Source organism: Ranitomeya variabilis, chromosome 5 (assembly GCF_051348905.1).
Source record: "Ranitomeya variabilis isolate aRanVar5 chromosome 5, aRanVar5.hap1, whole genome shotgun sequence".
NCBI classification, from domain to species: Eukaryota; Metazoa; Chordata; class Amphibia; order Anura; family Dendrobatidae; genus Ranitomeya; species Ranitomeya variabilis.
Window position 1 is genome coordinate 623,102,578 of NC_135236.1, and position 72,089 is coordinate 623,174,666.

Below are 72,089 nucleotides of genomic sequence, written 5' to 3' on the forward strand. Positions count from 1 at the left end.
CCCTGGGGCGCCACACTTAGACTTACTATTGAGCCCATTGTCAGTGGTATTTTCACAGATTGGTTTGGGTCTCTGGACCCAAACCTTCACTGTTCAGCAGCAATAACTGTTATGAAAGTTAAACTTTAATTTATCTCTCCATCCCCAGGCCAGTACATGTGTCTTATGTGCATCTAGATTTGCTCTTCTGAGCAGTGCTGCTACCAAAAGTCACAACTGTAAACCTGCTCTTTACAGCAGTTATTTAGACCTGGTGCTAATGCACCGAGCTGACAGACAGCCTTTAGCCATATATCATAGCCCACAAGACACGTGGTTCCCAAGCCAAAGGTTGGGGACCCCTGCTCGCGAGAATATTGGGCTGTATAACATGACACCTGCAGTCTGTTTCCTCTGAGCAGGGACAGACTGAGACTGAAATTCAGCCCTTGAATTTGAAAGCACAGAGGCCTATGTTGTCCACTCCACTTTCTTAGATGGGGGTCTCTATTACTATATTCTGTCTGCAGGAAATCAATATTTACTGCAATGCCAATACTACTAATACTACACAGACAATTTCCACCATACCATAACCAAATATTACCAGCCTACAGAAGAGTGATATTACCGCGATACTGATCATTAATCATCACAACCAATGTACTAGGACTATCACCACCATACAGTGAACATATACTGGTAATGTTGGTTCTGCACCAGTGATCTGCGGACAAAGTATATGTATACTGTACAGGTTCTCACCAGTGACATTCTCGATGATCATTATCATTCATTTTCAATTTTCTTTTCCATTTGGACCAGACCGTAATTACTTTTTCTTTCATTCTTGACTCATCTTTGCAAAAAGTAACATATGGATATCTTTGGCTTATTGATTTTCCTTCCCCCTCCTCACATTCCCCCACCTCTACAGAAACCATAAAGGGCTGTATCCCTAGACACTAATAATGCCCCTACCTACCCTTTGCAATAATGTCCTCCTGTGCTGCCTGATACTAATAATTTTTCTATGCCTCCTTTAATAATATTTAAATTTGCCTCCTTTAATAAATGGTCAAAAACTGCGCCCACACAGTATGATAGCCCCACAAACCCCACAAAAAGTATAACGTTTTGTAGTATGATGGTCACCCACTACCCAAGTTTGGTACCTCACAGCATGATGTCCCCTACAGCCTTGCACACAGAATGCTTGGTCCTCTATAGCACCTATATAGTTTGGTTGGTTCCTCATAGTCCACCACACAACATGATGTCCACCATAGCCACCCCAAACATTGATTGGTCCTTCACAGCACTCCACACAGTATATATGGTCCCCCACAGCCATCGATAAAGTTTTATGGTTCCCCACAGACCCCCATACAGTATGATGTCCCACACTGTCCTCAGGTAGCAGGATTGGTCTCCCACAGCATAATCTCCACAGCCTGCCATATACAGTAGCATTATTGGTCCCCTAAAGCCCACCATATAGTAAGATCAGATCCCTACAACCCAACCCTTAGCAAAATGTCCATCACAGCCATCGCACACAATATCATTTGGTCCCCCACATCCTCCCACACAGTATAGTGGTCTCAGTCCCTCATAAAGCTTGTTGGTCCTCCACAGTCCCTCATTTAGTATGATTGGTCCCCCACAGCTTGCTTTCCCTGACAGCAGTAATAAAGGGAAAAATGGGTGCTCAACCATATGGCACTTGGTGCTCTGAAGTAAATAAATATAACATGTAGAGCTTAAACTTCGGCACTCAAAAGAGCATGCTGAAAAACAGCTTATTGACCAAAAAAACGCAAAAGACCCAGTGAATTTCAGATAATAAAATTAAGGTATCAGTCTTTAATACTGCCTTTCTCAAGATATATCTGTATTCGGAGATAAACAGAAACAGAATAACAAGTAAGTCATCACTTTTACGAAACATAATATAAGTGCAATAGAAGATATTTATACATATGTGGATATAAAGGATATAGAGGGAAGTTCCTTGGATAGGATGCCATCTTTGCGAGCAAAATCTATAAATTTGACCATAACATATGGTTGCATTGTGCCTAGGGGAGAGGAAGAGAAGAGATGGTGATTAACATGGTCACTGACATACTGATAAAAAAACGTTATGAGTACAAGTAAAAGGATGCTTTTGAATGGTGATATCATTATGGGTATGCATGCAGACAGATCAAATTGAAAGAAAACTAGAACAAAAGAAGTGAGGAAAGATAAAAAACAAATCAGAAAAAAGTAAAAGAATATAATAAAAGAACAAAAACTGAAATAAATGTAAAAAAAGGTGTAAAATGAAATAAATGTAAAAGATGAAAAAAAGAATGAAAAAAATAAAAAAGAATGAAAAATTAGAAATAATGTAAAAGAATTCTTAACAATGAAAAAATGGGAAAAATAGAAAAAGGGGAGGAAAGAGGGGAAAAGGGGGTGTAAGGAAAAACGGTATAAAATAACATTGATAATGAAAGAAAGAAAGACTATGAGTATTGTATTACAAGTGAAGGTTAGGGTCACAAGAAGAAAATATGTAACACTTAATGCGCCAAAAGGTGGTCCATGATAGGGAGGGTTGAACCAGGTACTGGACAAAAAAAAAATATGCAGCATAAGGTTAAGAGCCCATATGTAAGACACCTAATAGGGGCAAAGAAAAAGGAGCAAATGGTTACCCGGTAGAGTGGATCATATCTGTGTCCAGAGGCGTGGATGGTACCGGCGCTACCCCACAGCCCATCACACAGGATTACTGGTCCCCAAACTGCCCTCATCATCAGTAGAAATGAGTTTGATGGTTATCACAGCCCACAAAAAAATTAAAAAAACTTATATTCACCAAATTAAGGCTCCCCTTCCATACAACCTCCACCTCCTCTTCTATCCTGTCTTGCAGTGGACACGGACTATGTGATGCAGTGATATAATTTCAATGCATGACATCCCCAGTCTTCAGACAAGAAGTATAGTGTGGCCTGCTGGAGTAAGTGACAGAGCATGGACACAGCTATTAACAGTACCGAAGTGCCGAGAATGCTGATATTGGTAAAAGTGTCACCATCAATTAGTTTGGTCCCTGACTGTAATAATTCACCTGTGTGTCAGCAGTTCTCAAAGTAGACATGGAGCAGACAAAGACCTGGACCTGACTGTGTTTTGCAGCAGCCTATAGTAAAGCTAAGTTGACAAGGTGTACAGCCCAATAGGGAGTGCCCCCTCCCCCAAACTTACCAAGTACAAGGAACTAAAGGAAAACAAAAATTCTAGGTAGGTGTAGGTGCCCATTCACACTATGGCATCTAGAATAAAACAGTAAATAGATAAAATGCAGTAGGCAAATAAACAATAGTTAGGATGGTATATCAAGAGAGTTAGAGACCATGCTGATTGATATATACATTGTCATTGTGAGATGGCTTAAATAGTTTTCACTAAGTACGGTACTCTGTTTTTTACATGTACTAGTACATATTTAACTCCCGCAGGGGATGTATTCATTATTTTTATTCTAGGCTTAGTTTGTAAATGGCTGCAGTGTATATGTAGACCTACACCCTGCACTTAAATTAACAGGTATTTTACCCAAGGTTTTGGTTTTACCTTTCTGACTAAGCCAATTTTTTTTCAATCTAACATGTGTCACTTTATGTGATAATAATTCTGGAATGCTTGTGCATATCCCAGTGATTTTGAGTGTTTTTTCATGACACATTTGGGTTTATTTATGTCTGCTGTGTTCTACATCAGCATCTTTCTTCAAATGTCATTTTTTTGGATCTGCATTTAGGATGTTAGAAGGCTTAAAAGTTTACGAGTTTTTTTTTTTTTTTTTAATTTACAAAACCTGTTTACTTAGGGACCTCATTTTTTAAATTTCAGCCCTGAAGGTTACAACACTCCACTCAGGAACTTTAATCTTTCATGAGCTTCACTGGAAAATGGAATGAAAAAATATTCATTTTCACAAGGATACAATGAGAAAATGAAAGACAGAATTTGTTGTGCAATTACTACTGAGTATGCCGATACACCTTATGGGGTCAAAAATTACTGTTTAGTCGCACTCCAGTGCTATTTGACTTTTGGAGTCCAAATTTATCTGGAATAGCTTGCGGACATCATGTTGCATTTGAAGAGCCCCATAAATGCGAAATCATAAGAGACCCCCACACATCACCATCTACTGTCAAAAAAGTGTAAACTCCTCCTGCACACAAATAAGTCTGTATCTGTTGCATATCTGCCAACAAAAATATTACAAATCAATAATGATATGACACCACAGAGTTTTGTGATGGATATCCTTTACATTTTTTAAGCATTTGTAGATATTGATAGCAGTTGTGCTGCTTTCAGCATTTGCTTTCTTTTCCGTTGCAGCCATGCCGGCCTTCGAAAAATAGATTCGATTTTACTGCACCGGTCATTTTCTAAGTGTAATAATGTACAAAGAATCATATTAAAAACATATTGGCATTATTCTCTTTACCATTCAAGCACAAAGCTATAGCAAACACACTAGTACAAGTCTGTAGCATCTAGTGCGTATCTAATGGAAATTAAATCAAGTCCTGACTCAATTTAATGCAGCTTCAGTGAATAAAAATGAATTATGTCCAGGAGATATATTCAAGATAGAGAGTCTAGCATCTACAGAGAATCATCTGCAATTTCCTGCATGATTAAAGAGCTGGAGATGGCACTTTATATCATTTAATAAATAAAGATTTATAGCTGGTATCATAGTCAAGCAAGAAAGATTTTGCTTGAGTGTACTGTACTCCCCGGTCTACTCGAGAGACTAGTGCAATGTATTACCCTTGCCAGTGTAGAATGGATTGTAGAGAAGTAAAGAGGAGGTTAAGAAAAAGAGAAATATATAGCACAAATTATTACTGTAATAGTATAAATACATATTGAAATATTTTTACTGGCAAAATAAGTCAGTGCACATATCCACTAGCAATTCTCGCCAGCATTAAAAGTGGGATGAAAATACATTTATTTAAAGTGGAATCACATATTTTCATGTATTTTATTAGGAAGTTAAATTATCAAATATTCTCTTACGTACAGCAAATACCAAAATCACTCCCTTTATAAACTGAATTAATTAAGAAAAGAGAAAAAAGGAGCAACGAGGAAACAAAATTCCTTGAGACTTCCCTCAATTACTTTTCTGATTTTATTAAAGTGCAGGCAACAAGATCAATTTTGTTTTGTCCAAGGGTCGAAAAATGCTATAGTATACTCTTTTTTTTAGCTGGCCCTCTATGCACAATTTATCTGAATATGTAGGAAACATATCTGGGATATGCAGAACTATGTAACAAGCTTCTGGATGTCTAATTATTGTCATGGTCACAGTGTATTATATCTATATTTGTGTCTAGGTTTGGTACAAAACTCTAAAGTTAGTCATTCATTGTGACGATTGGCTGCTGTCATGATTCCCCTGCATTTCTGATGCGAGCATGTGGTCATGTGACTGCCAATATGAAATTTGCATACATGCAGTCACATGCAAACTAGACATACTTGGATTCTTTCCATTGAAGTGATCTTAGAAAAGGTAGTTAGCAAACAAACGCAAGTATGGAAATCACATAAGTGACTTAAGTGGTCGCAGTCACTTGACCACCCACTTGTACCGGCAATATCTGTCACAACAACCTGGGAGATCTGGGTGTAGAAGATCACTGCATATTGTGAATTGCAGATCTTCCATTTAGCCTGTGGGTTTGAATCCCATTTTAAAAGTATTTTGTCTCGTTTGGTGTTGAAGAGGTTAACGACCCTGACTAGGCTGGTCAGAAACAAGCAGCTCCATGTCAGCTGCTTCTGATCTGGTTGTTAACTCTTCCTATAAGACCTGGCCAGACCCTCTCTGTCCTGCCAGTGAAAGCTCTGCTTCCCTGCTTTTAGGAGACGCTGTGCTGAAATGGAGTTCATTGCTGCTATTTGAGATTCGGTGTGGTTAAGCTAAGTATTTTGGAGATAAGTTGTAGAGGTGTTCTGTTGTTCATGTGTGCTTATCTCCTGGTCCCTGTTTCCTGTTTAGTTCATTTCTCTGTCCCTATCCTCCTTACTATTGGTAATTGGTGCTTTTGTATGATAGAGGTATTCTGTTATCCATGTTTTGCCTTGTGTGTCTTTTTCAGGTTACTTTTCTCTCCCAGGATCCATTGGGTAGGGCCAGGACAGGGATAGTTGGGGTCTCAGTTCCAGGGACAGTTTCAGATCCCAATCCCCTATCTGACCGTCACAGCATGACAATATCGAGAAATGTGATGCACATACTATCATGATTCATACCTGGACAACCACTTTAAAGAAAATATTTTTGTCATGATGTTTGTAGCTTCCAAGTATAGAGGGAACATTACTTCTGCAATTTTGAAGTATGAATATGATCTAAACCAGTGGTCATCAACCTTTCTTAACTTGTGAGCCACATTCAGCTTTGAGAGAGTGTCACGAGCCACACTCAGAGACCCCCGAGTAGTGACATCCAGATCCCCCTCTCCTCAGAAAAAAACAACAGTAATGATATCCAGAGTTCCCATTACTGCTATCCCCATAGAAATCATACTGAGGCAGTATAATTACGTTTCTACCTTATCTCCATTTGGTAATCTTGCATCAGTCACTCCCATCTCACAATGGCATTCAACCATAAGCAACCTATTAACTGACAACATCATCATACCATCTCTCCCACCCTTAAGCCTTTATATGTGCTTTTGCTCTTCTGTACAGTGCTACTCTCAAAAGTCACCATCTGGAGACCTTGTCCTCATAGCTGTTTGCTAGACCTGGTGCTAAGACACCAAGCAGGCAGACACCTGTGAGTCACACATCATGAGCACAAATGTAACACCAAAGAAACAGATAGTGGACTCCTGATCTAAACAAAACAAATATGGTACATTCTCTATGCCTGGTAGAGTTTTGTTAACTTGGTTAACTATATTTACCTATTAATGCAATTCACCTACCCTTAAAAGGGTTGTCCAGGTCTTTAACATTAATGGCCTATGCTTACGATAGGTCATCAATGTCTAATCGGTGGGGGTGAAACATCCAGTACCTCCTCCAATCAGCTCTTCCTGGTCTCGTTGGCAGTGGCAGGAACTGCTCAGTTACAGAGCTGCACAGCACAGTTACGCCGACTGTGTAGTGGTCATAGCCAAGTACTGCACTTCTGCCCCCTATTCAAATTAATAGTGGGCAGATGTGCACTATACAATCAATGGAGGTGTGCTGGGCTGTTCTGTAACTGAGCAGTTCCAGCAAACCCCAGGAACAGCTGATCTGTGAGTGTCGGGAGTTGCACTCCCACCGATCATTCATTGGTGACCTCTCCCAAGGATAGGCCATCAATGTTAAAGTCCCTGGCAACCCATTTAAATTTCAAATTTCAAATCATAGTGCAGGTAAACAAAGTCTAAAAAAGTTTTTGGGGGAAATTAAAAATAAGAATAAACAAGCAATTTAATACATCACGGAATTGCAGTAGTTTTCCATCTCCCCATAAAAAATATATAAAAGCTTTTCAATGCATTACTAGTGATAAGAGAACATGCTTGGTACTGCTTGATATTCTTTTGAGCATTACACTGCTCAAGATACTCGTTACTCGTACGAGTATCTGGTACTCGCCTGCCATGCTTGATTTCAGCTAATAAACATGGGTGGATTGCCTGACAATCATGGTAATACCATAGTCATCTTTACTACTGACATTACTGTGATTTGCCGGCCACAGCTCATCATCAAGTCTATAAAAGACCTGGAGATGCAGTCTTGAGCGCATTGTACCTGGACATATTGTAAGCAGAGTTGCTGCTGCAGAAGTGTTTGTTTACCTGCTGGTGAAAAATTAAACAAATAATCTTTTTCAGGGCTAACTGACAATACCGCTATGAGCTGTAAGTTGTGCAGGCTTAGCGGGTAGCTTATTACAGGCATTTAGGCAGGGTTCATTGCGTAACAGTACCTGCCAGTGCAACCTTAAAGCAACAGTCTTTCAGGACTATTTCAAATAGCTTTGATACTGGAAAGTTTATGAAGAAGAGAGAGTGTTTTAATGGTATCTATCCAGGGATTATTACATTCCTTCATGCTGCAATCTAAAGCTAACAGTCCTTATCAGGTTTACATATATTGTATTCTATTTTCAATTAATATTAATGTTAGCTGCATTTAGTGTAGGTGCCTGAGGAGGGATAGTTTTGGATTATAGGAGGAGGAGATGAAAAATAACACTGGTCAACACAAAAAAATCATCAGCAAAGGTAATATGTCTGTTTTATGGAGTTTGATGTGCTGATTCAAAAAATATGCTTAGGTTTGCTCTATCACATAACATTTTTGAGATAGAAGTATTTTTGTTATTTCATTATATCTGCATATCAATGTTTGTAGTTTTTCCTATGTTATTCCCATTTCTTTGCTTGTCTTACTTAATTGTGAATTCTCTTACAGGGACTGCATCAGTAAAGGTTTTAGTGAGTTTTATGGAAAGGAGTATTGACAGTGCAGACAACCAATGACTGCTTCTTGGAAAGTCACATGTTATGGGGAGGAGCTAACTGTTATGAGGCGGTAAGATTTTAGTCAGTCAGAAAAGGATGGTGACGGCAGCAAGGACTGGTATGTGAGACTCTGACAGGAAACAGGCCTCTGCAGGGATCTGAGCCCTGCCACAGGAAGATACAAGGTAAGGCAGCGGATAGCCGCTATTTGTGAGAGGATTTTCACTGCATTTATGGGAGGGCAAGTTGCCACAGAGGGAAGAAAACAACTCAGCCACTGAGGTGTAACTGAGTGAGGGTCTCCACATAGAGAGAACCTGAAAGCAGCTAATATCACATTGATTGCCTGTCTGCATATGTTCATCTGTAAGGAATAGGTTGACCCATTTACCCATTTACCTCACAACTGTATATAGTTATCTACCAGATTACCTCCAGTAAAATCCGTTTTAAATACAAGCTGCTTCTGTTATCTCTGGGGAAATATCTACATATAGTTGATCGGCTCATCGTATTTTTTTATTTAGTTTGTCACCACCATTGGTCTGAACTTACTCTATTGTTTGATCTGATTTAAAGGAGAAAATTGTCCCGACAGTGTATCAATCATCCTAACAGATTATGGTATGTGTGTGTTTTTTTACGCCAAAGGCCAAGTGCGTTTAATCACTCATGATATTAAAAAGATGTACCAGATGTACTTTAAGTGTCCAATTGGTGATTAAGACAATATCTGGGCCCCTCATGTGATATGTTCAAATTGTTCAAGTGGTCTTTGTGACTGTTTGAATATGAGGAAAGTGGCTATGCCATTTGCTGTTCCCATGATTTGGAGAGAACCCAAAAATCATAGTGATGACTGCTGCTTTTGTTTTGTCAAACTGAAAGGCTTTTCTACAAAGAACAAACATAAGATTAATTACCCTGAACTTGAATATTCGATTAGGTCAGTTCCACATGATGGTACCTGTTATGATCCGGTGACCTTGGAGCCGCATGAAACTTTCTCTGGAGTAGGTGGAAACTATACTGACCGCAGATCCTGAACTAACACCGCAACTAGAAGTAGCCGTGGGGTGTGCCTAACAAACCCTAGACACCTCGACACAGCCGGAGGACTAAATACCCCTATAGATGGAAATAGGAATACTACCTTGCCTCAGAGCAGAACCCCAAAGGATAGGCAGACCCACGAATATTGACTGTGAGTAGGAGATGAAAAGACACACGCAGGCAGAAAACAAGATTTAGCAACAGAGGCCACTCTAGCTAAATAGGAAAGGATAGGACAGAATACTAGGCGGTCAGTATTAAAACCCTTCAAAAAATATCCACAGCAGATAATACAAAAAATTCCACAATCTAACTAAAGACATGGAATGTATATCTGCCACTCCAGAGAATCCAACAAGACTGAGAAAATACTGACACATTCTAAGCTGGACAAGAAAACACAAAAGAATAGCACTGAATCATGAAGCACACAGCATGTGTGCAACAGAAAAAAACCAGACACTTATCTTTGCTGATTTGGCAGAAAGGCAGGAGGAACCAGGCAGAGGACAAACACCTCCCAACAACAATTGACAACTGGCAAGGACTAATGAATCCTGCACACCTAAATACCCCAGTCAGAACTGCAATCAGCAGAAACACCTGACCAGGACTGCAACTCAGGGACAACTGCATTACCACCTACCACCACCGGAGGGAACTCAAAAGCAGAATTCACAACAGTACCCACCCCTTGAGGAGGGGTCACCGAACCCTCACCAGCGCCCCCAGGCCGATCAGGACGAGCCAGATGAAAGGCATGGACAAAATCAGCAGCACGGACATCAGAAGCAAAAACCCAAGAATTATCCTCCTGGCCATAACCCTTCCATTTGACAAGGTACTGAAGCCTCCGCCTCGAAAAACGAGAATCCAAAATCTTCTCAACCACATACTCCAACTCCCCACCAACCAACACAGGGGCTGGAGAATCAACAGAGGGAACAACGGGCACCACATACTTCCACAATAAAGATCTGTGGAAGACATTATGAATAGCAAAAGAGGCCGGAAGCGCCAATCGAAAAGACACTGGATTAATAATCCCAGAAATCCTATAAGGACCAATAAACCGAGGCTTAAACTTAGGAGAAGAAACCTTCATAGGAACATGACGGGAAGACAACCAAACCAGATCCCCAACCCGAAGCCGGGAACCAACACACCGACGGCGGTTAGCAAAACGTTGAGCCTCCTCCTGAGACAACACCAAATTGTCCACCACATGAGCCCAAATCTGTCAACCACAGAATCCACACCAGGACAGTCAGAAGGCTCAACCTGCCCAGAAGAAAAACGAGGATGAAAACCAAAATTACAAAAGAAAGGCGAAACCAAAGTAGCTGAACTAGCCCGATTATTAAGGGCAAACTCGGCCAATGGCAAAAAGGCCACCCAATCATCCTGATCGGCAGACACAAAGCATCTCAAATAGGTCTCCAAGGTCTGATTAGTTCGCTCGGTCTGGCCATTTATCTGAGGATGAAATGCAGAAGAAAAAGACAAATCAATGCCCAGCCTAGCACAAAAGGCCCGCCAAAACCTAGAAACAAACTGGGAACCTCTGTCGGACACAATATTCTCCGGAATACCATGCAAACGAACCACATGCTGAAAAAACAACGGAACCAAATCTGAAGAGGAAGGCAATTTAGGCAACAGGCACCAAATGAACCATCTTAGAAAACCGGTCACAAACAACCCAGATAACCGACATCCTCTGGGAAACCGGAAGATCAGAAATAAAATCCATAGAAATATGCGTCCAGGGCCTCTCACGGACCGGCAATGGCAAAAGTAACCCACTAGTACGGGAACAACAAGGCTTGGCCCGCACACAAGTCCCACAGGACTGCACAAAAGAACACACATCACACGACAAGGAAGGCCACCAAAAGGACCTACCAACCAAATCTCTGGTACCAAAAATACCAGGATGACCAGCCAACACAGAACAGTGAACCTCAGAAATCACTCTACTAGTCCATCTGTCAGGAACAAACAATTTCCCCACAAGACAGCGGTCAGGTCTGTCAGCCTGAAATTCCTGAAGAACCCGCCGTAAATCAGGGGAAATGGCAGAAAGGACCACCCCTTCTTTCAGAATGCCGACCGGTTCAAGGACCTCAGGAGAATCAGGCAAAAAACTCCTAGAAAGGGCATCAGCCTTAACATTCTTAGAACCCAGAAGATACGAAACCATTAAATCAAAACGGGAAAAAACAAGGACCATGACCTGTCTAGGACTCAGCCGTTTGGCAGACTCGAGGTAAATCAGATTCTTATGATCAGTCAAGACCACAATACGGTGCTTAGCTCCCTCAAGCCAATGTCGCCACTCCTCAAATGCCCACTTCATAGCCAACAACTCCCAATTGCCGACATCATAATTTCGTTCAGCAGGCGAAAACTTGCGGGAGAAGAAGGCACACGGTTTCATCAAGGAACCCACAGAATCCCTCTGAGACAAAACGGCCCCTGCCCCAATCTCAGAGGCTTCAATCTCAACCTGAAAAGGAAGGGAAACATCCGGTTGGCGCAACACCGGAGCAGAAGTAAATCGGCGTTTAAGCTCCTGAAAGGCAGAGACAGCCGCAGAGGACCAATTCGCCACATCAGCGCCTTTCTTCGTCAAATCGGTCAAGGGTTTAACCACGCTGGAGAAATTAGCAATGAAACGGCGATAAAAATTTGCAAAACCCCAAAATTTCTGAAGGCTCTTCACGGATGTGGGTTGAATCCAATCATAAATGGCCTGAACCTTAACCGGATCCATCTCCATAGATGAGGGAGAAAAAATGAAGCCCAAAAAAGAAACCTTCTGCACCCCAAAGAGGCACTTAGACCCCTTCACAAACAAAGCATTGTCATGAAGGATCTGAAATACCATCCTGACCTGTTCCACATGAGATTCCCAATCATCGGAAAAAATCAAAATATCGTCCAAATATACAATCAAGAATTTATCAATATAAGTCCGGAAGATATCATGCATGAAGGATTGAAACACCGAGCATTAGTGAGCCCAAATGGCATCACAAGGTATTCAAAATGGCCTTCGGGCATATTAAACGCAGTTTTCCATTCATCACCCTGTTTAATACGAACAAGATTATATGCCCCCCGAAGGTCAATCTTAGCAAACCAACTAGCCCCCTTAATCCTAGCAAACAAATCAGAAAGCAAAGGTAAAGGGTACTGAAACTTAACCGTGATCTTATACAAGAGGCGATAATCAATACAAGGTCTCAAAGAGCCATCCTTCTTAGCAACAAAAGAAAAATCCCGCTCCCAACGGTGAAGAAGATGGCCGAATATGCCCTTTCTCCAAACACTCCTTAACATAACTCCACATGGCGGTATGTTCAGGCACAGACAGGTTGAAAAGTCGGCCCTTAGGAAACTTACTGCCTGGAATCAAGTCAATCACACAATCACAGTCCCTGTGTGGTGGAAGGGAACTGGACTTGGGCTCATCGAATACATCCTGAAAATCAGACAAAAACTCTGGAATTTCAGAAGAGGAAGAAGAGGAGATTGACATCAAAGGAACATCATTATGAACCCCCTGACAACCCCAACTAGTCACAGACATAGACTTCCAATCCAACACAGGATTATGTACCTGCAACCACGGAAAACCCAGCACGATAACATCATGCAAATTATGCAACACCAGAAATCGACAATCTTCCTGATGGGCTGGCACCATGTGCATGGTCACCTGTGTCCAAAACTGAGGCTTATTTTTAGCCAAAGGTGTAGCATCAATCCCCCTTAAAGGAATAGGGTTCTGCAAAGGCTGCAAGGGAAAACCACAACGCCTGGCAAACTCAAAATCCATTAAGTTCAAGGCGGTGCCTGAATCCACAAACACCAGGACAGAAAATGATGACAATGAGCAGATCAAGGACACCGATAACAGAAATTTAGGTTGTACAGTACTGATGGAAAATGAACTAGCGATCCTTTTAGTCCACTTAGGGCAGACTGAAATGACATGAGAAGCGTCGCCACAATAATAACACAACCTATTCTGACGTCTGAGTCCTTGTCGTTCTGTCCTAGACAGAAACCTATCACACTGCATTGGCTCAGGACTTTGCTCTAACGACGACGCCACAGCGTGCACAGTTCTACGCTCCCGCAAGCGCAGATCAATCTGAATGGCCAGAGACATAGAATCACTGAGACCGGAAGGCGTGGGAAACCCCACCATAACATCTTTAATGGATTCAGAAAGACCCTTTTTGAAAATTGCCGCCAAAGCATCATCATTCCATTTAGTCAACACAGACCATTTTCTAAATTTCTGACAATACAATTCTGCCACCTCTTGACCCTGAGAAAGGGCCAACAAGGTCTTCTCCGCTTGATCCACAGAATTCGGTTCATCATATAATAATCCTAAAGCCTGAAAAAAGGAGTCTACATTAAGCAAAGCAGGATTCCCAGATTCCAGGGAAAATGCCCAATCCTGTGGATCACCACGCAGCATGGAGACGACGATTTTAACCTGCTGAATGGAATCACCGGAGGATCGAGGTCTCAAGCAAAAAACAGTTTACAATTGTTTTTAAAACTCAAAAATTTGGACCTGTCACCAAAAAACAAATCAGGAGTAGGAATCTTCGGTTCTAAAACAGGAGTCTGAACAACATAATCAGAAATACCCTGTACCCTGGCAGCAAGCTGGTCTACACGAGAAGCTAATTCCTGAAAATCCATGCTAGCACAAGACTCCTCAGCCACCCATAGATAAAGAGGGAAAAAAAGACAAAAGAGACTGCAGAAAAAAAAATGGCTCAACACCTTTCTTCCCTTCTTCTGAGATGCATTTAACTCATTATTGGCCAGTTGTACTGTTATGATCCGGTGACCTTGGAGCCGCATGAAATTTTCTCTGGAGTAGGTGAAAACTATACTGACCGCAGATCCTGAACTAACACCACAACTAGAAGTAGCCGTGGGGTGTGCCTAACAAACCCTAGACACCTCGACACAGCCGGAGGACTAAATACCCCTATAGATGGAAATAGGAACACTACCTTGCCTCAGAGCAGAACCCCAAAGGATAGGCAGCCCCCACGAATATTGACTGTGAGTAGGAGAAGAAAAGACACACGCAGGCAGAAAACAAGATTTAGCAAAAGAGGCCACTCTAGCTAAATAGGAAAGGATAGGACAGAATACTAGGCGGTCAGTATTAAAACCCTTCAAAAAATATCCACAGCAGATAATACAAAAAATTCCACAATCTAACTAAAGACATGGAATATATATCTGCCACTCCAGAGAATCCAACAAGACTGAGAAAATATTGACGCAAACTAAGCTGGACAAGAAAACACAAAAGAATAGCACTGAATCATGAAGCACACAGCATGTGTGCAACAGAAAAAAAACCAGACACTTATCTTTGCTGATTTGGCAGAAAGGCAGGAGGAACCAGGCAGAGGACAAACACCTCCCAACAACAATTGACAACTGGCAAGGACTAATGAATCCTGCACACCTAAATACCCCAGTCAGAACTGCAATCAGCAGAAACACCTGACCAGGACTGCAACTCAGGGACAACTGCATTACCACCTACCACCACCAGAGGGAACCCAAAAGCAGAATTCACAACAGGTACCTTGCCAGTTCCTGTACCACCGTTGTCTGGATTGGATGAAAATTAAGTAGAATATGAAGACTATGGAGTTGAAGCTACTGGCGAAGACATGGAGACCTCAAGTCAAGATGAGTATGTACCTGATTGAGAATCCGAGCTCGAATTAAATTATCTCATCAGAAACCTTTCATTGTCAAAAGATAAAGCAGAACTTCTTGTATCTATACTGAAGCAGAAGAATCTTCTTCATCGTTATGTCAAAGTGTGTTATTTCCAAAACAGAAGTAACACTATAACACAATTTTTCACAGTTGATGAACTAATGGTGTACTGTTACAATATGAATGGTCTCTTTGATGAACTGATTCAAGAGTATTTTGTTGCAGATTGGCGATTGTTTATTGGCTAGTGATGAGCAAGCACTAAAATGCTCTGGTGCTCGGGTCGAGCAATTTGGAATACTCGGGTACTCGACCCGAGCAACGAGCCCAAGGTTCTTAAGCAGTCTTAACCTCCAAATAGAAATGCTGGGAACCTAAAGAAAGTGGGGGCCCTGAGAAATTGTCCAATTTGCTCTTCTTTCCTCCTATCTTTGTCCCTGCATACCAGTCTGTTTCCTGTTCAGTTCCTCTACACTCCTGTAGTTAAAAGACCGTTGATGCCCAGTTTGACTCACTCTAACGCCGTTCATAACAGTAGCTAGGGATTATTTTTTGGAGTAGGGCTTATATTTCAAGCAAGCTCCAAAAATCCTGGAAAATCATGCTATGGTTTATTTTTGGGGTAGGTCTTATTTTCCAGGAAACACGATAGGCTGTTATTTTAAGTGGTATATGCAGAAGAACAATTCTAAAACATATTGATTTCATGTTGTGTCACCGTGAGACTTTACGCATAGTGAGGTAGTGACAGGTGTTATATGTGAGGGTCGCTATGTGTCCCCCAGGATGTGCATAGAAGCGTATATAGGCCGCTGTAGTGCATTGCAGTCACAGGCATAGCTGTGATTGCAATGCAAAATGAAAGTACATTTGATCTTGGGCAAGCTATTTGCCCAAGGCAGATTTAAGAAATCCCAGCATGGGCTTTTATTTTTGGAGCTAATTACAGGATGGTGGTGGGGCAGCTGACTACCTCCAGGCTGGATCTTAAAAGAGGCCCATGGCCACGGATCTCAGTTAAAAACCCTGGAATAAAGAGTTTGGATGAGTCAGTCTTGGTCTGCAAACTTGCAGAGCAGGTGGCTCTGCAAAACTTAGCCCGTGTAAGGTAACACAGAGCCAAGCAGTGCCAAAATGTCTGGCACCCCTCAGCATGACATGGCGATGCAGTTCTCCATGGCAATCAGTCTCAGATTAGGAATGTTTTCGCGCCCGGCTGTGATCTGGAGTATTCCGTTTGCTGTTTATTTTGGGAGTTTTTAGGACATTAAAATACTTTTGATGTGAACTTTCCTGTGGCCAATGCCTATCTGTCACACAGCACCAACCTCACTGCAAAAAGATGGATATAAGCATTATTATTGTATATTTTCAAAACAATCCTGGCCTCAATAACCCTCTTCTCCAGCAAGGGTCTGTAACACTATCCCTAAAAATGTGAAATATTTAATTCACTCTCATTTAATCTTTAAATACTTTAGACACAGTTTCAGCATTGTTATACTGTATATCTTTTTAACATGTAAATTCATTCATCATTACTAGTCAGAAATTGTTGTTTACCCCCCAAAATGTCTGACAAATAACAATAATAAATCTCAGAGCTTTGAGAGTTATAAAAAAAAAAATAAATTAAAATGCTGTTAATTGCTTTTGTTATACACAGCCTTTAACTGAGCTCATTTATTTAGGGATTAGTACATGCTTCCTGATTTTACTGTTTCATTGTTTGTTCAGTTAATTACATGTTTGAACGTAAGTAATTGTTGTTTCATGAAAACATTGGAGAAAGAAAAAAGAAAGTTGTTGCAGTAACAGAATGTTAACATACTAACAGTTCCTAACGATTTAATGCTGTTTTATTTGTATGCCATAATAATAACGTTGTTGTTATTGTTATTATTATTATTATTATTATTATTACAATTTGTCCTAGTTTTTTTTCGTCTCACAAAATAGTTCTTACGTTTTATCAAAATGCAGCTAAACACACAGCAGCAAATAAGATTGTAATAATATACCAAAAGTGTATTGGGAGGTTTTGCCATGCTACAAAGTACTGTAGAATATTGTAAATTCTAAGACCCTGATTTATCACTGTCTTTGTGCCTTTTTTCTAGAGAATCATAGTGACTTGATGTTTCCACATTATTATTTAATTTGCGCTATTTTTAGTTAAGTTAGTTAAGTCTATTTTTTTGTTCGACAAGGTGTTTGATTTTCCTAAGCCAGTTTTTCTTGTAATTCATCATTTTCAACCTTTCAAAAAAGGTAAAATAAAATAAAAGTGCATCTAAAATTCATCAAACCTCCTGCGCCATTTTGAATAATCTGGTGCAAAGAAGACCACAAGACAAAAAAGAAATCACTAAAAAATGTATATGATAAATTAGGGCCTAAGCACCAGAATTTAAAAAATAAAACCACTGGCCTTAATTTATAACTTGTTCATTTTATTTTGAGCCAGTCATGTGCCAAATTGTTCAAAATGAGCTCACAATTTTAACCATGTTTTTTGTCTCACAATCCTGTCTGCAATCTTTTAAAAGTCATACGTTAGTCTTCAACTGTGCAAACAAAAAAAGATTTTGAACATCAGCGTACTGGTGTTTGGATGAATATCTAAAACAAAGCCACACTCCTAATAAAGGATGAAAAATTAACTAAGTAAACTTAAGGAGGTTGTCCATGTAAGATGCCAGAGGGTGGTAGCTATGGTAGAGATGCTGCTCCCTGATGCCCTGCCACTTTACAGGAAAATTATGTCACAGTGTGCTGTATGGTGTAGGGAGCGTTACACTCACTTTCAGGTTGCAGGCCTCCGCTGCCTTCTGGTCTCCAACCTCAGGAACAGCCGCACACACATCAGGGGACACACAGTTCCTTTTACCACTCACAAGAATACTGGGCAGTTCAAGTACATCCGATTGCTTGATGCAGTATTGGGCACAGCACAATCCTGTTCTTGTTTCTGAGCATCGGGTTGTCCATTTCCTGACTCCCCCTTTTGTGAACAACAGTCCCTTCAACTGCACAATGCTGCCCCCATGTTAAGCTCGCAGTCCTTTGGGGAAAAGTTCATGGATAGCATGGGACAGAGTCCATGGGTGAAATGGGACAGAGTCAATGTGCATGGTTCATAGAGGCCAAAAGGGCTTGGGACATTTCAACAGTTCATAGTCCCCTTACCCAGCAAGGGGATGCACAAGCATATGCAAAACAAACTGGAAGGGGGGAATGCACAAAACCTGGAGCTGTCCTTGGCCAACACCAGGATTCCAAGCTAACACAGGGCCTTTTGCCGACAGGAACACAGAACACTTACTTTTTTTCTGTTGAAGTGCAATGAGCACTGTAGCAGGTCAGGTCTGACTTGTCCTCTTCATCGTCGCCATTTAGCCTCGTGGCAGTCTTTAAACCCAGGTTTCCCTTGCTTTAGATATTCCCAAGTATATAGTTGACTGGGGACCTTGACACATATATACTGTCGTGCCTACGGCGTCTGATTTCCCGGAAACCTTGATGCTGCCTATAGAGTGTGTTCCACTAGACACATACTCCCCACCGTTATTGAGGGTCCGCCCTACTGGTCCCAGAAGTAGAGGGCTCTGGTGGCAGACACCGTTGGCAGTAGTTGAGCAGTCACTTGGGGGCACACTTCCTCCCGCATTACTGCCTAGGGATTCTCTTCCTCCTGAGGGATCAGGTCACCACCACCACATACCACAATCTGGGCCCATCATCCTAGATGAACCATAAGCTGTCTCACACTTGTTAGTGACACGTTACTTCACCTCTCATTATTCTCACTGCCCTCCAGTATATATAACCTTTGTTACTCTTACTTCTCCAGTTTTCTTGCTATCCACACTGGAGAGCTCGCTGACCAGTTAAGCCGATGTAAATTCAAAATTAATATTCACTGCTCCCCATGCCCATATTCCTGCTCACATCTCAGCTCCTGTGAAAATTTTTAATATTGCTGATGCCAGCGTCCACTCCGCCCTCCTGCTAGAGTCTGTGGAAAAAATTATCGAGTTTCCTATTTTACTTTCATTATACTCGGTACTTGAGTCGATCTTGTCCAAGCATCTGATCTGCTTGATTTGAGTACCGAGCATTTGAGCATTTTTAGTGCTCGAACATCAATACTATTGGCTCATTGTAGAAAGGTGTTTTCTGTCTTATTTAGCACTTCTTTTAAGGCTGTGGTGAGGCCTTTTGGGATAATAATAATAATAATAACAAAAATCGATCATACTTTTAGATGCCCCTAGAGGTTTGCAAGGTCTTTTCAATAGACATACATTAGTGTTAAGTGAGAAAATATTACCAGCTCACCGTTTGATATATTCTTAGCTTGCTCAGAGCCCAGAAACGCAGTGTCAAAGAGTGAAAACAATAACTGGAGAAAGGCGAAGATCCAGCTCAATGAACAGTGAACATTCTTTATTCATATAGGTGCGTGATGGAGGATTAAAATAACGTTTGCCTAATGATTGTTAAATAACAGGAGGCATCCCTATTTCAAACCATCTAAGTTTCACCCAAACTAATTTCTATAGTATATATGACAATAGTCAATTTTTGAAACCAACCAACGAAATCAGTACACTAGGGATGAGCAAGCGCGTTGAGGCCTGTAGTGATGATATTGGTGCTGAACCTGAGCCAGCATACGAACATCTCTTCTAAGGGCTAAACATTTGCAGCACATGCCATCTGCATTTAGCATAGGGAGGGAGAGCAAGTTGCAGGATAAGGAAGAGTGACAAAATCCAGTCTTTAGACAGGAATTAGGACTGTGCAGTTCATTGGCAAATAAAAAATAATCCAAAAGTTAATCTATTTCAGTTCTTCTATGCAAAAAATGAAACATACACTACGGTTCCAAAGTTTAGGGTCACCCAGACAATTTTGTGCTTTCCATGAAAACTCATACTTTTATTAATCAAATGAGTTGCCAAATACATTGAAAATCTAGTCCAGACATTGACAACGTTTGAAAAAAAGATTTTTATTTGAAATAATAATGTTCTCCTTCAAACTTTGTTTTCGACAAAAAATGCTCCCTTTGCAGCAATTACTACATTGCAGACCTTTGGCATTCCAGCAGTAAATTTGTTGAGGTAATCTGGAGAAATTTCACCCCATGCTTCCAGAAGCCCCTCCCACAAGTTTGTTTGGCTTGATGGGCACTTTTTGCATACAATACGGTCAAGCTGCTCCCTCAAAAGCTCGATGGGGTTGAGATCTGGTGACTGCGCTACCACTCCATTACAGATAGAATAAGAGCTGCCTGCTTCTTCCTTAAATAGTTCTTGCATAATTTGATGGTGTGCTTTGTGTGATTGTCCTGCTGTAGAATGAAATTGGCTCCAATCAAGCAATGTCCACAGGGTATGACATGGCATGGCAAAATAGAGTGATACCCTTCCTTATTCAAAATCCTTTTTACCTTGTACAAATCTTCCACTTTACCAGCACCAAAGCAACCCCAGACCATCACATTACCTCCACCATGCTTGACAGATGGTGTCAGGCACTCTTCCAGCATCTTTTCAGTTGTTCTGCATTTCACAAAGGTTCTTCTGTGTGATCCAAACACCTCAAACTTGGATTCATCTGTCCATAACAGTTTTTTCCAATCTTCCTCTGTCCAATGGCTGTGTTCTTTTACCCATATTAATCTTTTTGTTTTATTAGCCAGTCTCAGATATGGCTTTTTCTTTGACACTCTGCCCTAAAGGCCAGCATCCCGGAGTCGCCTCTTTACTGTAGACATTGACACTGGCGTTTTGCATGTACTATTTAATGAAGCTGCCAGTTGAGGACCTGTGAGGCGTCGATTTCTCAAACTACAGCCTTTAATGTACTTGTCTTGTTGCTCAGTTGTGCAGCTGGCCCTCCCACTTCTTTTTCTTCTCTGGTTAGAGCCTGTTTGTGCTCTCCTCTAAAGGGATTAGTACTCATTGTTGTAGTAAATCTTCAGTTTCTTAGTAATTTCTCACATGGTATAGCCTTCATTTCTAAGAATAAGAATAGACTGACGAGTTTCACATGAAAGTTCTTTTTTTTCTGGCCATTTTGAGAGTTTAATGGGACCAACAAATATAATGCTCCAGATTCTCAAGTAGCTCAAAGAAAGGTCAGGTTTATAGGTTCTCTAATCAGCCAAACTGTTTTCAGCTGTGCAAACATACTTGCAGAAGGGTTTTCAAGGTTATTATAACCATCCATTAGCCTTCTTACACAGTTAGCAAACACAAAGTACTATAACAACACTGGAATGATGGTTGTTGGAAATGGGCCTCTATACACCTATGAAGAAAATGCATTATGAACCAGACGTTTGCAGCTATAATAGTCATTTACCACATTAACAATGTATAGAGTGTATTTCTGAATCATTTAATGTTAGCGTCATTGGAAAAAACTTGTTTTTCTTTAAAAAATAAGGAAATTTGTAAGTGACTCTAAACTTTGGAAAGGTAGTGTATATATGTAAATATATAAATATATATATATATATATATATGTATATATATATATGTATAATGCTAGGGTAAAATTGCTTACTTTGTTGTGTATCATGCTTCATGCGTGACATGCTCTGACGGTCTTTCCAGTTTGTATTAAGGTGTGCATGCTCTATCACTTTTTATACATATATTTCTAAATCCCCTCCTGTTGTTATTTGTGTATAACCTCCCTCATCATCATCTTGGAAACCCTATTTGACAGCAAAGAGGATTGTTAAGAGCTAGTACTGTTGAACTGGCCCTCTCTTTTCTACTTTATGTCTATTATAGGGTTTGCTGCAGGAGCATAGGGTGTGCCGTCGCATGAGCGCGGGCACCATTTGATTAATAAAAGAATGAGCTTTCATGGAAAACACAAAATTGTCTGGGTGACCCTAAACTATTGAACGGTAGTGTATGTATGTATATATATATATATATATATATATATATATATATATATATATATATATATATATATATATACTGTATATACAGTATATATTTAGGACAAAAGAATGTCTGCTCATACATGAATAAAGCCTGTGCACTTGAAATAAAGTCAGTAAAAGGCGGATTCTTTAGGAGCCCTGGATAGGTAGCCCTAGTGAGGGGAGGGCGCGCAGTCCCCCCGCAGCTCCAGCCGAACACCTCCAAAGGAGGACAGAATCAGGAAAAGGGTGAAACTCGGTCAAAGGAGTGCCGAAAGGAAATGTCCACCTGATGAAGACGGTACTTCCGTTGAAACGCGTTGTGGCTTAATCCACATTCTGGTGTCAGAGTTTCCTTTCGGCGCTCCTTTGACCGAGTTTCACCTTTTTCCTGAGCACTTGAAATATCACAGAGTGCATGTACTGTAGATCACATGGCCTTCCCAAGTGTAACTCCAGGTTTGGAGTATGAGCGTGGCGGGGTGGCTCAAAGAACTGATCAATTGTTAGCTAAATGTCTCATTTTGAAATACAGTTAGAAATCAATATGTGTATGTTCACTTTATGTATTGCGCTCTGACCATAAGCAGCGCTGGCTTCTCCCCTTTTTTATGTTGCCAAATAATTAACCCCAGACCGAAAATTTCCTCCACCACTTGGGCTTAGTTCAGACACAGCGTTTTTGAAGCGTTTTTTTAACTTTACCATAGCTTTCAACCACTACAAATGCATTCAGTGGGAAATGTCATTGTACATTTAACAAACCTAGCTGGCCATGTGGTGTGCGACACATAAGGAGACACATCTTGTTTTATATATGAAGGAGAGACTCATAAAGTCACAGAGCCTATTTGTACTAGTGGATCAGGTGGCATTAATCTTCGTAAAGGGCCATTATGAAACTGTGGGTCTCCTAAACTGTTGTAGCCTATACTGTGAGTGGATGGGCTGCCAAGAATTACGACTCACCACAATAACCCGTCATAAGATGTCCAGGAGAGCCTCCTGAAAACATGTTGCATTGAATGCAAGGCCTGCCCTGCTACCAATTCGCATGCACCCCATTACGCCTTGGAACCCATATACTGGACGGGCCCATGAAAATCCACTTTACAATATTCATTTTGTACTCCCGTACTCCTTTGTTTTACACAGTGACAGCAATGTCTGCCCTGCTGCATAGTCATATGCACCCCATTACGCCTTGGAACCCACATACTGGACGGGCCCATCAAAATCCACTTCACAATATTAATTTTGTACTCCGTACTCCTTTGTTTTACGTATTGGCAGTAAGGCCAGCCCTGCTACATAGTCAGTCACATGCACCCCATTACGCCTTGGAACCCACATACTGGATGGGCAAATGAAAATCCACTTCACAATATTCATTTTGGACTCCCGTACTCCTTTGTTTTACACAGTGACAGCAATGTCTGCCCTGCTGCATAGTCATATGCACCCCATTACGCCTTGGAACCCACATACTGGATGGGCCCATGAAAATCCACTTCACAATCGGCATTTTGTACTCCCGTACTCCTTTGTTTTACACATTGGCAGCAAGGCCAGCCCTACTGCATAGTCAGTCATATGCACCCTATTACACCTTGGAACCCACATACTGGATGGGCAAATGAAAATCCACTTCACAATATTTATTTTGTACTCCCGTACTCCTTTGTTTTACAGATTGGCAGCAAGGCCAGCCCTGCTCCATAGTTATATGCACTCCAGTACACCTTGGAACCCACATACTGGATGGGCCCATGAAAATACACTTCACAGTATGCATTTTGTACATCCGTAAGTCGCCAATGATAGACATAAAAGATCTAACTTAATCTACCCAAGTGATTATTAATGGCTGTCCTCCTCCTCCTCCTCCTCCCTGTCCTCCGGCCATCCCCACTGAACAGACGATATGACAGCTGTGCTTGTAGTACCATCTATAGCGCATGAAAGTAGCTCCTGTTCTTTCTCCTCCTCCTCCTCATCGCCTACCAACCCACATTGGGAAGACATAAGGCTGGGCTGAGTGTAATCCCCCTGTATGGTTCCTTGATCCATGTCTTTGTGCTCTGCTTGCAATGCATCCTCTTTAATTGTGAGCAGAGAGGTTTTCAGAATGCTGAGAAGCAGGATGGTAGCACTAATTATGGCGTCATCGCCGCTCACCTTCTTGGTGCAGTCCTCAAAGTTTTGTAGGATGGCTCATATGTCTGACATCTATGTCCACTCCTGAGGTCTAATGTGTGGAGACTGAACTGAATACCGACGGCCTTGTTGATGCTGGTAGTCAACAACTGTCCTCTTCTGCTCACAAATCCTTTCCAACATATGCAGCGTAGAGTTCCAGCACGTGGGGACATCACATACCAGCTGTTCAGCCGGAAGCTGCAAATGCTGCTGAAGCACGGCAAGGGCAGCTGAACCTGTAGCTGACTTTCTAAATAGGCAGAAAAATGGCATACTTTCACTAGTAGATCTGGCACCTCTGGGTAGCTTTTCAGAAAACATTGAACCACAAGATTAAGCACATTGGCCAAGCAAGGTAAGTGTGAGCTCACCTTGCCTCAGAGCCACCACCAGGTTCTGGACATTGTCACACATTAGCAAGCCTGGTTCTAGGTTCAGTGGTATCATCCAAATGTCTAACTGCTCTTTTAGCGCTGTCCACAACTCTTCAGCATTGTGCGGTTTGTTACCTATGCAGATCAGCTTCAGCACAGCCTGTTGCCACTTGGCTGAGGCAGTGCTGCAGTGCTTCCAGCTTCTGACTGATGTGTTGATTTCAGAGATGAAGGCTGAAGAGGAGGAGGAGGTTCAAGAGCTGTAGACTGTGTGGGCAACCCTGATTGATGTAGGGCCCGCAATTCTTGGCATGGGGAGTGTTATGATCTGGTAACCTTGGAGCCGCATGAGAGACTTTCTCAGGAGAGGTGGTACCTGTACTGACCGCAAACCCTAAACTAACACCACAACTAGAAGTAGCCGTGGGATGTACCTAACACGTCCTAGACATCTCGACACAGCCGGAGGACTAAATACCCCTATAGATGGAATTGGGAATTCTATCTTGCCTCAGAGCAGAACCCCAAAGGATAGGCAGCCCCCCACAAATATTGACTGTGAGTATAAGAGGAAAGACACACGCAGGCAGAAAAACAGGATTTAGCAAAAGAGGCACTTCTAGCTAAATAGAAAAGGATAGGACAGAATTCTAAGCGGTCAGTATTAACATCCTAAAAATATCCACAGCAGATAATACAAACATTCCACATCTAACTAAAGACATAGAAAGCACATCTGCATCTCCTGAGAATCCAGCATGACTGAAAAATCCAAACAAAGTCTAAGCTGGACAAAAACACAATAAATTGCACTGAATTGCAAAGCACACTGCATGTGTGAACAGAGACAAAAAAACAGACACTTATCTTAGCTGAATTTGGCAGCAAGGCATGAGGAGTCAGAGAGAGATGCAATCCCTCCAAGTACACTGGACAACTGGCACAGACTCATGGATCCTACACACCTAAATACCTAATAGAGCTGCAATCAGCAGAAACACCTGCCCGGATTACAACCCCAAGACAACTGCACTACCACCAACAACCACCGGAGGGAGCCCAAGAGCAGAATTCACAACAGGGGAGGATGTGTTCCATCCCAAGGTCCGACTGGGTCCTGGCTTCCACTATTTTAACCCAGTGTGCCATCAGTGAGATGTACCATCCCTGACCACAAGCACTTATCCATGTGTCCGTGGTTAGGTGGACTTTCCCAGTAACAGCATTGTTGAGGGCATGGGTAATGTAGTGGGACACATGCTGGTGTAATGCCGGTACAGCACACCGAGAGAAATAGTGGGCAACTGGGGACCGAGTACCTTGGGACGGCCGCCGCCATCAGGTTGCAGAAAGCTTCCATCTCAATGAGCCTAAAATGCAACATTTTGAGTGCTATGGACTGTGGGACGTTGGCTGGGTATTTCCGCTTATGTTCCAATGACTGGGGTATATACAACTGAAGGCTGTGCTCCGACAAGGATGTGGACAGGCTTGATAATGGTGCTGCTTGACTGTGGGCAACAACAGGTGCAAGGCTAGAGGCATCTTCACATGCAGGTCGACTGGGGATTGGCTTCTACTCAAAACAGTGGAAGAAGCAGTGGTGTCCCCTTTAGACAGTGTTCCTGGAGCCTGGGGGTCGGCCCACAAAGTCGGGTGCTTTGCTGCCATGTGCCTGATTGTGCTGGTGGTGGTCAGGCTGGTAGTTTTGCTACCCCTGCTGATGCAGGCATGGCTGGTGCTGCAAATGGCCTGTTTGAGGTTATTGGTAGAGTCTTTAAAAAATAACCAGACTCGGAAAGATCTAACAGTTGGAATGGCAACTTCCCTCATGTTGGTGTTACGGAGAATGGATGCACACCTTCTGTCTGAGGCCACTAGTGTTGAGCGATACCGTCCGATACTTGAAAGTATCGGAAAGTATCGGCCGATACCGGCAAAGTATCAGATCTAATCCGATACCGATACCCGATACCAATACAAGTCAATGGGACACCAAGTATCGGACGGTATCCTGTATGGTTCCCAGGGTCTGAAGGAGAGGAAACTCTCCTTCAGACCCTGGGATCCATATCAATGTGTAAAAGAAAGAAGTAAAATAAAAAATAGGGATATACTCACCCTCTGACGCGCCCTGGACTTTACCGCCGTAACCGGGAGCCGTTGTACCTAAGAATGCGCGCTTGAAGGGCCTTAGATGACGTCACGGCGCTCTGATTGGTCCGTAGCGGTCGCGTGACCGCTACGCGACCAATCACAAAGCCGTGACGTCACCTAAGGTCTTTCAAGGACTTGAAATACCTTAGAAGACGTCCGCAGCTTCTGATTGGTCGCGTAGCGGTCGCGTGACCGCTACGCGACCAATCACAAAGCCGTGACGTCACCTAAGGTCTTTCAAGCGCTTGAAAGACCTTAGGTGACGTCACGACTTTGTGATTGGTCGCGTAGCGGTCACGTGACCGCTACGGACCAATCAGAGCGCCATGACGTCATCTAAGGCCCTTCAAGCGCGCATTCTTAGGTACAACGGCTCCCGGTTATGGCGGTTAAAGTCCAGGGGCCGCCGGAGAGGTGAGTATATCCCTATTTTTTATTTTAATTCTTTCTTTTACACATTGATATTAATCCCGATACCGATTCCCGATACCACAAAAGTATCGGATCTCGGTATCGGAATTCCGATACCGCAAGTATCGGCCGATACCCGATACTTGCGGTATCGGAATGCTCAACACTAGTGGCCACCAAACTGCTTCTTCCTGCCTATTGGGGTGATTTGCCTCCTTCTCCATGTGTGCTGCTGTCCTTGCTCTGCATGTCCTCCTGCCAGGTTGGGTCAGTCACTATGTCATCCACCACCTCGTCTTCCACATCCGCACCCTGCTCCTCTTCCTGACTTTCTGGTTATTGTCTCAACATCGTCCACCTCTTGTGACACTTTCCCACCATCGCCTCCTTGTGACCGTGGCTGGTCAAAGCTTTGGGCATTGCTACATGTGATCTCATCTGTCCCCACTTCAAGTTTACTGGCCTAGAGTACGGAATCTTGAAAGGGAAATCTGAGCAGCTCTTCGGAGTGTCCAAGTGTGGGATCAGTTATCTCAGGGCATGTGGCATGGTGGGAGGAAGGAGGATCAGGGTGAGGAATATCCAGTCCACACTTACGGCTACTCAGACTTGACCGTGTGGAAGACATGGTGGTGTTGGTGGTGGTGACTAAGTGACTGGAAGCATTATCCGCTATCCAACCAAAAACCGTTTCACACTACTCTGGCTTCAATAGTGGTGTGCTGTGATCCCCTAGAAACTGGGACAGGAAGGTCAAGCGAGAAGATCTTTGTTGTGGCACACTTTCAGCTTGGCCACAGCCTCGTCCTCTGCATGCACCATCAGCATCACGTCCACTTCCCCGTCCCTTGCCCCTTGACTTGCCCATTTTAAATGGGGTACTGAACTATTTCAAAAGCTCAACACAAATGTATTTATTTGGAGTTAATTTATGTCTGATCAGTATGCCTTCAAAGCTACGATTTTTCCACCACAGACACAACAGGCCCCAGACACAGATTACAGACTGTATTTTTTTTTCTCTTGTGTGTCAAATTTGGCATAAAATTAAAAATGAGTACAACAAGGTTGGCAAACAGAACTATGAAACTTATGCCTGCAAAGCTACAATTTTTCCACCATAGATACAATAGGCCTCAGCCTGACATAACAGACTGTATTAATGTGTTGTTTGTTTTTTGGTGAATTTAACAAAAAAAAATTGACCAAGGCTAGCACACAGAACTATTCTATGTATGCCTGTGTAAATACTATTTTTCAAAAACAGATACACCAGGACTCAACCTGACTTAACAGACTGTGTAAATGTATTTTTTGCTTTTTGGTGAATTTAACAACAAAAAAAAATGAACAAGGATAGCACACAGAACTATGCTACGTTTGCCTGAGAAAATATGATTTTTCAAAAACAGTAACACCAGCTCTCAGCCTGACATAACAGGCTGTGTTAATTTTGCTTTTGGGTGAATGTATAAAAAAAGACAAGGCTAGCACACGGAACTATGCAATGTATTCCTGCAAAACTATGATTTTTAAACAGATACACCAGGCCTCAGTCTGACATAACAGACTGTATACATTTTTTTGTGTGAATTTTTGAAAAAAAAATAAAATGAAAACTGCAGCTAGGTATATAGTAAATAAGCAGCAGCAGACAGTTATGGAGCTTTGGGAGGGATGCAGAGGGAGCTATGAACGCACATACAGTGCCTGCAGGCCTTGCACTGATGTGGATATGCTGTGCCCTGCCTACCTAGCGCTGCAATCTTGGGACCCACAAATTAGCCCTAAAATGGACAGTTGGTTTCTCAGGAGTTGTGGATTGAGCAGTTGCAGACCTACACTAACTATTAACAGGACGATTCTGACCCTATCTCAGCAGCAGCTCTCCCTACACTCGCTGAATCCAGGGCTGAATGCGGCAAGCAGGGTTGCGCCAGGCAATGTTGTGACCCCGAACAACAGGAAGAGGGGCTTTTTATACATGATACAGACAAAGAAAGCACATTGCAGCAAAAGGTGTATACATGATAACCTGATACTGCAGAGAAACACATATATTCAAGAACAGAGCATACAATGGTTAAATGTAATGACATCTTGCCCCAAACTTCATTAGAACTCGGAAATCTCCATGTTCCTTTTAGCTACTGTCATTAATCACATCACAGCTCTTAATCCTGTCTCGTAGTTCTCACCATATTGACAAATATATATGTCTGTTTTCCAATATTACTACAACAAATACACTTATTTATTACCATATGTTACCATTTTTTATTATCTCATTGCCTTGCAGCTGATCCAATTAACCTGTGTGTATGCAAACTATACCTGCTAATGGCTATGATCTCATCTTGTGTCTCCATTCTGTCTAGGGATTTCAGGAGTACATCTTATTAGCTTTTTAGCTGCAGAATCAGTTGGTTTCTAACTTTGCACAAGATGGCTGCTAGAGCCAGCATGGCTGTTCAGTATGTTATGGCTGACCATTCTCTTACAAGTTTTCCTCTTGTTCTCTATCCCAAGTACGAGTATCATGCAGTGCTGTAATATTCATGAGTGAATTATTGTATATAAGATTATCAAGGTAATTCATCATTTTATGCACATGTGAGTGTGTAAGGGCAAAAATCTCATCTTATGTCTCCAGTTTGTCTAGGGCTTATAGGAGTACATCTTATTAGCTTTTTAGCGGCAGAATCAGTTGGTTTCTAACTTTTCACAAGATGGCTGCTAGATCCAACATGGCTGTTCAGTATGTTATGGCTGACCATTCTCTTACACCAGCAACCTTTCAGAGATTGGTAGTTTTAAGGCCACATAATAGCTACGCAGCAGCTTACTAGATGATGTGGTTATCTTCAGTGCAGACTGCGGAAGCCATTTGTGTAAAGTGAAAACCATGCTAGATTCGATCAGGGGGGCAGTTCTCATAATAAACCTGGAAAAATGTGCTTTAGGGCTAGAGAAGGCCAGAAAGCCTTTTGAGAAATCATCTTGTGGACAGATGAGACTAAGATCGAGTTTTTTGGTAAAGCACATAATTCTACTGTTTACCCAAAAAGGAATGAGGCCTACAATAAAAAAAACACAGTACCTACAGTTAAATATGGTGGAAGTTCAAAGATATTTCGAGGTTGTTTTACTGCCTCTGGCACTGAATGCCTTGACTATGTGCAAGCCATCATGAAATCCGAAGATTACCAAGGATTTTGGATGTAATGTAGTGCCCAGTGTCAAAAAGCTGGTTTAGCGCCTTAGATCATGGTTCTTCTAGCAGGACAATGACCCCAAACATATTTCAAGAAGTACCCATAAATGGATGAAAACAAAGCGGTGAAGATTTCTGAATTGTCCAGCAATGAGTCTGGATCTAAATCCCATTAAACACCTGTGGAGAGATGTTAAAATTGCTGTTGTCAGAGGACCCCTTTCAAACATGAGAGATCTGGAGTAGTTTGCAAAGGAAGAGTGGTTCAAAATTTCAGTTGAGAGGTGTAAGAAGCTTGTTGATGGTTTTAGTAAGCGATTAAATGCAGTTATTTCTTCCAAAGGGTGTGGGGGTTTTGTGCGAAATTATGCCTATTTTGCTTTTTTTCTCATTTTTTTGTGTTGTTCCAATACACAGAAAAGAAATAAATATGTGTATAACAAAAAACTGAAATCACAATCATTTTCTGGAACAATTTAAAGGGTGCTAACAATTTCTGAAATAACTACAGGTGCATGATAAAGTGTTTGCCCCCTTCCTGATTTCCTCTTCATTTGAATGTTTGTCACCAAACAAATTTAAATATGAGACAAAGATAATGTCACACTGTGACTGTACGTAAATAGGGAAAGGGACCCTGTACTGTCCCTAGGGCTGGGTCCTGAACTATCCCTGCTCCAAAAGGTACCTCTGATTGTGAGGAGGTTTGGGCCATATGCCTTAACCCCTTAGTGACCAGGTCAAATATTTTAAAACTGACCATTGTCATTTTATATGGGAATAACTCTGGAATTCATCAACAAATCCCAGTGATTTTGAAACTGTTTTTTTGTGGTACATTACAATTTATGACAATAGTATATTTAGGTCAATATGTTTTGTGTTTATTTAAAAAAAAAAAAAAATTGACAAAAATGTTAAAAAATAGCAATTCTCAAACTTTGAATGATTTAGCCCTTTAATCCAGATAGTTATACCACAGAAAAACATCAATAAAAAACATTTCCCACATGTTTGTTTTACATCAGCACCCTTTGTAAAACGTTATTTTATTTTCTTTGCAATTTAGGAGGTTTAAAAATGTAGCCGTAATTTTTCATTTTTCAAGGAAATGTCCAAAATGTATTTGATTAGCGACCTACTGTATCTAGGTTTGAAGTGATGTTGAGGGTCCTATATATTGGAAGACCCCAAAAGTGATATCATTTTAAAAACAGCATCCCTCGACATATTGAAAACTGCTATCAGGTAGTTTATCAACCCTTTAGATGATTTTCATGAATTAATGTAAAGTGGCATGACAGAAATTAAAATTTTTATTTTTACCATCTAAATGTCGCTAACTTCTGAACAGGCTACTACAGCCGGGAGACTCTAAGGCCCCTATTTTGCCGTGAATTGTCATGGCAAAAATTAGGACAACACAATCATGATCTCTTGGTGCCGATGGGGTTAAATAGGAAGCCACACGCTGTTAACCATTTATATGATGTAATCACTTTTGACAGCAGCATCTAAGGGGTTAAACAGATATGGATAATGTCAACACTGATCGTGGCTAATGTAGCAAGTTGTCAGCTATAGCGTGCAGCCGACAGCTGCTGGATTTTCCCTTGTATAGGGATGCTAGTCTCTTATATCTCAGGTCAGTAAAAATACATTTTGGCAGTCATTAACCCCTCTGTGACCTTTGACGTACTATCCCGTCGAGGTGACCTGGGCCTATCTGACCCTCGACGGGATAGTACGTCATAGCCGATCGGCCGCGCTCACGGGGGGAGCGCGGCCGATCGCGGCCGGGTGTCAGCTGCATATCGCAGCTGACATCCGGCACTATGTGCCAGGAGCGGTCACGGACTGCCCCCGGCACATTAACCCCCGGCACACCGCGATCAAACATGATCGCGGTGTACCGGCGGTATAGGGAAGCATCGCGCAGGGAGGGGGCTCCCTGCGGGCTTCCCTGAGACCCCCGGAGCAACGCGATGTGATCGCGTTGCTCTGAGGGTCTCCTACCTCCCTCCTCGCCGCAGGTCCCGGATCCAAGATGGCCGCGGCATCCGGGTCCTGCAGGGAGGGAGGTGGCTTACCGAGTGTCTGCTCAGAGCAGACACTTGGTAAGCCTGCAGCCCTGCACAGCAGATCGCAGATCTGGCAGAGTGCTGTGCACACTGCCAGATCAATGATCTGTGATGTCCCCCCCTGGGACAAAGTAGAAAAGTTTAAAAAAAATTCCCCACATGTGTGTAAAAAAATAAATAAAAAAATATCCTAAATAAAGAAAAAAAAAAAAAAATATTCCCATAAATACATTTCTTTAGCTAAATAAAATAAAAAAAACAATAAAAGTACACATATTTAGTATCGCCGCGTCCGTAACGACCCAACCTATAAAACTGTCCCACTAGTTAACCCCTTCAGTAAACACCGTAAGAAAAAAAAAAAAAAAACGAGGCAAAAAACAACGCTTTATTACCATACCGCCGAACAAAAAGTGGAATAACACGCGATCAAAAAGACTGATATAAATAATCATGTAACCGCTGAAAACGTCATCTTGTCCCGCAAAAAACGAGCCACCATACAGCATCATCAGCAAAAAAATAAAAAAGTTATAGTCCTGAGAATAAAGCAATACCAAAATAATTATTTTTTCTATAAAAGTTTTTATCGTATAAAAGCGCCAAAACATAAAAAAATAATATAAATGAGGTATCGCTGTAATCATACTGACCCGACGAATAAAACTGCTTTATCAATTTTACCAAACGCGGAACGGTATAAACGCCTCCCCCAAAAGAAATTCATGAATAGCTGGTTTTTAATCACTCTGCCTCACAAAAATCGGAATAAAAAGCGATCAAAAAATGTCACGTGTCCGAAAATGTTACCAATAAAAACGTCAACGCGTCCCGCAAAAAACAAGATCTCACATAACTCTGTGGACTCAAATATGGAAAAATTACAGCTCTCAAAATGTGGTAACGCAAAAAATTTTTTTTGCAATGAAAAGCGTCTTTCAGTGTGTGACAGCTGCCAATCATAAAAATCCGCTAAATAACCCGCTATAAAAGTAAATCAAACCCCCCTTCATCACCCCCTTAGTTAGGGAAAAATAAAAAAATTAAAAAATTTATTTATTTCCATTTTCCCATTAGGGTTAGGGTTAGGGCTAGAGTTAGGACTAGAGTTAGGGCTAGGGTTAGGGTTAGGGCAAGGGTTAGGGCTAGGGTTTGGGTTAGGGCTAGGGTTGGGGCTAGGGTTAGGGCTAGAGTTAGGACTAGAGTTAGGGCTAGGGTTAGGGTTAGGGCAAGGGTTAGGACTAGGGTTAGGGCTAGGGTTGGGGCTAGGGTTAGGGCTAGGGTTAGGGCTAGGGTTGGGGATAGGGTTAGGGCTAGGGTTAGGGCTAGGGTTAGGGCTAGTGTTACGGCTAGTGTTAGGGCTAGTGATAGGGCTAGGGTTATTGCTAGGGTTAGGGTTGGGGCTAGGGTTGGAGCTACAGTTAGGGTTGGGGCTAAAGATAGGGTTAGGGTTTGGATTACATTTACGGTTGGGAATAGGGTTGGGTGTGTCTGGGTTAGAGGAGTGGTTAGGGTTACCGTTGGGATTAGGGTTAGGGATGTGTTTGGATTAGGGTTTCAGTTATAATTGGGGGGTTTCCACTGTTTAGGCACATCAGGGGCTCTCCAAACGGGACATGGCATCCGATCTGAATTCCAGCCAATTCTGCGTTGAAAAAGGAAAACAGTGCTCCTTCCCTTCAGAGCTCTCCCGTGTGCCCAAACAGGGGTTTACCCCAACATATGGGGTATCAGCGTACTCAGGACAAATTGGACATCATCTTTTGGGGTCCAATTTCTCCTGCTACCCTTGGGAAAATACAAAACTGGGGGCCAAAAAATAAGTTTTGTGGGAAAAAAAAGATTTTTTATTTTCACGGCTCTGCGTTGTAAACTGTAGTGAAACACTTGGGGGTTCAAAGTTCTCACAACACATCTAGATAAGTTCCTTGGGGGGTCTAGTTTCCAATATGGGGTCACTTGTGGGGGGTTTATACTGTTTGGGTACATCAGGGGCTCTGCAAATGCAACGTGACGCCTGCAGACCAATCCATTTAAGTCTGCATTCCAAATGACGCTCCTTCCCTTCCGAGCTCTGTCATGCACCCAAACAGTGGTTCCCCCCCACATATGGGGTATCAACGTACTCAGGACAAATTGGACAACAACTTTTGGAGCCCAATTTATCCTGATACCCTTGTGAAAATACAAAACTTGGGGCTAAAAATCATTTTTGTGAAAAAAAAAAAGGAATTTTTATTTTCACGGCTCTGCGTTATAAACTGTAGTGAAACACTTGGGGGTTCAAAGCTATCAAAACACATCTAGATAAGTTCCTTAGGGGGTCTACTTTCCAAAATGGTGTCACTTGTGGGGGTTTTTAATGTTTAGGCACATCAGGGGCTCTCCAAACGCAACATGGCATCCCATCTTAATTCCAGTCAATTTTGCATTGAAAAGTAAAATAGCGCTCCTTCCCTTCCGAGCTCTGCTATGCGCCCAAACAGTGGTTTACCCCCACATATGGGGTATCGTCGTAATCAGGACAAATTGCACAACAACTTTTGTGGTCTAATTTCTTCTTTTACCCTTGCGGAAATAAAAAAATGGGGGCGAAAAGATCATTTTTGTGAAAAAATATGATTTTTATTTTTACGGCTCTGCATTATAAACTTCTGTGAAGCACTTGTTGGGTCAAAGTGCTCAATACACAGCTAGATAAGTTCCTTAAGGGGTCTACTTTCCAAAATGGTGTCACTTGTGGGGGGTTTCAATGTTTAGGCACATCAGGGGCTCTCCAAACGCAACATGGCGTCCCATCTCAATTCCAGTCAATTTTGCATTGAAAAGTCAAATGGCGCTCCTTCCCTTCCGAGCTCTGCCCTGTGCCCAAACAATGGTTTACACCCACATATGGGGTATCAGCGTACTCAGGACAAATTGCACAACAATTTTTGGGGTCCAATTTCTTCTCTTACCCTTGGGAAAATAAAAAATTGGGGGCGAAAAGATCATTTTTGTGAAAAAATATGATTTTTTATTTTTACGGCTCTGCATTATGAACTTCTGTGAAGCACTTGTTGGGTCAAAGTGCTCACCACACATCTAGATAAGTTCCTTAGGGGGTCTACTTTCCAAAATGGTGTCACTTGTGGGGGTTTTTAATGTTTAGGCACATCAGGGGCTCTCCAAACGCAACATGGCATCCCATCTTAATTCCAGTCAATTTTGCATTGAAAAGTAAAATAGCGCTCCTTCCCTTCCGAGCTCTGCTATGCGCCCAAACAGTGGTTTATCCCCACATATGGGGTATCGTCGTACTCAGGACAAATTGCACAACAACTTTTGTGGTCTAATTTCTTCTCTTACCCTTGGGGAAATAAAAAAATGGGGGCGAAAAGATCATTTTTGTGAAAAAATATGATTTTTATTTTTATGGCTCTGCATTATAAACTTCTGTGAAGCACTTGTTGGGTCAAAGTGCTCAACACACATCTAGATAAGATCCTTAGGGGGTCTACTTTCCAAAATGGTGTCACTTGTGGGGGGTTTCAATGTTTACGCACATCAGGGGCTCTCCAAATGCAACATGGCGTCCCATCTCAATTCCAGTCAATTTTGCATTGAAAAGTCAAATGGCGCTCCTTTCCTTCCGAGCTCTGCCCTGCGCCCAAACAATGGTTTACACCCACATATGGGGTAACAGCGTACTCAGGACGAATTGTACAACAAATTTTGGGGTCTATTTTCTCCTGTTACCCTTGGTAAAATAAAACAAATTGGAGCTGAAACAAATTTTGAGTTAAAAAAAGTTAAATGTTTATTTTTATTTAAACATTCCAAAAATTCCTGTGAGACACCTGAAGGGTTAATAAACTTCTTGAAAGTGGTTTTGAGTACCTTGAGGGGTGCAGTTTTTAGAATGGTGTCACACTTGGGTATTTTCTATCATATAGACCCCTCAAAATGACTTCAAATGAGATGTGGTCCCTAAAAAAAAATGGTGTTGTAAAAATGAGAAATTGCTGGTCAACTTTTAACCCTTATAACTCCGTCACCAAAAAAAATTTTGGTTCCAAAATTGTGCTGATGTAAAGTAGACATGTGGGAAATGTTACTTATTAAGTATTTTGCGTGACATATGTCTGTGATTTAAGGGCATAAAAATTAAAATTTGGAAAATTGCAAAATTTTCAAAATTTTCGCCAAATATTCGTTTTTTTCACAAATAAACACAAGTTATATCGAAGAAATTTTACCACTATCATGAAGGACAATATGTCACGAGAAAACAATGTCAGAATCACCAAGATCCGTTGAAGCGTTCCAGAGTTATAACCTCATAAAGGGACAGTGGTCAGAATTGTAAAAATTGGCCCGGTCATTAACGTGCAAACCACCCTTGGGGGTGAAGGGGTTAAGGGGGTAATAACTGTTCTCCTGTTACACCCTAAAATGTCCCCTCACCAAGGAGGCCAGGGACAAAAATGCTAGTGTTTAAACACGTAGGACAAACCGGGATATCAAAAAACAACAAACATATAAAACACTCACCAAAGGTAGTGACGTATATTGGGGAGGGTGGGAATGTAAAATTACCAAATGGTTATAGGACAGTGAGGAAATCATACACCAAAAACAGCATTTCCAGCAGCAAAAACGACATCCAACTCAGCACAGCAACTCAAGAGAACCCAAAAGTAAACCTTCACTGGTGAGAAAGAGAAGGTCTGGCCAAATTTTATAGAGAAAATAAATCACCAGGTCAGGAGCAGCTATGAGATGGAGCTGTATGTTTCTAACAAGCAGGGAAAGTGTCATTAACCTCTTCAGCACCAAAAGAAATGAAATATATTTAATATGGCACATGAAACACACAGGTTAAGTGGAAGACCTGCAATTCATAATACGCAAAGATTTTCTAACGCCAGGTCTCCCAGGAGGATGTGACATACTCGTGACAGATAACACAAATAAACACATAATGCAGTGGATAAATTAAGGTCTTCATTATTAAGAGAAAAATAAATCCAAACTTAAAGGGCCCTGTGTGGAAAAGTGATTGTCCCCCAATTTAAAACTTAAATTCACTGTGGTTTATCACATCATTGGGAAGCTGAGTTCAAATTCCCCATCCACACTCAGGTCAGATAACTTCCACACCTGTTCTCAATCAATAAATCCCTTAAATAGGACAACCTTTGCAAAGTAAAGTGGTCCAAAAGATCCTCAAAAGCTAGACATCATGCAACGATCCAAAGAAATTCTGGAACAAATGAGAAACAAAGTAATTGATATTTATCAGTCTGGAAAAGGTTATAAAGCTATTTCTAAAGCTTTGGAACTCCAGTGAACCACAATGAGAGCCATTATCTACAAATGGTGAAAACATGGAACAGTGGTGAACCTTCCCAGGAATGGCCAGCTGACCAAAATTACCCCAAGAGTGCAACAACCACTCATCTAAGATGTCACAAAAGACCCCACAACAACACCCAAAGAACTGCAAGCTTCACTTGCCACAGTTAAGGTCAGTGTTCATGACTCCACCATAAGAAAGAGACTGGGCAAAAATGGCCTGCCTGGCAGAGTTTCAAGACAAAAACCACTGCTAAGCGAAAAGAACATAAAGGCACATCTCAGTTTTGCCAGAAACTTTTGGGAGAATAGTCTGTGGACTGACAAATCAAAAGTTGGACTTTTTGGAAGGGATATGTCCCATTACATCTGGCGTAGAAGTAACACAGCATTTCAGAAAAGGAACATCATACCAACAGTAAAATATGATGGTGGTAGTGTGATGGTCTGGGGCTGTTTTGCTGCTTCAGGACCTGAAAGACTTGCTGTGGTAAATGAAACCATGAATTCTGCTGTCTACCACAAAATCCTGAAGGAGAATGTCCGGCCAACTGTTTGTGACCTCAAGTCGACACGCACATGAATTATGCAGCAGTAAAATGATCGAAAAAACACCAGCAAGCCAACCTCTGAATGGCTTTAGAAAAACAAATTTAAAACTTTGCAGTGGCCTAGATAAAGGCCTGACCTTAATCTGATTGAGATGATGTGGCATTACTTTAAAAAGGCAGTTTATGCTCAGAAACCCTCTAATGTGGCTGAATTACAATAATTCTGCAAAGATGAGTGGGCCAACATTTCTCCAGAGCATTGGAGTGACACACTGACAGGAGACAATGGCTCCTGCAGTGTATCACTGAGGTTACCTTAGTTGACTGGTCTCACTTTATGCCATTGCTGCGTGGGAACTTTCTCACACAGCAGTGCCAAAAGTGAGACTAGGGACTATTTTTTACAGTGGCGGAGGAATACAGTGCTGAAGGATACCTTCCTCCCGTCATTGTATTCCTGGAGCCCCCAGAGAGAGGTCGCATCAGCTGATGCTGCTGCTCTCCACCGAAGATTGTCGTGGGACACTCAAGGATTTCTGAGGATCAGGGAGTATAGTGTTTGTTATTTTAATATTTTTTACAGGTGACACTGGCTTCGGGGAACAAAGTGACAAGTGATGGTGAGTATGTACTCTATGTTATATGTACTGTATGTTTTATGTATGTATTGTATGTAATGTATGAATGTACTATATGAATTGTATGTCTATATGTATGTATGTTATATGTTGTATGTTCTGTCAGACTCATTGCCAGTTATCGCTAACACTTGATTGCAGTTGTGGCCCAACCAGTTGTTAGATTTAGGGGGCAATCACTTTTTCACACAGGGCCCTGTAGGTTTGGAATTCTTTTTCCCTAAATAATAAAGACCTTCATTTAAAAACAGCATTTCGTGTTACTTTTGTTATCTTTGTCTAATATTTAAATTTGTTTGATGATCTAAAACATTTTAGTGTGACAAACATACAAGACAATAGAATATCAGGAAGAGGCAGACACCTTTTCACACAACTATATATATATATAGTTGTGTGAAAAGGTCTCTGCGTCTTCCTGATATTGTATTGTCTTGTAAGTTTGCTTTCTTCATCGTTTGAAAATATGTAGTGATATGTAGTGTGTATATATCTACTATATAATTGTCTAAGGGTCACTTCCGTCTTTCTGTCTGTCCTTCTGTCTGTCATGGATATTCATTGGTCGCGGCCTCTGTCTGTCATTAAAATCCAAGTCGCTGATTGGTCGCTGCAAAATGGCCACGACCAATCAGCAATGGGCACAGTCCGGCGGCAAATGGCCACTCCTTCCTCCCCACAGTCAGTTCCCACTCCATAATCCCCTCCAGTCAGCACTCACACAGGGTTAATGGCAGCGGTAACGGACCGCGTTATGCCGTGGGTAACGCACTCCGTTACCGCTGCTATTAACCCTGTGTGACCAACTTTTTACTATTGATGCTGCCTACGCGGCATCAATAGTTAAAAGATCTAATGTTAAAAATAATAAAAAATTAAAAATCATTATATAGTCACCGTCCGTCGGCCCCTCGCGACGCTCCGGTGACCGCTCCATGCATTGTGGTCTCGTGAGATGATGACCGATATGTCATCATCTCGTGAGACCGAAATGCACTCTTGGGACCGGAGCACGCGAGGAGCGTCGGTAACTACTTCACCTAGATCCGGGGCAAACAGAAGGTGAGTATATAACTATTTTTTATTTTAATTCTTTTTTTTAACAGGGATATGATAACCACATTGCTATATACTGCGTGGGCTGTGCAATATACTACATGGGCTGTGCAATATAATACGTGGGCTGTGCAATATAATACGTCGGCTGTGCAATATACTACGTGGGCTGTGCAATATACTATGTGGGCTGTGCAATATAATACGTGGGCTGTGCAATATAATACGTGGGCTGTGCAATGTACTACGTGGGCTGTGCAATATACTTCATGGGCTGTGCAATATTCTACGTGGGCTGTGCAATGTACTACATGTGCTGTGCAATATAATATGTGGGCTGTGCAACAAACTGTGTGGGCTGTGCTATATACTACGTGGGCTGTGCAATGTACTACGTGGGCTGTGCAATATACTTCATGGGCTGTGCTTTATACTACGTGGGCTGTGCAATATACTACGTGGCCTGTGTTATACACTATGTGGCCTGTGTTATACACTACATGGGCTGTGTTATACACTATGTGGCCTGTGTTACATACTGCCCACATTGCTATATACTGCGTGGGCTGTGCAATATAATACGTGGGCTGTGCAATATAATACGTCGGCTGTGCAATATACTATGTGGGCTGTGCAATATACTACATGGGCTGTGCAATATAATACGTGGGCTGTGCAATATAATATGGGGGCTGTGCAATGTACTACGTGGGCTGTGCAATATACTTCATGGGCTGTGCAATATTCTACATGGGCTGTGCAATGTACTACATGTGCTGTGCAATATAATATGTGGGCTGTGCAATATACTACGTGGGCTGTGCAATATAATATGTGGGCTGTGCAATATAATACGTGGGCTGTGCAATGTACTATGTGGGCTGTGCAATATATTACATGGACTGTGCAATATAATACGTGGGCTGTGCAATATACTACATGAGCTGTGCATTGTAATACGTGGGCTGTGCAATATAATACATGGGCTGTGCAATATACTACGTGGGCTGTGCAATGTACTACGTGGGCTGTGCAATGTACTGTGTGGGCTGTGCAATGTACTACGTGGGCTGTGCAATGTACTACATGGGCTGTGCAATGTACTGCGTGGGCTGTGCAATGTACTACGTGGGCTGTGCAATATACTACGTGGGCTGTGCAATAAACTACGTGGGCTGTGCAATATACTACATGGGCTGTGCTATACATTAAGTGGGCTGTGCTATATACTACGTGGGCTGCGCAATGTACTACGTGGGCTGTGCAATGTACTTTGTGGGCTGTGCAATAAACTGCGTGGTCTGTGCTACATACTACGTGGGCTGTGCAATGTACTACGTGGGCTGTGCAATATACTGCGTGGGCTGTGCTTTATACTACGTGGGCTGTGCAATATACTACGTGGCCTGTGTTATACACTACGTGGCCTGTGTTATACACTACATGGGCTGTGTTATACACTATGTGGCCTGTGTTACATACTGCGTGCTTGGGCTGTTATATACCAGTGAGCCGTGTTGTATGCTACGTGGGCTGCTATAAACTATGTGGCTGTGTTATATTCTATGTGGGCTGTTATACACTCCGTGGGCTGTGCTATATACTATGTGACTGTGCTATATACTCCGTGGGCTGTGTTATGTACTATGTGGCTGTGCTATATACTCTGTGGGCTGTGCTATATACTCCGTGGCTGTGCTATATACTATATGGCTGTGCTATATACTACGTGGCTGTGCAATATACTACGTGGCTGTGCAATATACTACGTGGCTGTGCTATTTACTACGTGGGCTGTTATATACTACATTAGGGTTGAGCGAAACGGATCGGACAAATTCAAAAATCGCCAACTTTCGGCAAAGTCGGGTTTCATGAAACTCGACCCGATCCTAGTGTGGGATCGGCCATGAGGTCGCCGATCTGCACGCAAAAGTCACATTTCATATGACGCTTTCAGCGCCATTTTTTAGCCAGTGAAGGAGGATGCAGAGTGTGGGCAGCGTGATGACATAGGTCTCAGTCCCCACCATCTTAGAGAAGGGCATGACAGTGATTGGCTTGCTTTCTGCGGCATCACAGGGGCTATAAAGGGGCATGCACGCCGACCACCATCTTAGTTCTGCCGATTAGGGTTGAGCGAAACGGGTCGGCCATTTTCAGAAGTCGACGACTTTTGGCAAAGTCGGGTTTCATGAAACCCGACCCCTGTGTGGGGTCGGCCATGAGGTAGGCGATCTTCTGAATCTGGTATCGGAATTCCGATACCGAGTTCCGATATGTTTGCGATATCGGGAATCGGTATCGGAATCCATATTTAAGTGTTAAATAAAGAATCAAAATAAAAAATATTGATATACTCACCCTCGGACGCGCTCTGGTACTAAATGGCAGCCTTCCTTCCTAAGGATGAGCGCGTGAATGACCTGCGGTGACATCGCGGCTTGTGATTGGTCGCGAGCGGTCACATGGGCGGTCACGCGACCAATCACAAGCCGCAACGTCATCTAAGGTCCTTCACGCGCTCATTCTTAGGAAGGAAGGCTGCCGGAAAGAAGCAGGGCGCGTCCGAGGGTGAGTATATTCCTATTAGGTATATACTCACCGTCGGACGCGCCCTGCTTCTTTCTGGCAGCCTTCCTTCCTAAGAATGAGCGCGTGAAGGACCTTAGATGATGTAGCGGCTTGTGATTGGTCGCGTGACCGCCCATGTGACCGCTCGCGACCAATCACAAGCCGGGACGTCACCGCAGGTCATTCACGCGCTCATCCTTAGGAAGGAAGGCTGCCGTTTAGTACCAGGGCGCGTCCCAGGGTGAGTATATCAATATTTTTTATTTTGATTCTTTATTTTACACATTAATATGGATCCCAGGGCCTGAAGGAGAGTTTCCTCTCCTTCAGACCCTGGGAACCATAGTATCCCATTGCACTGCATTGGGTTTCGTGTTTCGGCCGCCCCGACCCCGACTTTTTTATAGGATCGGCCAATTTCACTCGACCCGACTTTTGAGAAAGTCGGGTTTCGTGAAACCCGACCTAATCCAATAAAAATAAAAGTCGCTCAACCCTACTGCCGATCTTAGCATAGGGAGAGGTTGCTGCAGCTTCTTCAGAAGAAGGGATATAGTTAGGGAGGGAAGATTAATCCCCAAACTACTTGTGCTGTAGCGATTTCCACTGTCCAACACCACCTTTTTTTTGCAGGGACAGTGGAGGGTATATTTTTGTGCATCAGCTCTGTAGCTTATTAGGCTGCCTTATAAGGCTCCCTGATAGTTGCATTGCTGTTTGCACGCTGCTGTGCAAACCAACTGCTGTTTTAAAAGCAAAAATCCTGTTGCTCCTTTCTGCACAGTTATCTTGTTTATTTGCCCACACTTTTGTTTGCAGCAGTCCTTTTTATTGCTGCCATACTTGTCCTGAGATCATTGTAGGGAGATTGAAATTGTACTACAGTCCTTGTATTTTTTCATATATCTTCCAGTCACTTTCTGCCACTTACATTGTGTTGTTTTGGTTCAGTCTCCAAAAAAAAGTGAGATTCAAATTCTCACAAAGTGGATATACTTCAGTCCTGTTAGTTTGTCGTATATCAGCCAGCCACTTTCTGCCACTTACATTATGTTGTTTTATGCACAGGGCCTGAGTTTTGGATCAGTCTCCCCCCAAAAAAGTGAGATTCAAATTCTCACAAAGTGGATATACTTCAGTCCTGTTAGTTTGTCGTATATCAGCCAGCCACTTTCTGCCAGTTACATTATGTTGTTTTATACACTGGGCCTAAGTTTTGGTTCAGTCTCCCAAAAAAAGTGAGATTCAAATTCTCACAAAGTGGATATACTTCAGTCCTGTTAGTTTGTCGTATGTCAGCCAGCCACTTTCTGCCACTTAGATTGCATAGTTATATACACTGGGCCTGAGTTTTGGATCAGTCTCCCCCCAAAAAAGTGAGATTCAAATTCTCACAAAGTGGATATACTTCAGTCCTGTTAGTTTGTCGTATATCAGCCAGCCACTTTCTGCCACTTACATTTTGTTGTTTTATGTACAGGGCCTGAGTTTTGGTTTAGTCTCTCAAAAAAAAAGTGAGATTCAAATTTTCACAAAGTGGATATACTTCAGTTCTGTTAGTTTGTCGTATATCAGCCAGCCACTTTCTGCCACTTACATTATGTTGTTTTATGCACAGGGCCTGAGTTTTGGTTCAGTCTCCCCCCAAAAAAAGTGAGATTCAAATTCTCACAAAGTGGATATACTTCAATCCTGTTAGTTTGTCGTATATTAGCCAGCCACTTTCTGCCACTTACATTGTGTTGTTTTATACACTGGGCCTAAGTTTTGGTTCAGTCTCCAAAAAAAGGTTAGATTCAAATTCTCACAAAGTGGATATACTTCAGTCCTGTTAGTTTGTCGTATGTCAGCCAGCCACTTTATGCCACTTAGATTGCATTGTTATATACACTGGGCCTGATTTTTGGATCAGTCTCCCCCCAAAAAAGTGAGATTCAAATTCTCACAAAGTGGATATACTTCAGTCCTGTTAGTTTGCCGTTTATCAGCCAGCCACTTTCTGCCACTTACATTATGTTGTTTTATGCACAGGGCCTGAGTTTTGGTTCAGTCTCCCCCCCAAAAAAAGTGAGATTCAAATTTTCACAAAGTGGATATACTTCAGTCCTGTTAGTTTGTCGTATATTAGCCAGCCACTTTCTGCCACTTACATTGTGTTATTTTATGCACAGGGCCTGAGTTTTGGATCAGTCTCCCCCCAAAAAAGTGAGATTCAAATTCTCACAAAGTGGATATACTTCAGTCCTGTTAGTTTGTCGTATATCAGCCAGCCACTTTCTGCCACTTACATTTTGTTGTTTTATGCACAGGGCCTGAGTTTTGGTTTAGTCTCTCAAAAAAAAAGTGAGATTCAAATTTTCACAAAGTGGATATACTTCAGTCCTGTTAGTTTGTCGTATATCAGCCAGCCACTTTCTGCCACTTACATTATGTTGTTTTATGCACAGGGCCTGAGTTTTGGTTCAGTCTCCCCCCCAAAAAAGTGAGATTCAAATTCTCACAAAGTGGATATACTTCAGTCCTGTTAGTTTGTCGTATATCAGCCAGCCACTTTCTGCCACTTACATTGTGTTGTTTTATACACTGGGCCTAATTTTGGTTCAGTCTCCAAAAAAAAGGTTAGATTCAAATTCTCACAAAGTGGATATACTTCAGTCCTGTTAGTTTGTCGTATGTCAGCCAGCCACTTTCTGCCACTTAGATTGAATTGTTATATACACTGGGCCTGAATTTTGGATCAGTCTCCCCCCAAAAAAGTGAGATTCAAATTCTCACAAAGTGGATATACTTCAATCCTGTTAGTTTGTCGTATATCAGCCAGCCACTTTCTGCCACTTACATTGTGTTGTTTTATACACTGGGCCTAAGTTTTGGTTCAGTCTCCAAAAAAAAGGTTAGATTCAAATTCTCACAAAGTGGATATACTTCAGTCCTGTTAGTTTGTTGTATGTCAGCCAGCCACTTTCTGCCACTTAGATTGCATTGTTATATACACTGGGCCTGAGTTTTGGATCAGTCTCCCCCCAAAAAAGTGAGATTCAAATTCTCACAAAGTGGATATACTTCAGTCCTGTTAGTTTGTCGTATATCAGCCAGCCACTTTCTGCCACTTACATTATGTTGTTTTATGCACAGGGCCTGAGTTTTGGTTCAGTCTCACAAAAAAAAGTGAGATTCAAATTCTCACAAAGTGGATATACATCAGTCCTGTTAGTTTGTCGTATATCAGCCAGACAATTTCTGCCACTTACATTGTGTTGTTTTATGCACAGGGCCTGAGTTTTGGTTCAGTCTCCCAAAAAAAAGGGAGATTTAAATTCTCAACAAGTTTATATACACCTTCTACCTTGTTTTACAGTACCATATAACGGTTGTTATTTTGGATAGATTTTCTAAAAAATGAGGAAGTCTGGTGGAAGAGCCCGTGGGTGGTGGTTGCCAGCTGGTATTGATGGTGGTGGTGGTGGTAGTGCATCTGGTGGTAGTGGCAAAAGCACAATAGCACCTAAGGCTGGAGGTGTTGAGCCAGCGTCATCGTTTGGCTACACAAGGCCTCGAAGGCTCACTTTTCTGGGAGTAGGAAAATACCTTTTAAAGCTGGAGCATTATTTTGCCCCACCTTCCCCTGCTGACACGTAGCTTGCCTGAAAAATGTCTTGCCCGTTGGCCTCCTCTTACTGACTTCTCCAATTCCTCCATTTGCAGCTGCTGAATGTCCACCATAGGCCATTTGTATACGTCCCTAAATGGGCTGACTCCCCCCACAGGGCCGTGGTCACCACCTGGCGCTAGCACCCGTGCGAGTGCCGTTTGCCTGGACAGGTGGGTGGGCCCACTCTTGGGCGATGGCACTGGCACAGGGTCCCTCATAGTACAATGAAGTGTCTCTGACGGTGGTGGTGCACAACCAACGTCAATGAATGAATAATAACTTGGTACTCAGAAGTTCTTTTTGCAAGATGAAATTAACTCTTTCGTTTATTAGTGCAACCAGTTCAATGATAAATGATTTAAACGTTTTCGGTCACAAGACCTTCATCAGAAACATCTCATATGAAACTGAAATACATAATTTATAGAAAAACCACATGTTATACAATTTAGATCACATACAAGAAACCAGTATATGCACACAAGTAAAACGAATAAGAATCCAATGGATGCTGTTTGGGAAAATATAAATGTATCATATGGAAACAAAAGGTGACAACCGTGACGGTCGGGACAAATCCAGACATGCTCCGTGAGTCGTAGAGTTCTCAAGCTAAAATGAAAGCTGTGAGCGTGGATAAGAAAAAAGAACAAAAGGTATGACATGACTATATACTAAGGTTATCCAAAAAAAACACACATAGTTGAACCGCAAAGCCCCCAAAGGATACTGAGTAGCAGGTATCGCCGAGTGCTTAGTCGTGGCGTTGGGAATAGAAGTGCACAGTGAGCACCTATAAAGAAAATGTGAAATCGTGAGTTAAAAAAGGAAGAATGATCCCGGGAGGGCCACTGAAAATAAATCTATCAACGTATACCAGCCAAAATTATGTTACAAAGCCATCATGTATAAAAGGCAGACCAGATGAAAGGATGGTGTCCAGTACTGGAGTGCTGCTACCACAGTATGAGTAATAGTAATCAAAGCATGCCCCTAAATTGATGTATGGTACCTGGAAGCAGGGCAGCGCAATGTATGGGCCCAAGTGGCCTGCGCTCAAGTGTAGCCGGGTGAGTAGACCTGGAATGTATGATGAGGGCAGATGTTTACAACTCACAGAGAGACCGAGAGAGGGGATAATGCAATAAGCATGGAGAGATTAAACTGGTTACCTGGGAAATCCTGGGAGGTATACTGAGGTAGGGCGCACTGGGGAGGCGAGAGCCCCGCTGAAGAGAACTGGCGCTAAAAGATACAGTAAATGCACAGTGGGAGACATCCCTTAATATTGTGCATAAGAACATCGACTGTGGTGCCTAAAGCCCTATTTTTTACCTGATACGTCCAGGTCCAGGAAGCGCTGTGGAGCCTGTGTAGCCGGGAGCCGCTGTGTGCCAGCGGTACTTCCGGGTATAAGTGCGCCCTGGAAGCAGGTCATGTGACCCGCCGCATCATGGGTCATGTGATCGCGGCAATCAGAGCCGCGCTTGCGCAGACCTCATGGAGTGTTAAGGGCCAGGAGTGAACGCTGTGTTGGGCTGCGCATGCGTGGATGCTGTATGAACACAGAGAAGGGAGAGGGCTGCAGATAGCGTACGATAGTATGATAGATAAGAGGTATTGACACTATGGTGGACAGCAGCAAGTAACAAATTGATACACTGGACTATAATCTGGAAGCCAAATCTAGTGGCATGTAGGTGACTGCAAAGTGATGGCATGGTACACGTAAAATTCCTAAGAGGATAGCAATGCGTGTATACTCTACCATAGGTGGTGCCACAGGTGCCCAGTGTGTGACATGACATTAACGATTCTAAAAGAAATTAAAAGAAAACATCATTAGGTACAAATGCATAATATCCTAAAGGGTACATAGTACAAAATGCAGATAAGGGCGGGGCCACTGTGATTATGGACAAATCTGATTATCTAGAGGAGGTCTTTAGGCAACTTAATGACACATCAGTTTATAACAAAATAACATATAATCCACTAAATCAGCTAGTCCAAAAAATTAAACCAATTGTGGATTATCATCTCCAGGCGGGCACAATCGACAACAAAATGAGGAATTTTCTCATCAAAACAGATCCTATTACCCCAATATTCTATATTTTGCCCAAAATACACAAGAGATTGGTTAAACCACCGGGACGTCCAATTGTTTCACTAACGGACTCCATTTTGTCACCATTAGCTATTGTGTTGGAAAAAATCCTCACTCCACTGGTCAAAAACCACCCGTTCTTTTTTGCTAGATACCAATGATTTTATTAAAGTTATCAGATCCATGGGCCCCTTACTCCCCACATGCTTCCTTGTCACTTGGGATGTAAACAGCTTATACACGGCCATAGTTCATGAAAAAGGCTTAGTAGCCACTGACAGACTCCTGAGTGAGGCCGGGGTGGATATGAAAATCCGGCACTTCTGTGCCGATCTCTTGAACTTAGTACTCAAAGAGAACTATTTCATGTTCCAAGATACCTTCTACGTTCAGCAACAGGGCACAGCAATGGGCTCGCACGTAGCGCCTCCATACGCTATTGCATACATGGCAGCCTTCGAAACTGATTTTGTCTACAGCCATCCCCTGTTCATAACTCACTGTAAAATCTGGTGGAGATATATAGATGATATCTTTTGCATATGGGATGGACCCATCGAGTCACTCCTACTGTTTGATGACCATATCAATCACATCTGGCCTGAACTTAAATATTCCATTCAGCACGATACGAATAAGATCAGTTTTTTGGACAATTTGATTTATCGAGATAAGGGGGTTCCCTCGGCATTGATTTATTTACCAAACCCACTGACAGGAATGGTCTGCTACACTTTAGCAGCTGTCACCCTCCGTCCATTAAAAATTCCATCCCTAAGTCACAGTTTCTTAGGGTTAACAGGATTGTCTCCAATGAGGATACCAAAAAAGTAAGATTGACTGAAATGGAACATAAATTCTCAGCTAGGGGTTATCCACAGGGGATTTTAACAAGGGCCAAACAGGACATGACATCTAGGAAATCCCCTGACGGCTGCAAAAGGATTCCCTTTGTCATGACCTTTCACCCATTCTCTGGCCTGGTACAATCTACCATCAGGAGGCATTGGAACATACTCTCGAAAAGTTATCCACAAATTCCTGAATTCAAAGTACCCTTCCTGTCATGTTTTAGACGTGCTAAAAATCTAAAGGACAGATTGGTTAGAGCAGATGTGGGCTCAGACACTATCGTTTCCAGGCAGTCTTTCCAACAAACCCAAAAACGTGGTACCTTCCCCTGTCTCAATTGTCTTCAGTGCAGTCATGTGCAAAAAGGTCCCTCAGTGTTTCATCCCCACACAGGTAGGGCCATACCTATCCGTGGTTTCCACACATGTGAGTCTGCATTTGTAATATACCTCATTAAATGCCCATGTGGTCTAGCCTATGTGGGGGAGACCACACAAACAGTCCGGGACAGGGTGTCCCAACATAAATCGACCATTCGTTGCAAAAAGACCCACCTCCCCCTCCCTCACCATTTTGCCGAAAAAAATCATAATATTTCCCAACTTAGATTTCAGGTTCTGGAACAAATAGATCCCCCAAGAAGGGGCCAGAACCGCATTAAGATACTTAAAAGAAGGGAGGCTTTTTGGATTTTCACGCTGCAGACCTTGGAACCCAAGGGACTTAATAGGGACTATGATGTCTCAGCTTTTTTATGATGTCAATTATATAATGTACTGGAGCTCCTCTGCATTTTGTACTATGTACCCTTTAGGATATTATGCATTTGTACCTAATGATGTTTTCTTTTAATTTCTTTTAGAATCGTTAATGTCACGTCACACACTGGGCACCTATGGCACCACCTATGGTAGAATATACACGCGTTGCTATCCTCTTAGGGATTTTACGTGTACCATGCCATCACTTTGCAGTCACCTACATGCCACTAGATTTGGCTTCCAGATTATAGTCCAGTGTATCAATTTGTTACTTGCTGCTGTCCACCATAGTGTCAATACCTCTTATCTATCATACTATCGTATGCTATCTGCAGCCCTCTCCCTTCTCTGTGTTCATACAGCATCCACGCATGCGCAGCCCAACACAGCGTTCACTCCTGGCCCTTAACACTACATGAGGTCTGCGCAAGCGCGGCTCTGATTGCCGCGATCACATGACCCATGATGCGGCGGGTCACATGACCTGCTTCCAGGGCACACTTATACCCGGAAGTACCGCTGGCACACAGTGGCTCCCGGCTCCACAGGCTCCACAGCGCTTCCTGGACCTGGACGTATCAGGTAAAAAATAGGGCTTTAGGCACCACAGTCGATGTCCTTATGCACAATATTAAGGGATGTCTCCCACTGTGCATTTATCTTTTAGCGCCAGTTCTCTTCAGCGGGGCTCTCGCCTCCCCAGTGCGCCCTACCTCAGTATACCTCCCAGGATTTCCCAGGTAACCAGTTTAATCTCTCCATGCTTATTGCATTATCCCCTCTCTTGGTCTCTCTGTGAGTAGTAACCATCTGCCCTCATCATACATTCCAGGTCTACTCACCCGGCTACACTTGAGCGCAGGCCACTTGGGCCCATACATTGCGCTGCCCTGCTTCCAGGTACCATACATCAATTTAGGGGCATGCTTTGATTACTATTACTCATACTGTGGTAGCAGCACTCCAGTACTGGACACCATCCTTTCATCTGGTCTGCCTTTTATACATGATGGCTTTGTAACATAATTTTGGCTGGTATACGTTGATAGATTTATTTTCAGTGGCCCTCCCGGGATCATTCTTCCTTTTTTAACTCACGATTTCACATTTTCTTTATAGGTGCTCACTGTGCACTTCTGTTCCCAACGCCACGACTAAGCACTCAGCGATACCTGCTACTCAGTATCTTTTGGGGGCATTGCGGTTCAACTATGTGTGTTTTTTTCGGATAATCTTAGTATATAGTCATGTCATACCTTTTGTTCTTTTTTCTTATCCACGCTCACAGCTTACATTTTAGCTTGAGAACTCTACGACTCACGGAGCACGTCTGGATTCGTCCCGACCGTCACGGTTGTCACCTTTTGTTTCCATATGATACATTTATATTTTCCCAAACAGCATCCATTGGATTCTTATTCGTTTTACTTGTGTGCATATACTGGTTTCTTGTATGTGATCTAAATTGTATAACATGTGGTTTTTCTATAAATTATGTATTTCAGTTTCATATGAGATGTTTCTGATGAAGGTCTTGTGACCGAAAACGTTTAAATCATTTATCATTGAACTGGTTGCACTAATAAACGAAAGAGTTAATTTCATCTTGCAAAAAGAACTTCTGAGTGCCAAGTTATTATTCATTCATTGACGGGTTGGAAACCTTACTTGAGCACCACCCAGGAGCCTTGAGTGCCGTGTGCAACTTGTATAGCACAACCAACGTCAGACACACCGTCATATTATGAGGGGCCCTGTGCCAGTACCGCCACCCAGACTATTCCCCCCAAGCTCGAACAGTGCTCTACCACTTGCAATACTTACCTCTCCCTGCTCCACCACTGTGTAGTCTGTGCTGTTAAATCCTTCAATGGCACTGTCAATACAAATTTGTTGAAATGATAGATGACAGTTAAAATATACAGGGGCCCTGGCCTCCATTTAGACCAGTTAATACTTTGCGCCTACTACCACTGTCTGCTACTCAGAAGAGTATCTGCTACTCAGAAGAGGATCCCACCCCTGTACCTAGCTATGCCGCCTGTTTATTTATGAACAATTTTTTGGCAGACATTTAGCCTACTTTATTATTTGGGCCTACTAACTGTGTCGGCCACTCATTACTGTTTTCCTCCACTGAACAAAGCAATGCTGCCTGTTTAGTCCTGTTACCACATTTGAACTGCATTTAGCCTACTTTATTATTTGGGCCTACTAACTGTGTCTGCCACTCATTACAGTTTTCCTCCACTGAACAAAGCAATGCCGCCTGTTCAGTCCTGTTACCACATTTGAACTGCATTTCGCCTACTTTTTTATTTGGGCCCACTAACTGTGTCTGCCACTCATTACAATTTTCCTCCACCGAGCAAAGCAATGCCACCTGTTTAGTCCTGTTACCACATTTGAACTGCATTTCGCCTACTTTATTATTTGGGCCTACTAACTGTGTCTGCCACTCATTACAGTTTTCCTCCACTGAACAAAGCAATGCTGCCTGTTTAGTACTGTTACCACTTTTGAACTGCATTTAGCCTACTTTATTATTTGGGCCTACTAACTGTGTCTGCCACTCATTACAGTTTTCCTCCACTGAACAAAGCAATGCCGCCTGTGTAGTTCTGTTACCAATTTTGAACTGCATTTAGCCTACTTTATTATTTGGGCCTATATCTGTGTTTCCTCCTCATCCTGCCCATTGCCCAGCCACTGCTAGATGAGTCTGCTGGTACATTGACCCAGACCACTACATTCCCTTTGCACTCTACACAGCCAGAATCTGACCCTGTTGAAAGTCAGGTTCCCCTTCCCGCATACTATACCACCTTACACAGGGACAAAGAGGAAGGTGCAGATGAAAGTGCAGGTTCCTTCATCAGGTGGGGGGCATACATGTCGGCGATGTCACTGGCACAGTAGTACACCAGTAGTACGCAAAAGTGTCTCTGCCAGTTGGAGGCGCCACCCGCCATCAAACACACCGCCGTACTATGAGGTGCCCTGTGCCAGTGCCAACGAGTGGGCCCCCCCTGCTTGCTCAGGATCACAGCACTTGAAAAGTTGAAATACTTACCTCTCCCTGCTCCACCACCGTGAAGTATTTCGCGTTTCCTGGGCCCACAGAAATCTTGAGCCAGCCCTACCCCCCACAACTTTAGCCAAATGACCCCCAGTTTTCAATGCCTAACTATTATTATAAAGTAAATTAAGATTGACAAGCTTAAGTAATAAGAATTGATGTTTTTGGCATTAAAATGGGCACTGTAGGTGTTTTCCTGTCCTCCAATCACTGCCGACTTTGATTCCCCATTGACTTGCATTGGGTTTCGTGTTTCAGTCGGCCCCCGACTTTTCGCAATAATCGGCCGATTTCACCCGATCCGAGTTTTGACAAAGTCGGGTTTCGCGAAACACGACTCGATCTGAAAAAAGTAAAAGTCGCTCAACTCTATACTACATGGCCGGCCGCGAACAATCAGCGACTGGCGCAGTCCGGCCATGAATTGGCACGGGATTTGAACCACGCTTCGCTAATTGGTTGCGGCCGGCCGAATCCTGTGTATTCAATGTATTATTCTAAAATTTTCATAAATAAACTACATACATATTCTAGAATACCCGATGCGTTAGAATCGGGCTACCATCTAGTATACACTCACTGGCCACTTTATTAGGTACACCTGTCCAACTTCTTGTTAACACTTAATTTCTAATCAGCCAATCACATGGCGGCAACTCAGTGCATTTAGGCATGTAGACATGGTCAAGACAATCTCCTGCAGTTCAAACCGAGCATCAGTATGGGGAAGAAAGGTGATTTGAGTGCCTTTGAACGTGGCATGGTTGTTGGTGCCAGAAGGGCTGGTCTGAGTATTTCAGAAACTGCTGATCTACTGGGATTTTCACGCACAACCATCTCTAGGGTTTACAGAGAATGGTCCGAAAAAGAAAAAAAATCCAGTGAGCGGCAGTTCTGTGGGCGGAAATGCCTTGTTGATGCCAGAGGTCAGAGGAGAATGGGCAGACTGGTTCGAGCTGATAGAAAGGCAACAGTGACTCAAATCGCCACCTGTTACAACCAAGGTAGGCCTAAGAGCATCTCTGAACGCACAGTGCGTTGAACTTTGAGGCAGATGGGCTACAGCAGCAGAAGACCACACCGGGTACTACTCCTTTCAGCTAAGAACAGGAAACTGAGGCTACAATTTGTACAAGCTCATCGAAATTGGACAGTAGAAGATTGGAAAAACGTTGCTTGGTCTGATGAGTCTCGATTTCTGCTGCGACATTCGGATGGTAGGGTCAGAATTTGGCGTAAACAACATGAAAGCATGGATCCATCCTGCCTTGTATGGAGCATCTTTGGGATGTGCAGCCGACAAATCTGCGGCAACTGTGTGATGCCATCATGTCAATATGGACCAAAATCTCTGAGGAATGCTTCCAGCACCTTGTTGAATCTATGCCACGAAGAATTGAGGCAGTTCTGAAGGCAAAAGGGGGTCCAACCCGTTACTGGCATGGTGTACCTAATAAAGTGGCCGGTGAGTGTATATATATATATATATATATATATATATATATATATATATATATATATATATATATATATATATATATATATATATATATACACACTACATATCACTACATATTTTCAAACGACAAGGAAAACTGTGAAGCCAAAACAGTATCTGATTCAAAGGACACAAAACAATAAATGTTGTTAGCAGAACTGCCTTAGTCCTACATTTCATCACTGAGAATACACAAGTAGAGGTTTATGAATTCAACATTCTTTATCCAGGGCTGTAAGCCTTAAGTTTCAGAGTCCTACGTTATTAGCATTGTATTCCGTTTGCTCACTGAACATTCATCGTTATCTCTGTGTTCTCCTAAGGATTGTGCGGTATTTGCTTGTAACACTTGAGATACAGTATGAAGGTTTCAAAGTGCACTGATGTCCATAGATCTCTTTGAAGCTTATGGGGCAGATGATCTGTAGGGTCATTTTAAGTAACATGGTGGAAGACAACTAAAATTGCTAGAAGATGAAAGTGCTAACCCACAGAAGCCATCATTTTAGAAATTATTGTCATTAGACAGTGCATACTTGGACATGCTGAGCAATTCTGATATAACAGCTATTTTTCTTTTTAGATTTGATATACTTTAAGCATATGCACATCCATTTGACAACTCATTTACTGTGAAAATGCTTTCCGTCTCGAATATGAATGCTGGATAATTGGGTCTCGCCAAACATGTTTTATTTTTAAAAGAAATTTGAGATTTTATTATAGATAATATGATGGTAGTTTGTTTAAATTGCTTTAATATTCTCAGTAGAGCGCTCTTCAGTTAACCAAGATGCCAGAATCTAGTTAACTGTCAGCTACTGCTTATTACAGGCAATGTATTCAGTGATAATTCTAGAAATAAATCGATAGGAGACACAGTCTCTCTGTAACTTGGCCATAACTCGGGAATGTTTCTGCTAATTTGTAGTATGATGTATTCTGTGGCTTCCTCTGGTGAGACGTATTGTAGCCATGTAATCCTATAAAGAAGCCGGCTCAATGGATGATAACATTACAGAATGTCATTTATGTCTTATTTTATTTTCAATACAAGAAAGAAAAAAGTCATTTCTTTAAAGGTGTGAGGTTGAGACTACTCTAAGTATAATATTCACTATGGAATTGCACTTAATTTAAGATATACTATAGGGAAAAGGAAGAAGCCTTCCATTCGATTGACCCAAAGAAGATGTCCAACATCCAAAGTCTTACATTTTAAAGCCTAGTCCTTTGGTGCTCATTCCCGTTTCCTGTGATGTCACTTCCAGACGTTGGTCAGAATAATTAAGTTTTATGGCTCTTAGTGTTAATGTTATTCTCCCACCTCTTGGGTAAGAAATGTAATTCCCTCAACCCAATATGAAAAATAAACAGTCCACACAGAAATATTTACTAATTGGTACTGTTAATATTTTACTAGAATCATGAAAACCAGCTACGCCAAATTTGTGTAAAATATGCATTTTGCGGTGAACATACTTTTTTGGGATTCTCAATACTGCAAAGCATCTTATTGCTTAAAAATGAATATATAGCACTCTGAAGTCTCCTAACACTCTGGGGTCACCTAGGACTGTAGTCACCCCCATTTAAGCTATTTAATTCAAGCACTATATTAGGACAGATGTATTAAAGTGCCCTCCTCATTTACAGTGTAACACAGAATAACAAAAAAATTGTGTCATTGAAGTACTGTACTTCAGAATATCAAACATCATTTAATTCACGATCACACTGACTCTGCAGGTCCAGCACCTCCCTATCACTTGAATCTACATATTATTATTCACAGACCACTCCCATTTTTAATGACTTTCAGCATTGCAGTAGTACATCACAATCATATTTAAGACCTACAAGAGAAAAGGTAAGCAAAAACCCTGATGTAACTAACTAAAAAAGCAAAAGTGTATTTAAATACACAGAGTTTTTAGTAATACTGTTTTTGATCAAAAAATAGCACAAAAAGCCATCCCACCGCGTCAAGGTAACTCTGATCGGGACAGTCCTGCACTGTCTAATATTAAAACCTTACCATGTGTCAATATTGAACTCAGTGTGAATAAGGGCAGACAAAAGGACTTGGTCCAACCAGGGAACACCAGACTGGGAAAGACTTAAATACCATCTCTAGCTCAGAAAAGGGAGGCAACACCCCGGCTTCCACAGAATGCAACAATACAAAGAAAAAAACAATTTTTTGTGGCCAATGCGAACATGCGTTTAATTTCTGCATGTGTACCAACTCAAGTTAAGCTCAATTTTTGTGTTTTTTTGCTTTGTATTGTTGCATTCTGTGCAAGCCAGGGTGTGGCCTCCCTGTTTCTGAGCTAGAGATTGTATATAAGTCTTCCCCAGTCTGGTGTTCCCTTGTTGGGCCAAGTCCTTTTGTCTGCCCTTATTCACACTGAGGTCAACATTGACACATGGTAAGGTTTTAATATTAGACAGTGTAGGACTGTCCCGATCAGAGTTACCTTAAACAGCAAACTAGAAAAGGAGGGCATCATCATATTCAATGTTACATGTATTCAACCTGCAGCATGTCAAAACCATACTGAAGAAATGTTTTTAAAATTTGTGGTTAATGGACATCAATAAAAAGTTGTGATTTTTTTCATGTTGATCCCTGATCAGAGTTACCTTGACGCGGTGAGATGGCTTTTGTGCTATTTTTTGATCAAAAAACAGTATTACTAAAAACTCTGTGTTATTTAAATGCACTTTTGCTTTTTATTTACTTAGCTACATCAGGGTTTTTGCTTACTTTTTCTCTTGTAGGTTTTAATGTTTTGTGGCCAATGTGAACATGTGTTTAACTTCTGCATGTGTACCAACTCAAGTTAAGCTCAATTTTTGAGGTTTTTTACAATCATATTTAAGTATTCACATTCCTAATCGATGATGTTGAGCTGTGTGTTGGAGCAGACACAAACAGAAAAGAGCCCATGTCCAAGAACAATATATTTGCCCTTTGAAGTCCAATATGTCATTGTAATGCACAATTTCACCTGCATTGGAGGTGGAAATGGGTCTCCTTACCTCTTGGGTCCCTTGGTGGCTTTCCTGGTTGCACCAATGGCATGTCTGCTCTTGGCAGTGTGCTCTGACTTCCGATTCCAAGGCTGTAAAATCACGAAATGGTTGCTGCTTTCCCTTCCCTCTTCTTTTACAGTCCCTGTAATGGTTCACTCAATTGGTTGTGCTAGACCATGTGATGTGATAACTGTAAGGCATTTTAGGGAAGCCGGTGTGGTCATGTCTGACATCATCACTGTGAAATAGTGTCGGGCATTTTTATCTTTTTTGATAATTGAAAATCAAATCACAAATTTTTTGAATTTGCCACAACAGAAGAATTTCAAGGAATTAGACCAAAAGCCAATACTTAGTGGATCAATCCTTTTGTCACTTTTGGTTTTAAAAACTTTGCATAAACTTTGAGAATATAATCAACTTTGCAATATATCTAATTAGAGAAATATTCACTTATCAAAAATTAATACCTCTGTCCCCTGTCTCCAGAGATGATCATCCACTCTGAAAAACAGCTGAAAGCCATCCTGGTCAAAACAAGATGGAATGCCAGTACAATAAGGTGTTCTGTTACAGAGGAGTGAGGTACAGAGAGATCCACTAACACAGAAACAGATCCATGCTGCATTTTCTCCACCAAGTGAGTTATCTCACACCTAGGTCTGGATTCACAGCTACAATGCTCAGTACTGCTAAAATAATGTCCTCAGTACTTCAAATGAAGCTTCTGTCTGTGTGTTACAAAGAGAATAAAAATAAGAATACATCTCTCTGTGTACCGAGTGACATCATAACAGCTAAACTCCTCCCAGTATACAGAGAGAACTAAAAGCTCATTGGTTAATTAAGCACTTATGTTTGCATACTTTAATAACTTTAATGTTGACCTTGCAAACTATGGTGTCTGTCTAATAGTATGGGTGTCACTAATAGGCTGTAAGCCAGACACTTTGCACTTCCTGTGTGACCAGTGCCCTATACAAGCATTTTTCGTGTCCAATTTTAATACTAAGCAGTTACCCCCTATATAAACTGTTAGGTTGTCAATGTTTGTCTCATCAGTATTTTGTACCTGTGTTGCCTCCACCGTATTGAATTTGCTGCATTCTTAGAGTGCATTCATTTCTGAAACCTGGACAGGTAAGTAGTGTTGCTTTTTTTGCTGTTGGTGCTGATTTCTGCACACTGGGGGTACTGACAGTGCGCTCTCTTGCCTGCTCTTTACTTCTGATTAGTGTTGAGCGATACTTTCCGATATCGGAAAGTATCGGTATCGGAAAGTATCGGCCGATACCGTCACAGTATCGGAATCCAATCCGATACCGATACCCGATCCCAATGCAAGTCAATGGGACGAAAATATCGGAATTAAAATAAACCCTTTCTTTCCTTGTAGGTTAATTCTACATGAAGGAAAACAACTAAGAATAATGTAGGATGTATTGGGGGAGGTGGCGGAGACATTAAAGGCACAGGGGTTTATCCCAATCAAATAGAATAGCAGTATTTTTAATTTTTTTATGACGTTCGGCGTTAGAAAGAATTTGACTATGTTAATTTTTTATTTATTTTGTCAGATATTGATGTTTCACTACTTCCACGCCCTTCACCCTATTTTTTTACTTCTCCCACACTTTCTTCTTCATTATCCTCATCATCAGCTTCTGTGACATCAACTTCTTCACCTTATTCATCTTCTTCTTTTCTACGTATATATATTTTTTTTTTTTTACATTGTTCATATTCTTTTTATTTAACTATTATCTTTTTTATATTCAACTTCTTCATCATATTCTTATTTGTGACAGGCATTCCCGTAGTTGTTATCTATAAAAGTTTGAAGATTACACCTTCCGTTCTGCCTGTCACAAAACAGTTACATTTGTCCGCGTTCAGTTTGGCCTGCAGCATCAGGCTTTATCCAGGGGCACCACGAGGAGGAACGGACTCACCCCCATACACTGCTTAGTCTTCTTCTGCTTATAATTTAGATAATATCTTTTGCTCTGATATTTAGTCTTATGCTTAATGTTCTTCTGCTCTTTGTTCTGCAGCCTCTTGTTCTTCTGCTTCTCGGTCTTCCAGGTTGTCGTCGTCATCTCCAGGGTCGTCATCTCCAGGGTCGTCGTCATCGGGGTCGTCGTCATCGGGGTCGTCGTCATCGGGGTCGTCGTCATCGGGGTCGTCTTCAGGGTCATCGTCTCCAGGGTCGTCGTCATCTCGGTGGTTGTCGTCTCTGGTGTCGTCATCATCTTAGGGGTGGTCTTCCGGGTCATCGTCTTTCGGGTCTTGAACTTGGAAATGTAGCAGAAGGTACAAGAAGGCTGAGAAAATGCCGAGAAACAGCTGATGGAACTGGAACTCGGATGGCTACCCGAAGGTCCAAGAGCCAATGGAACTACCGAGGACCAGCTGACGTTACTGGAACCCGGTTACTAAGCAGGAGGTACCCGTGCCTGAAAGCACTACCAAGGACCACCTGACGTTGGTGGAACTCGGATACCCAGAGGGAGGCACCTAAGCCAAAGGCTCTGCCCGGAACCAGCTGACGGTACTGGAACCAGGATGGGGAGCAGAAGGTACAAGAGCAAAAGACACTGCCGAGAACCAGCTGACGGTACTGGAACCCGGATGGGTAGCCGAAGGTCCAAGAGCCAATGGAACTACCGAGGACCAGCTGACGTTACTGGAACCCGGTTACTAAGCAGGAGGTACCCGTGCCTGAAAGCACTACCAAGGACCACCTGACGTTGGTGGAACTCGGATACCCAGAGGGAGGCACCTAAGCCAAAGGCTCTGCCCGGAACCAGCTGACGGTACTGGAACCAGGATGGGGAGCAGAAGGTACAAGAGCAAAAGACACTGCCGAGAACCAGCTGACGGTACTGGAACCCGGATGGGGACCTATTCAAGCTTGTCTTCCTAGGGCCCCAACTGGCGGTGTGTTAGAGCCCAGGGACAGCAGGAGGAGGAGCAGGGGGAGGGGAGTGTAGGCCGAAGCCTGCACAGGCGGCAGCTTTGGGTGTGTTGTGTCTGCGTGGCTTTTGCAGGACACGTTGCCGGCTACACAGCAGGGGAACAGCTGGCGGTGCTGGACCCCACTGACACATTGGCGAGGTGTTTGGCTCTGTGCAGCCAGCACTTCCGGACAGCAACTAGCGTTGTTGGAGCCCGGGCTCTGCAGGTGGAGCAGAGTGTAGGCCGAAGCCTAATTGAACCGATTTCAAAAGTCACCTTTAACCCCCCCTCAGGGGTTACAAAGTAGAAGAGCCACAGCTTATGCAGCAGCAGTGCTGCGCAAGTCAAAGGTTGCTCTTGTAATTTTTCTCCTTGCACACGCTGAATGGAACACGTATAACATTTAGCCCTTTATACAGTCAAACTGTGTAATGGAGGCGAGAGTTCCCTTTGTAATGAGACGCAGCACAGGTGTCAAGAATCCCACCTTGGTGCTGGGTGCAGCCTCCCGAGCGTTGTTATTTGCTGTACAGGAGTCTGCGCTGTCGTGTTATCCCCTGGCCTAGCGCCGTTAGCGCTGCCCATCTTCTGGCATCATGTAATGTCGGCCGGTGCGGTTCGCGATGCCCCTGAATCCCAGCCCCGCAGTGTCTTAACATTGGTAAAACACTGCGGGGCTGGGATTCAGGGCCTGGCGCAGCACATATGTTCGCCTCTCACACTCGGGTCCTTACACCCGCTTCAGACTGTGCGGCGTCATCTGATCCCTTATCGCATGCCACGGCCATGAAGCCGCACAGTCCGAAGAAGGCGGAAGGAGAGGAGGGACAGGCGAACTGATGCACTGATCCTGCCCATGAATCGCACCCTCGCAGTCCCAATAAATAAGACACCGAGGGGCGTTGTGTGGGTCAGGGCGGCCGCAGAGGCGCAGCCAGCCAAACAATGATGCCAGAAGACGGGCAGCGCTACCAAGGGGGTTGCAGCGTGTCATTACAAAGGAAAGTCACACCACCGGGACGGTTAAATGGTCACACAGAGGACACATTTCAGACGTGTTTTCAGTTCCACATGTGCGAGGAGAATACGTTTCTGAGCCACCTTGCACACATGCAGCATTACCGCTGTACAAGGTGGCTGGATAACGTAAAAACACCTGGGGGAGGGGGGACAGGTTCCCTTCAATTTCAGTTCTTGTGTCTGCGTGGCTTTTGCAGGACACGTTGCCGGCTGCACAGCAGGGGAACAGCTGGCGGTGCTGGACCCCACTGACACATTGGCTGGTGTTTTTCTCTGTGCAGCTAGCACATCTGGGCCCCAACTGGCGGTGTGTTAGAGCCCAGGGACAGCAGGAGGAGGAGCAGGAGGAGGAGGAGCAGGGGGAGGGGAGTGTAGGCCGAAGCCTGCACAGGCGGCAGCTTTGGGTGTGTTGTGTCTGCGTGGCTTTTGCAGGACACGTTGCCGGCTACACAGCAGGGGAACAGCTGGCGGTGCTGGACCCCACTGACACATTGGCGAGGTGTTTGGCTCTGTGCAGCCAGCACTTCCGGACAGCAACTAGCGTTGTTGGAGCCCGGGCTCTGCAGGTGGAGCAGAGTGTAGGCCGAAGCCTAATTGAACCGATTTCAAAAGTCACCTTTAACCCCCCCTCAGGGGTTACAAAGTAGAAGAGCCACAGCTTATGCAGCAGCAGTGCTGCGCAAGTCAAAGGTTGCTCTTGTAATTTTTCTCCTTGCACACGCTGAATGGAACACGTATAACATTTAGCCCTTTATACAGTCAAACTGTGTAATGGAGGCGAGAGTTCCCTTTGTAATGAGACGCAGCACAGGTGTCAAGAATCCCACCTTGGTGCTGGGTGCAGCCTCCCGAGCGTTGTTATTTGCTGTACAGGAGTCTGCGCTGTCGTGTTATCCCCTGGCCTAGCGCCGTTAGCGCTGCCCATCTTCTGGCATCATGTAATGTCGGCCGGTGCGGTTCGCGATGCCCCTGAATCCCAGCCCCGCAGTGTCTTAACATTGGTAAAACACTGCGGGGCTGGGATTCAGGGCCTGGCGCAGCACATATGTTCGCCTCTCACACTCGGGTCCTTACACCCGCTTCAGACTGTGCGGCGTCATCTGATCCCTTATCGCATGCCACGGCCATGAAGCCGCACAGTCCGAAGAAGGCGGAAGGAGAGGAGGGACAGGCGAACTGATGCACTGATCCTGCCCATGAATCGCACCCTCGCAGTCCCAATAAATAAGACACCGAGGGGCGTTGTGTGGGTCAGGGCGGCCGCAGAGGCGCAGCCAGCCAAACAATGATGCCAGAAGACGGGCAGCGCTACCAAGGGGGTTGCAGCGTGTCATTACAAAGGAAAGTCACACCACCGGGACGGTTAAATGGTCACACAGAGGACACATTTCAGACGTGTTTTCAGTTCCACATGTGCGAGGAGAATACGTTTCTGAGCCACCTTGAACACATGCAGCATTACTGCTGTTCAAGGTAGCTGTAAAACATAGAAACACCTGGGGGAGGGGGGACAGGTTCCCTTCAATTTCAGTTCTTGTGTCTGCGTGGCGGTCGCAGGACACGTTGCCGGCTACACAGCAGGGGAACAGCTGGCGGTGCTGAACCCCACTGACACATTGGCTGGTGTTTTTCTCTGTGCAGCTAGCACATCTGGGCAAAAACTGGCGGTGTTAGAGCCCAGGGTCAGCAGGAGGAGCAGGGGGAGCGGAGTGTAGGCCGAAGCCTGCACTCGAGCAAGTTGAAAGGAAACCTTTAACCACCCTTCTTTCTTCCTTGTAAAAAGTCCTTTTAATTCATAACGTTAAAACTTGACATACAGGTACGGTATCGGCTAGGGCATTTGTGCGGAGAGGGAGCGGTGAAGACAAGACGACGGCCGTTTCGCTCTTACGAGCTTCTACGGGTCCAGTGTGCTGTGCTGGCAACGTCATTTCCTTTAACAGGTGAGCGACGCACCACATGACGAATAAATACATATATAATTAAAAATTAAAAACAACAACACAATCTTTCAACAAATTTCTTTCGGATTATAGGAAAATGGCCATGTCCAATTTGTCGTTTAACCCCCAGGAACCCTGGGCATTAGTTTTGAGGATCCACCTCGCTTCACATTGGAGGAGCAATTTATTGTGATCACCTCCCTGCTGTGGGAACTTGATCACTTCCAAACCAGCGAAACTTAGCTGGTTGGGATCTCCTCCGTGCGCTTCATATACGTGTTTAATCAGACGGACACGTCCCTTTCCAGTGAGCACTGAGTTAAAGTGCTCACGGAAACGAACCATTAGTGGCCTTATTGTTTTTCCTATATAAAACTTATTGCACTGGCAAAAAATTACATATACAACGAATTTGGTCTTGCATGTAATAAAGTCTCTTACGGAATGTGTCACGGTACCTATCTTTAACGGATTTTTGGTGTTATGCAAGTGGCACATACTACAATTTCCACATTTGAAATTTCCCTGCGGACGTGATTTTTCTATCCAATCATTCCTGTCTACTGCAATTCTATTTTTTACGATTAAATCTCCTATGTTCTTAGAGCGCCTATAGGCAAACCGTGGCCGGCAATCGGGTAAATTCCTAAAGTCAACATCATTTTTTATAACGTGCCAGTTTTTTCGTATGGCCGAAAACACCTCATTATCCAATGGGCTATGTTTAAAGATGAAGGTGAACACCCCCTCCCTCTTTGAGTTATCACCCCCATCTTTTCTCTGCCTTTTTTTATTTCTTCCTCTTTTCAGAAGATCCAGTTGTGACAGGCTCGCTGCTCGTGCCTCAGCTTGGTGTAAAACATGTTTGGGATACCCCCTATTTCCAAAACGCGATTTTAATTCTTGTGCCTGAGTGTAAAAACCCTCGTCGTTACTATTGATTTTTCTTAAGCGCACCATTTGGCTATAAGGTATAGCATTTTTTGTGTGCTCCGGGTGCGCGCTTTGGAAGTGAAGCACATTGTTAGTCGCTGTTTCCTTCCTGTGGGCCCTGGTAATTAACACCCCTTCATGGACCTCCACCTTTACATCTAAGAATTCCAAGGATTTGTCCCCGAATACTGATGTAAACAACATATTTTCGTTATTATTCTCATTTAGAAATGCTACAAACTCATGAAAACTCGATTCCCCCCCATCCCACACCATAAATACATCGTCAGCGAAACGTAAATACATCCGTATGTGACTCAGAAAAGGATTGAGGGGTCCGGTGACGTGCCGCTCCTCAAATGCTGCAAGAAACAGATTTGCGAAGACGCACGCCACCGGGGTACCCATCGCGGTACCAACCCGCTGGGAGTACCACTTATCAAGAAATTTGAAAGTATTATTAGTGAGTACAAAATCCAAACCCTCCAAAATAAATGAAATAAAGTTCTCGTCCTTCTCTGTATTCACAAGAATGCGCTGAATGGCCTCTAGGCCCTTTTGGTGTGGGATGCGGGTATATAAGTTGACAATATCAATTGATACCAACGAAAATGTTGGTTGCCAAATTAAATCTTTGAGTGCCAATAAAAAATCGCCAGAGTCTTTAACAAAAGATGGAATTTCCATTAATAAAGGCTTAAGAAGCCAATCGAGGAATTGGGACAACGGTTCAGTGATGGAATTTTTCCCCGAAACTATTGGGCGACCCGGTGGTTGTTTGGCATTTTTGTGAATTTTTGGGATACTATACCAATTGGCATAATGAGGGAATTCTGGGATTAATTTCTCAGCCCTTGCTCGTGTTATAGTGCCCATCTCAACATATCTGCGCAAGAAAGTTCTTAGTTTTATTTTAATACCATTAGTGGGATTGCGTTCCAACGCAATATATGTGTTGGCATCATTCAGCTGGGATAATGCCTCCTCTATATAATATTTCTTATCAAGAATGACGATGTTACCACCTTTGTCCGCTTTGCGGATAACTATGTCCTTACACTTTTGTATATCTCTAAGCGCTCCCATTTCCTGCGCAGATATGTTGCGGTGGGCTTGTTTATACATCAGGGCTTCTATGTCTCTGATGACAAGATCCTGAAAGAGATCTACATTATTCCCTGGGGATATTGGGGGCATCCAGCTAGATTTTATTCCTCCTGTAAAGGGCTCCGATATATATGATCTTTCGACATTTTGTTGTGACTCTACATTTTCTTGGCTAGGCCCATCTAACCCAGCTAGTAATTTGGTTACATCAATATCCCTTTGATCCCATAAAGGATATGCCATAAAGCCCAAGGGTCCCACTTCTACTGGAACATCGGTAGATACCGGTGAAACTTCACTTGCTTTACATTTAGTAAAATGTTTATGGAGATGCAGTTTTCTAATATTTCTAAACAAATCAATTTTAAAGTCACTCAAATCAAAATTCTCGGGTAAGCAAAAATTAATTCCCCTCGACAAAACCTTGGATTCATTCTCTGTGAGTATTTTGCTGGACAAGTTTAATATTTGCAGCGAGCCGTCATCTTGCGTTGTCTCAGATAATCCATTTAGCGTCTCCATGACACCTGCTTGCGTTTCTTTTGGACGTTTCTTTCTTCTCCCCCGTCGTGTTTTTTTCCCCCTAAAGGGCTCTGCATGTTCATAACCGCAGTAGTCTCCTTACTTGTGGACGGGTGTGCAGGGCGATCATCATTAATATCATCTGTGGCACTGGAGTCAGAATCAGTGATCCACCCATCACGATAATTTCTTTGGTGTTTTGTAAATTTCCGTGACCGGTTTCTGGCAAAAGTTTTTCTCGTGTTGTTTTTGTTCCATGTAAAAATCTGCCCTGAATCGAAATCACGTTTGTCCCTAAGGAATTTTTCTTTCTTTTTCTCTTTAGTGTCCAATTGTACTACCACCAGTTTTTTTTCCATTTTTTTCTCAAAAATCTTATAAACGTCCCCACTTACTCTTGAGGCTAATTCACATTTGGATTTCTCCAATTGTTCACATAAGAGTGAATAGTCCTTTTCATTCTGGGAAATAACCAGTTTCAATAAATCCTGGGAGCACTGCAGATGTATCCGCTCCCATGCCGTTTGAAATCCCATATCCTCTTTGAATTGTGAGATCTCCTTGAAGACTCTCAGTCCTCGTGGGACTCGGTTACACTCCACATAAGACTTAAGAGATTTAATAGTCCAAAAAAGTCGGATTTCTTTTTCTGCCAGCATTTGCACTTTAGTCTCCAAGGATTTGGTGCTTATAAGTTCCAACTCGTTTTTATGATTGCAATCCGAAAAAAATTCTCCAGCTCCCTCTCTGCCCGCCATTAAACCGTTAAACATATCCCCATTTCCCATGGAATCCTCCATCATTTCAGTCTGCATCATGCAGAGCAGCGTGTGTCCTAACTGAGTCTTTCGTGCTCAAACCTTTGAATAAGTCACATAATTCATAAGACTAAATGTAAAGAAAAAAGGGATTGGTTGGCACAGAAAAAACTTCGATACGTGTGAACCACTGCTGCAATTATGGAGTGTGGAAATCCGGGGGTTAATGCTTACTTGTTTTGGAAGGATCGGGCGGTGCTGAACCTTGAATGGTAACACATCCAAATGCAATGAAAAGAAAAGAAAAAAGAGGCAGCACTCACCCTTCTTTCTTCCTTGTAAAAAGTCCTTTTAATTCATAACGTTAAAACTTGACATACAGGTACGGTATCGGCTAGGGCATTTGTGCGGAGAGGGAGCGGTGAAGACAAGACGACGGCCGTTTCGCTCTTACGAGCTTCTACGGGTCCAGTGTGCTGTGCTGGCAACGTCATTTCCTTTAACAGGTGAGCGACGCACCACATGACGAATAAATACATATATAATTAAAAATTAAAAACAACAACACAATCTTTCAACAAATTTCTTTCGGATTATAGGAAAATGGCCATGTCCAATTTGTCGTTTAACCCCCAGGAACCCTGGGCATTAGTTTTGAGGATCCACCTCGCTTCACATTGGAGGAGCAATTTATTGTGATCACCTCCCTGCTGTGGGAACTTGATCACTTCCAAACCAGCGAAACTTCATATACGTGTTTAATCAGACGGACACGTCCCTTTCCAGTGAGCACTGAGTTAAAGTGCTCACGGAAACGAACCATTAGTGGCCTTATTGTTTTTCCTATATAAAACTTATTGCACTGGCAAAAAATTACATATACAACGAATTTGGTCTTGCATGTAATAAAGTCTCTTACGGAATGTGTCACGGTACCTATCTTTAACGGATTTTTGGTGTTATGCAAGTGGCACATACTACAATTTCCACATTTGAAATTTCCCTGCGGACGTGATTTTTCTATCCAATCATTCCTGTCTACTGCAATTCTATTTTTTACGATTAAATCTCCTATGTTCTTAGAGCGCCTATAGGCAAACCGTGGCCGGCAATCGGGTAAATTCCTAAAGTCAACATCATTTTTTATAACGTGCCAGTTTTTTCGTATGGCCGAAAACACCTCATTATCCAATGGGCTATGTTTAAAGATGAAGGTGAACACCCCCTCCCTCTTTGAGTTATCACCCCCATCTTTTCTCTGCCTTTTTTTATTTCTTCCTCTTTTCAGAAGATCCAGTTGTGACAGGCTCGCTGCTCGTGCCTCAGCTTGGTGTAAAACATGTTTGGGATACCCCCTATTTCCAAAACGCGATTTTAATTCTTGTGCCTGAGTGTAAAAACCCTCGTCGTTACTATTGATTTTTCTTAAGCGCACCATTTGGCTATAAGGTATAGCATTTTTTGTGTGCTCCGGGTGCGCGCTTTGGAAGTGAAGCACATTGTTAGTCGCTGTTTCCTTCCTGTGGGCCCTGGTAATTAACACCCCTTCATGGACCTCCACCTTTACATCTAAGAATTCCAAGGATTTGTCCCCGAATACTGATGTAAACAACATATTTTCGTTATTATTCTCATTTAGAAATGCTACAAACTCATGAAAACTCGATTCCCCCCCATCCCACACCATAAATACATCGTCAGCGAAACGTAAATACATCCGTATGTGACTCAGAAAAGGATTGAGGGGTCCGGTGACGTGCCGCTCCTCAAATGCTGCAAGAAACAGATTTGCGAAGACGCACGCCACCGGGGTACCCATCGCGGTACCAACCCGCTGGGAGTACCACTTATCAAGAAATTTGAAAGTATTATTAGTGAGTACAAAATCCAAACCCTCCAAAATAAATGAAATAAAGTTCTCGTCCTTCTCTGTATTCACAAGAATGCGCTGAATGGCCTCTAGGCCCTTTTGGTGTGGGATGCGGGTATATAAGTTGACAATATCAATTGATACCAACGAAAATGTTGGTTGCCAAATTAAATCTTTGAGTGCCAATAAAAAATCGCCAGAGTCTTTAACAAAAGATGGAATTTCCATTAATAAAGGCTTAAGAAGCCAATCGAGGAATTGGGACAACGGTTCAGTGATGGAATTTTTCCCCGAAACTATTGGGCGACCCGGTGGTTGTTTGGCATTTTTGTGAATTTTTGGGATACTATACCAATTGGCATAATGAGGGAATTCTGGGATTAATTTCTCAGCCCTTGCTCGTGTTATAGTGCCCATCTCAACATATCTGCGCAAGAAAGTTCTTAGTTTTATTTTAATACCATTAGTGGGATTGCGTTCCAACGCAATATATGTGTTGGCATCATTCAGCTGGGATAATGCCTCCTCTATATAATATTTCTTATCAAGAATGACGATGTTACCACCTTTGTCCGCTTTGCGGATAACTATGTCCTTACACTTTTGTATATCTCTAAGCGCTCCCATTTCCTGCGCAGATATGTTGCGGTGGGCTTGTTTATACATCAGGGCTTCTATGTCTCTGATGACAAGATCCTGAAAGAGATCTACATTATTCCCTGGGGATATTGGGGGCATCCAGCTAGATTTTATTCCTCCTGTAAAGGGCTCCGATATATATGATCTTTCGACATTTTGTTGTGACTCTACATTTTCTTGGCTAGGCCCATCTAACCCAGCTAGTAATTTGGTTACATCAATATCCCTTTGATCCCATAAAGGATATGCCATAAAGCCCAAGGGTCCCACTTCTACTGGAACATCGGTAGATACCGTTTCCGTGAGCACTTTAACTCAGTGCTCACTGGAAAGGGACGTGTCCGTCTGATTAAACACGTATATGAAGCGCACGGAGGAGATCCCAACCAGCTAAGTTTCGCTGGTTTGGAAGTGATCAAGTTCCCACAGCAGGGAGGTGATCACAATAAATTGCTCCTCCAATGTGAAGCGAGGTGGATCCTCAAAACTAATGCCCAGGGTTCCTGGGGGTTAAACGACAAATTGGACATGGCCATTTTCCTATAATCCGAAAGAAATTTGTTGAAAGATTGTGTTGTTGTTTTTAATTTTTAATTATATATGTATTTATTCGTCATGTGGTGCGTCGCTCACCTGTTAAAGGAAATGACGTTGCCAGCACAGCACACTGGACCCGTAGAAGCTCGTAAGAGCGAAACGGCCGTCGTCTTGTCTTCACCGCTCCCTCTCCGCACAAATGTCCTAGCCGATACCGTACCTGTATGTCGAGTTTTAACGTTATGAATTAAAAGGACTTTTTACAAGGAAGAAAGAAGGGTGAGTGCTGCCTCTTTTTTCTTTTCTTTTCATTGCATTTGGATGTGTTACCATTCAAGGTTCAGCACCGCCCGATCCTTCCAAAACAAGTAAGCATTAACCCCCGGATTTCCACACTCCATAATTGCAGCAGTGGTTCACACGTATCGAAGTTTTTTCTGTGCCAACCAATCCCTTTTTTCTTTACATTTAGTCTTATGAATTATGTGACTTATTCAAAGGTTTGAGCACGAAAGACTCAGTTAGGACACACGCTGCTCTGCATGATGCAGACTGAAATGATGGAGGATTCCATGGGAAATGGGGATATGTTTAACGGTTTAATGGCGGGCAGAGAGGGAGCTGGAGAATTTTTTTCGGATTGCAATCATAAAAACGAGTTGGAACTTATAAGCACCAAATCCTTGGAGACTAAAGTGCAAATGCTGGCAGAAAAAGAAATCCGACTTTTTTGGACTATTAAATCTCTTAAGTCTTATGTGGAGTGTAACCGAGTCCCACGAGGACTGAGAGTCTTCAAGGAGATCTCACAATTCAAAGAGGATATGGGATTTCAAACGGCATGGGAGCGGATACATCTGCAGTGCTCCCAGGATTTATTGAAACTGGTTATTTCCCAGAATGAAAAGGACTATTCACTCTTATGTGAACAATTGGAGAAATCCAAATGTGAATTAGCCTCAAGAGTAAGTGGGGACGTTTATAAGATTTTTGAGAAAAAAATGGAAAAAAAACTGGTGGTAGTACAATTGGACACTAAAGAGAAAAAGAAAGAAAAATTCCTTAGGGACAAACGTGATTTCGATTCAGGGCAGATTTTTACATGGAACAAAAACAACACGAGAAAAACTTTTGCCAGAAACCGGTCACGGAAATTTACAAAACACCAAAGAAATTATCGTGATGGGTGGATCACTGATTCTGACTCCAGTGCCACAGATGATATTAATGATGATCGCCCTGCACACCCGTCCACAAGTAAGGAGACTACTGCGGTTATGAACATGCAGAGCCCTTTAGGGGGAAAAAAACACGACGGGGGAGAAGAAAGAAACGTCCAAAAGAAACGCAAGCAGGTGTCATGGAGACGCTAAATGGATTATCTGAGACAACGCAAGATGACGGCTCGCTGCAAATATTAAACTTGTCCAGCAAAATACTCACAGAGAATGAATCCAAGGTTTTGTCGAGGGGAATTAATTTTTGCTTACCCGAGAATTTTGATTTGAGTGACTTTAAAATTGATTTGTTTAGAAATATTAGAAAACTGCATCTCCATAAACATTTTACTAAATGTAAAGCAAGTGAAGTTTCACCGGTATCTACCGATGTTCCAGTAGAAGTGGGACCCTTGGGCTTTATGGCATATCCTTTATGGGATCAAAGGGATATTGATGTAACCAAATTACTAGCTGGGTTAGATGGGCCTAGCCAAGAAAATGTAGAGTCACAACAAAATGTCGAAAGATCATATATATCGGAGCCCTTTACAGGAGGAATAAAATCTAGCTGGATGCCCCCAATATCCCCAGGGAATAATGTAGATCTCTTTCAGGATCTTGTCATCAGAGACATAGAAGCCCTGATGTATAAACAAGCCCACCGCAACAT